The sequence below is a fragment of the Prionailurus bengalensis genome, chromosome D4 (genome assembly GCF_016509475.1).
Source record: "Prionailurus bengalensis isolate Pbe53 chromosome D4, Fcat_Pben_1.1_paternal_pri, whole genome shotgun sequence".
In the NCBI taxonomy this organism is placed as follows: Eukaryota; Metazoa; Chordata; class Mammalia; order Carnivora; family Felidae; genus Prionailurus; species Prionailurus bengalensis.
The window spans coordinates 53,736,853-53,808,941 of record NC_057359.1 but is presented as its reverse complement, the minus strand read 5'-3'; the positions used below and the strand labels follow the sequence as shown (position 1 = coordinate 53,808,941).

The following is a 72,089-nucleotide window of genomic DNA, read 5'->3' as shown; positions in this document are numbered from 1 at the left end:
AGGTTAGCTAGAGACCTTAGTATGGCAGGCCTTATCAGAGAAACTTACCAAACTCTTAATTTTATGTTGTCGAGAATGTTGTAGTTATAGTGTGCATTGATGTATATCTCTTCATCTTTGCTTTTCTGATTTGCAGTTAATGTATGATTTAAGCATTATAATTACATAATCAAATGTCTTTCATTAGGTTAATAGGAAAAAAGTAACTTTAAGAAATGAACATGCAGTTAGCTGTGTCTTCTTTGTAGTTTAGTTCAATTATTTGTACATATTTTTGTACAGTATAGTGATCTCTGAATTTCATGCTTACTGTCTCTGCTCTCACATTGCTTACTAGACTGCTTGTATTTTGCTATCGGTCTCTTTTCCATTTCCTCTGCTAAAAACGCATGAACAAATATTAGTTGCTTGCATGTGGTACATGTGTATCAATAAGTCAGGGGAGGAAAACTGCATGTATACTTTGGAGAAGTGAAATCATTTCAACAAACCCTGCATTACTTATGATTCTAGTCAGATGTACTCAGTCACAGCACCGCCTGATACTTTTTCTACTTGCACAGAGTAAGGTCTGTGACCAGTGATGTATAACTCATAAAGGAGGCAGAATTGATGTGAATGGAAATTCGGAATGGCCCAATTCTGATTCAGCCTCCTTAAATTAAACAGCCATGCTGATCAGTTTCTAATATTACTAGTGACGTTACAGAAATAGCCAGTGTTGTTAAATTCTTAAGACATACACTTCATGCAACCGCAGTCCCGTAATCACCTAGCTCCCACAGGACACAGAAAATAGGCAATCTTTCAGACCCAACCTTTCAGTTAAGGAGATGGGAGGACCTGTCGTATGGAGCAATGCAAAAGGGATAAAGAGAATATGTTTTAAAGTGAAATAAAGTGGCTAAAAGGCATGGCCACTTGTGTCAAATTCAATCTCTTAACTGCAAATTTGATTGGTGTCATATTGTGGGATAGAGTTCTAGGTGGGGGATGAGGACCTCAGAGGCAGTGCAGAACCAAGTGAACTGAGACAAGCTTCTTCATCTATGAGAGAGAAATTACGCATCTTTTTAGTTTGGTAAGGTTAAAAGGAGAAAATCTATATGAAAGATCTGAAACACAGTAGAGTGCTAAATAGAACACAGTTTCCTCTCTCTTCATCTTTTTAGCTCAAGATTCCTTCCTAGTAACTGGTAACAAATTATTCTTAAGTGTGGGGAATAAGTTTAGGAATTCCCTGAACCTACACAGAGGGGTTAACCAGGCATAAAGAATTAGAAAGCCTTAGGATGCTCACACCCAAGTTTGGGTAGGTAAACAAGATTAGGTAAATAGGTATAGAGAAGGTGGGGCACAGGCCCCAGGATAGCACAAAGATACATGAGGTAAACAAGATTGGTTATTCAGGGTGGAAGGTGGAAACACCCCCCAACTTAGTACTGTAGCAGAAAGCTGCTTTCACAGGAAGAAGGAAGGACTGAATTAGGTAAACAGGTAAATAGGGCTATAGACCCCTGCAGGGCGAAGTTGCCTAGAGGGAGCTAATTAGCCAAAGAAAGGTGCCTTGTTGACCCTGAGGTCATGTGCTCTGTCTTTCTTGCCCCTAGACCAGTTTAGGTAAATGGAGATGGTGCCTCACGTCTGCTGTAAACACCTTCTGCCAGGCACCAGAATTTTGTTTTGTATTAACCGAAACCCCTAACTCCACATATCTTCAAAACCCCTTTCCCTCACGTCCCTGAGTTAGTGTTCACAGTTTCATTGTCCCTTTGTGCACATCCATCACCATGTTTGTAAGCCTTCTGATCCTAATAAAAATGGAGCAAGGACCCTTAATCAGGGCTCTTGTCTTCTCCCAGACACTAGCCATCTCTCACATTTAATCCTGCATCCCGTCCGTCCCTCTCTCTTATTAGACAAGAGAGAACTTTAGATCCAGAGTCTATGACACTTAAGGACTCTGGAACGATTCACAACATTTTCTATTTAATTAAGTAGCTATGTAATTTACAGACACTAAATCCACCATAAGATGCAGGGAAGAACAATGTGATAGAATTTCCATTATCCAAAGTAATTTTGCATTGACAATAACCAAAATGGAGTCTATAATTTATACAGTGAAATGGAGACAATATTTTGTTTTGGAGTCTCTAAATAGGTTAAAAGATAAGATTGAAAATTGTCCAGATAGTGATTATTGTTGATGTAAAAATGTGCATTTTCATAAGTGGGGAAACTGAAATAGTCTGTAGGGAGGGAAAAAAAAACAACTTCTAATAGGGTTAGATGAAAGTAGAGAAATTCTTAAGAGCTGAGGTAATTTTCATAAAGGAATAGCACCTAATATAATTGGCAAAGTGAAACACTGTTCCGCAATAAACACTCAAGAAGGTTAGCAGGATAAAAAAGTTCCAGGATTTTCAACAGCAGAGAAGCAGAAAGTTTAGTTCATTATAATTCAAAAAACATGTATTATTTATCAAATGGCAAATACTGCCCCGACCATGAAATAGTCATAAGATGTTTTCAGCCCCTGTCCTACAGAAGCTAATATTTCAGTGAGGAAGAAGGGCAAGTCAGCAGGTATTTCTAATACTATCTCATTTTAAGAGTTTGCTAAGTAAAGCCCCAGAGTGTAAGCTCTGTGAAGGCAGAAATTTTTGACATTTTACTTTTATTTTGTTTGCTTTGTTTTATCTTAACTGACACACCTACGTTAACTTGTTTATATAATTGGTACTTAGTAGGTTTACATATTGACTGAAAGATTGGGTAATCAAATGGAAAAGGAAACAATGTTTTGCCAAAATGGAAAGAATTTTAAATTTGTCATGGAAATGTTTTCCAAACTTTACACCATCCACTTCATTAGTAAAAATGTGTTCATGAACATCCCCACCCCAGTCTTATGAACAGTCTCCATTAAGAATATGAGAGAAAGTAAACTAAATAGAGATGAAAATAAGATACAAATAAATGGAAATAGAAGATCTAATACTTTTTTCACATTCACTTGTAAATCTTTTTTGTGTGTTTTTTGGGATGCATGAAATGAGTTTGTTTTATTTGGTTTTGTCTTGAAGGAAGAAATATGGGAGTAAAAATGTTATCTGATGGTTCTATGACACCAGGTAAATTTAGGGTGTTCCATACGTTTTCAATATATATAATTCTGAAAGTGAGAACTAAAAGAATACATGCTCTTTAGTTGGTAAAACCGAGTAAATGATCCAGTACATTTCACTTGGGCAATGTCAGTGAAGAGAAGAATATGTGAAATGACAGTTATAATGGTATTGATTGCCTCCTTGAGTGAGTTGATTCCCAGTTTGTGAGTAAAGGAAAACTCTGCCTGAATAATAGAAAAAGGTTCCTGGTAAAATGTATCAGATTGTTTAACCTTTGAACATAGTTAAACAGTTTTCTCTTTTACTGCAGATTTCTCAGATTCCAATTAAGTAACTAATACTGAAGGCAATACAGGAAACAAAAAAAATGCATTAGAATAAGTAGAATTTAGCAGCATACATAAAACTATGCTTGATTAGATTTAAACTTGTATTGAAATTTTTTGTAAAAAATTGGTTACCTCTTTCATGATTTTTTTCCAGCGTGGTGTGATTCATAGAATATGGCCAACATAACCCAGGGAAATGGATATGACTTACTTGAGTGTAGATAAAAGATGTACTGAAAGATACAATTACTAATCACCAATTAGCAGGCTTGAAGATCCTGCCTGAAAAGTTGTTACTATTTTATGGGCATTGTTCAACCCTACTGGTCTCTGTTATCTGTTTTGGAGATTATGTTTCCCTTTTTAACTATGTGTGCTGGTTATCATAATACCTTTAGGAACTGTTATCAGCCAGGTCTGAATGTGGGCTAGCTGGAGTTATGGCAGCCTGGGGAAACTGACATTGGACTCTTCCTAACAGAGAGCACTCAGAATATCCAGGGCAAGTAATAGGAACAGCCCAGCACATTTCAAGTATCCCCTGCATGGAGGAGTCTGACATCAGTTTCCCAGGTGCACCATCACTCCAGCCAGCCTACTCTTAGCCTGGCTGAAATGTATTCCTAAGCTGTTAGGATATTGGTGCATATTAGTAAATTTAGTCTTAGGAATCTATGACAATAGAATAGGTGGGGTTTCCCAGATGGATCTAGAGACACAAAGGGTGTTCATCCATAGGATCCCGTCTCATTTCTGGCGGTGGTTTTCTTTTTATGGGCATTATCACCAGCTACCATGGTAGCCCCGCACAGTGGTGATTCTACCACCTTTGTCATGAATAGTCTCAGGAGATAGTCTCATTGCAATAATTTCATGAAAGCCCGTTATTGAAATATAGAAGATGAGATTAGGTCATATGTGCATCTTTGAGTAACCACAGTGGCCAATGAAATACACTGCTCTTATTAGCAAGGTACTATTTCCAACACTGAATGTGTAGCAGCAGTTTAATCTACCCAAACCACATGTGCTATAATGATTTAGGGAGAGCTATTTTCCGTTGAAAAATTAGTGCCTCTTATCTGAAGTCAAAATAGATGAGGGGTAATTAAAATGATCAGATTTCTTCTATAAAGTAAAATCCTAGGACATTTCTCTCTTCAGGGAACTATCATCTGAATGGCATTCACTTTTATTATAATGTCACTCTTCATGGGGAAGATATCTTGATGTAGCCTGGTCTGAGTTAGTTTCCACCCTTTCTAAGTAGAAGAGTTTTTTCCTAAATGTCCCCTTAAAATATTTGTCACATAGCTACCAGCTATCTTTTTTTTTAAAGTTTTTTTTTTCAACGTTTATTTATTTTTGGGACAGAGAGAGACAGAGCATGAACGGGGGAGGGGCAGAGAGAGAGGGACACACAGAATCGGAAACAGGCTCCAGGCTCTGAGCCATCAGCCCAGAGCCTGACACGGGGCTCGAACTCCTGGACTGCGAGATCGTGACCTCGCTGAAGTCGGACGCTTAACCGACTGTGCCACCCAGGCGCCCCACTACCAGCTATCTTAAAGCACACCTATTTTTCAAATGCAGTGGCAAATTTACTTTTATACAATTAGTGATTTCATTATTACATAAAGTCTAACAATTGATATAATTAAGAAATTGAGTTGAGACTATCCCAGTAGCAGAAAAACTTATGAACATGTAATAGAGGCTTTTGTTTTGTTTTGTTTTCCCTACCCAAGTCATTTTTCCTCAAAGGTCATCCTTTTGAACTGGGAATTAGCAAATCATTCATGCTTTATGGCAGTATATGCTTCGGAAATTCAGAGATCACAGAAGTTAAAGAAGAAAAGCCCTTTAAAATGACAACTAAGTCAAGCTTATGACTTTCTGTCACAGCAGGAAATAAAGAATTACTCATATTTATTGTAAAATATATATATATATATATATATGTATTCTGTTAAAGTTGTAATGTAGTGTTGTAATAAAATCACTTTCAATTGCTGATAAAGACAACATTTTTCAACATTTTTAATTGAAAAATGTTTACATTTTACCATGATGTTTTAGTATGCATTTTTTTTCTGCTTAGTTTATTTTAAAGATACAATTTGAATTATGAAGAACCCTTTACTTAATAGCAGAAATAAAAAAAAACTTGATGGGATTTCAAGCAGTTACAAATATGTTAAATATATGTATATACATATATAATATATGTATATATATAATTGTGTATATGTAGGTATAGATGAACTTGTATGCTTGTACATATTTAGAGCATATGTATAGGACTGCTAGAGGAAATATAACTAGATAGTTCTTTGGATTTAATTGATATTAAACTATTATTTTGAATTTTCTAGATTTTTGGGCTATTGATACTTTGTAGGATAGGTTTTTCTTTGATTTTCTTCTAGGAATAAAGTTAATAATTTCAATTTTATTTACCTTTATGTATATGTGTGTGTGTGTGTGTGTGTATATATATATATGTGTATATATATGTGTATATATATGTGTGTGTGTGTATATATATATATGTGTGTATATATATATATATACACATATATATATATATATATATATATATATATATATATATACCAACTGTATTAAATCAAACCATAGAAGCCCAGAAAATTAGGCTATCATTAGCAATATTTTTTGTTTCTGAAATGTTATATTTAATTTTTATATTTGAAACAGTTCTCTAAGTTATGAAAATATTGGTCAAGCAGCATGTTGCTCATTTGGATAAGTGAATGTTATTTCAGAAAGCATAATTGTATTATCAAGACAGTGTTTTTTTCTCTTTCATGTTCATCCTCCATCACACATTATCATAAAACTGACCTCAACATGAACCTAATAAAACTCACTTGTCTAAAATTTGTAATTTTTGAAACTCTAGTATTCTCAAAATTAGGTCAATAAATCTACAGAAACTGTATTATAAAATGAGTTTTTAGAAAGCCCTTTAAGTTACTTGAGACCCATTTACTAATGCTTTATAAAGATACTAACAAGTTTATCTATTTTCAGTGCATAACTTCACTGAAATGTGTGTGTGTGTGTGTGTGTGTGTGTGTGTGTGTGTGTATTATTAGTCTGCTAGGGCTGTCATACCATTGTGCCACAAAATGGGTAACTGGGTTGCTTAAAATATGAGAAAAGTATTGTCTCACAATTCTGGAGTCTAGAAGTCCCAAATCAAGGCATCAGAAGGCCATGCTGCCTCTGAGACTTTGGGTAGAATTCTTCCTTGCCTCTTCTTAAATCCTCGTAATTCTTGATGTTCCTTGGCTGTTTCAGTGTAATGTCTGTCTCTGTCATCACATGGTCATCTCCACATCATGTTCCCTTTGTCCATGTTTGTCTCAGTTCAAATTTCTCCTTTTTGTCAGGCCACCAATCAGTTCAGGGCCTATACTAATGATCTCATTTTATCTTGGTTACCTCTGTGAAGATCCTATTTCCAAATAAGATCATGCTGTGGGAATATTGGAACTTAGAACTCCAACATACCTTTTTTAGGGGAGATAATTCCATCCGCAACAGGGAATGACAGAGGGCCATGTAGTGATATCAAAAAGAAGAAAATAGAGATAACCTGGTAACAAATAAATCTAGAGTTTGAGAACAATACAACTTTAACCATTAGGGGCAAAAAAAATAAGGAAAGAAAAGATTAGAATACAAACGGAAAACAAAACAAAACTTTAAGCATAAATGAAGTGGAAAAATGCCCTATAAATTTCAATGGGGCATAATAGAATAACTGATATTAGAATTAATATTTGATGTCCATAGTGATTCTAAGCTATTAATAAAGAACTGACTTTCAATACAGTTTGTTTAGAGAGATAGTAAAGTTTATGATACATATTTGGGGGAAAAAGCCCTCTATTTTTTTTTTTAATGTATACAATCCCTTGTTTTTAGGTTACCAGGAAAGTATAGTGAAAATCATATTTCCCATTGGTCCTAAATATATGTAACAAAGCATTATTATGATTCCATTTTAGTTTTAATTTTTGTTTTGTCAATACAACATGAAATTCTATCATCTAACTTAATATTAAGTTTATTTACTTATTTTGAGAGAAACAGAGTCAGTGCAAGTGGGGGAGGGGCGGAGAGTGAGGGAGAGAGAGTCCCAAAAGGGCTCTGCACTGTCAGCACGGAGCTTTATGTGGGGCTCAAACACAGGAACCTCAACATCATGACCTGAGCTGAAACCGAGTTGGACACCTAACCAATTGAACCACCCAGGTGCCCCTCTATCAAACTTTAAAACAAAGGAAAGAAAAATTTAAAGCATACTGATAATAATAATGTAAAAATACAAGATACATAAAAAAGGAAATCATTAGAATATATTTAAATCATTTGAAAAGTTTCTCAAAGTAACATTGTAAAATGGAGACTTGAGCTCAATATAGTGTTCTTTCGTGTCCTAAAATATACATTCTTATGAAAAATAAGACCATTAAAAAAAACTGGTTTTTTTCTCATTAGTCACCAAGTATGAATAAGGGATTAAAAAAGTATTTTAATGATAAAATCTAGAAGCATTTTTAAAATCCTCAGTGCAGTCACAAATGCCATTACCCATTTAGTTCTGATTACCTTATCATATCTGAGATTTTTCTGGATAAACTGAATGTAAGAGAAAGCATTCTAATATTTTTTTCAAATATCGTTTTTGAAGATCTGAGGCTTTGAAAACATGCCACTTCTTCTAAAGGATCTCAAAATAAATTGCAACCCTGATTCATTTGATCTATTGTCATGATCTAGATTTGTTTTTAATCTACAAGTACAAGTGATTTTAATTTTTAAAGTCATGATTAACTATATAAACCATTTATTTTCCCAATAACTAGACAAAAAAAAATGAAAAGCATTTAAAAAATCTGAACCTCCAATCAGCTCTCTGGGATTCTTTCACTTTGCACTCTAAAAGATTGATGCAAAATAATGATTATATTTTATCATAGTATTTATTTGGAATGGTATGCATTACATATTTCAGCAAAAGTACATATCTCAACATAATGCAACCTTAAATGGTATTTTACACAGAGTTGGGTGGATTCAAAAGGTGATACTTAAGATGCTTAAAAAACCAAAACTTTGTAAGACCTATTATCATTTTTTCTCTTCAATATCAAATTTTGGAATATGACTCACACAAAAGCTGAAATAAATTCTAAAATAATAATCCCTATGTCTGTAGACTGAGTAGCTCAGTAGAAGTCACTTGCACAATATTTCATGTTATCCTTATGGTACCATCTCATATGCGTTTTGTATACATTGGCAATAACGTTTATGATAGTTATGTTCAAAAACTTAGGTAATATGGTTGTGATGTAGCAGTGCCATTATACCAAATATTCCTCATCGCCTACCTGTTAGGCCATTGTTTGCGAGAGGATTAGGTTATCCCTTTCTCTTTGATGGTTATCCCTTTCTCTTGCCTATACAAATGAATTTGGCCAGTAAGATCGTAAGTGTGAGTGATGGTTATGTCTTTTCTGAGCCGATAGTTTCAGAGTTACCGTAAAGCGTGTCACATTACTTTTTCTATTACACCAAGACAAGGAACATTCCAGATAGTGTCTGCTACAGCACTGTGTATTCTGGAGAGATCGCATGAACCAGAGATGCAGTTGACCACTTGAGATTTGTCCTTCATATAGCTGTGTAAACTTTAACTCATTACTTAACCTCTCTGACCTTCAGTTTTCTTACTTAGAGACATGAGTGTTGATATCTTTTCATGTCATTTTTATGTACAGTTAAATGAATATGAGTAAGCCTACTAAGTACCTGGAAATTAGTATAGAAACAATGAATGGTAGAAATCTCTGTTATTAAAAAAAAAAAAGAAAGAAATCTGTTATTAATCTTTGAAATTTACCTGGAAGAAAGTTACTCTAGGTTTTCCTTTAATATTATTATATGGATTTTTAACATTGAGAAAAAAATGGAAAATAGTATAAAGAAGCCTTAGGTACACATTCAACAAGTATCAGTGCTTATTACTGATTAAAACAATTAAAATTATAATTTTATTTCAATAATAAGTAATTATTAATTAGTAATATATTGCATTTTTCTATTCCACCCATATCGAAAAACAAATTGCAAAATCATATCATTTCATTCCTAAATAGTATGTATTTCTAAAATTAAGGATGTCCCCAAAACAGTGTAGTTGTTATACTCATCAAATTAATGATTTCTAGATTCAGTTAATATTTTATGGGTTTTTGAATTTTGCTAATTGTTTATAAAATAGTTGTAAATTTGGTTTGTTAGGAGTAGGATTTAAAGAGGTTTTTATATTACCTTATGTTTCTCTAGTGTGTGTGTGTGTGTGTGTGTGTGTGTGTGTGTGTGTGTGAAAGTTTTTGGGAAACTTTTCATGTATAAAGAAAAGTAGAAACAGGTAGTACAATAAACATCTGTGTACCTGGCATCTAGATTCAATTGCTAACATGTTGCTATATTTAATAAAACTACCTACCTAATCATCCAACTATATCGATAAACTATTTTAAAGTCGATTGCAAAAGTCCTAACGTACCCCCCAAACTCATAATACATCATTAAAAAAATAGTATCCAACATGTTTTATACCACAAACACTTGAAATCATTATCACTTATGTCTAATACCCAGTTCATTTTAATATTTCTAAGGTGTTTCACATTGCTGGGATGAAATGGCAGAGAGGTATATGATGAATACTGAGTGATGAAAGAAACAAACAAAAACAAACTCTCAAAGGAGTTGGCCTTCAGCCCTGGCTACCAACAGCACCCACGTGCACACTATCATGTCCTGATGTGAGGTGAACCCCCTAAAAGCAGCTTGGGAAGGAGGTGTATAATAAATGCACATCATGCAGGCCATGAGACCAGAATGACAAGGTAAAAGACACCCATGATTGGCAGGAAACTGGTAAAATACTGAAAATAGACATTAAACTCCGCAGGAGAGAGTGAATAGAAATAATTAGGCAGTTGTTGACTGAAGAGTGGGTTAGCATGAGATGGGAAAGTCTAGTGACATGTACGGAAGGGGAACCATTTGTATAAATGTATGCCTGTGGCCTTAGGAAGTTTTGACTTTATAGAATACCAGAAACTGTGTAAAATAGCCTGGTAAGAATGAGTCCAGTCACATCAAGTCATATTAGAGAAAATCCAACTTGGATGCTCATCCCTTGTCCCTCATGGGCCTTCTTGTTGCAGAATCGAGGGCTACCCCCATCTGCAGACTTAGAGAATAAAGGTGCGATACAAAGGCAGTTTCTTAGATGCTGTAGCTCATGGATTAATTTCTGGATAAGGTACGATAGGAGTTGAAGGAGAAGTTAATAAATATTGAGAAGACATGGGAAAGAGTGGGTTTCTAAAGATACTTTAATAATAAAATTAATCCATTATGCTCATGTTTAGGCAGGGTGTTCTTTTCTGCCTGGCAGATGGTAGCACAATAGAATTCCTTAAACAATGTTGGAAGTGGCATTGAATGCTGATGGCTGCTGATGTATTACACTAATACTTTTTTAGAGTGACAGCACTCTTCGTGATGAATTATAGTAATGCTGTAGTTTATCACATGAGCAGTACTCTGATGATGCATTACAGCAATATATCATCAAAGCAGTTGTGTTTATTTTCTCTCTCACTAATCTAAGTCAAGTCACAAATTCTGTTAAAAGGGTAAATCTTTGAGTCCAGTATGGCTTTCAATCTGTTGGGGGGAAAAATCTTTGAAAAAGAGTATGGCACTTGTAGTTACTATTAAAAAAAAAATGCATACGACTGCAAAAAACTCAATTGCATCCTATAAGCTTGCTTTGAAAAATCATAGTAGATATTTTTTTCTTTGTATTGGCAGAACAAATTTTATATCCACTGTATCTATAATAACTTGCATGTTCTGCTAGAAAACACTGAAGGCTAAGGACTGAAACAATATTTAATTGAGGGACTGTGATAAATGAAATGAGGTCAATTTTTTTGTATTAATTGTCTTAATTTAAGAAAACTAAGAACTACCATTGTGTAGGGAGGAATTAGCACCTGAAAATACATCATTTTCTCCAGTAACCAGCAGATTTTGATAAGGATGATCATGTGATTAAGAGATCCAGAAAGAGTGACTTAATTCAGGATATTGGGGAGATACTATGGTTTATTGGTTGGGTGGGCATTGGAGAGAGGGCAGGAGAGGAAAAAGAGAAGATCAGAGAAGATTTGAAACCTCAATTAGCAGGAAGTTTAGGCCCATCAATTATGGCACCAAAGACAGATTTGCTCTGAAGTTTAACATTCATTTTCAAGGAAACTCCAACCGTAAAATGTATATATATAAATGAAAATTACCAAAATGACTCTTGCCTGAGCACTAGTCAGTGCACAGAGGTGATGGGTGGAAACTTAATCTCGATGGACAGAGAGTGAAGATCAATCTTTAGAACACTCTTGACTGATAACCTCTCACCCACACTCAGGTTAGGGAAAAAAAAATGTTTTGTTGGTTACAATGCATATTGTATATGTCCCTGCTAAGAGGAAGATCATCAGGATACAGACCATGTAGGATAATTTGTAAATTAAATGATTTAAATGAGAAAAGAGGGCTGACACTTCAAGAGTACATAATTGTTTAATTCTTTTTTTTTTTTAATTTTTTTAAGGTTTATTCATTTTTCAGAGACAGAGAGACAGAGTGGGGGAGAGGCAGAGAAAGAGGGAGACAGAATCTGAAACAGGCTCCAGGCTCTGAGCTGTCAGCACAGAGCCCGACGTGGGGCTCAAACTCACAAACCATGAGATCATGACCTGGGCCAAAGTCGGCCACTTAACTGACTGAGCCACCCAGGCATCCCTCTTTGTGTGTTTTCTGAAACAAGTAGAGACCTCTATGAGCTCACTGGCTATGTGAATTTAGGGAATGCTTCTTAGATGAGAGGTATTTTCCATCTTTTCTAAGAATCATGGTAGGACAATTAATTGAATTAGTGATTCAAGTTTTCCTTTCTTTTTGTACATAAAACCTGACTTCCTTCATGAGAATGAAAACGAAACAGTTACAGTGATGTGTTCTCCCAGTTGGAATGGAACCCAAGTCTTGGAGTTGAAGATGGAGAGGTGGCAGGATTCGTGTGAAGGGAAGTAGAGTTTCTGTAAAAAGAGAAAGATGTATTCAGTTTCTAAAGGGATTCACACATAGTATGCTGGAAAGGGATTTCCCCCAGATGATTCTTGAAGGGAGGAAGTGGTAGGAATAAGCCCTAAGAATTATGGGTTTGGGGTGTCTTTTTAGAAGACGAAGAGACACAAGGCTTTGAAGTGTCCACTGTCCCATGTATTCATGTGACATTTGAGGATGAGCAATGACCCATGTGAACTGCAGAGCAGGGCACTTACCCTGTTTCCTCTGAACTATATATTTGTGTGTGTGCATGTGTGTGTATGCATGTGTGTCTATAAAATCACATATGTAACTGCGCAGAAGGAGGAGTATAGGAAGCCCAGATAACACTGAGATTAAATACCCCATCTAGTAGGATTTAAAGCAAACTACATTAGAATTGGTAAACAAGTTTGTTTTTTTATAGAGAGCCTGGGTACCTTGATTGTAGCACAAAATCAATTGCCAGTTTGGCTGATGTCAAATACCTGTATGTTGGGGCATAAGCATGGGCGAATTATTTAAATTTTACATGCTTCAGTATCCCTATCCATATGATAATATTAGCTATGAAGAATATAGATCTGTTGTGAGAATGTAGCAGAATTCTATCTAGCACAGTTGTGACCCTGAGGCTTTCCTTTCCAGGAAGCAACTTTATTCGTGTCGGCACTGCTCGGTTGGGTTCGTACCCAAAGAACTGAGCCCTGAATGCCGTGTGGCATAGTTTTTATGTCTTTTCTACTTCGTTGTCTCTCATATATGTAGTAACACACACAAACATGCAGTCTGATTAAGTGATCTCATGTCACAAGGTCATGAGGGATGTCATCATGTACGCGCTTAGTTTCTAGTCACTGTATACCTCTATAAAACTAAATTCTGCTTCTATTACTTAATAAAAACAACTACAAACCAGACTGAAATATTTGCATGATTTTAGTAGTAAAGATAAGCAATTGTCTATTCTTCTTAGAATACAGTTTCTGTGAAAACAAAAGGTAATGCATTTTAGAAAAGTAAAATCTTGTGTTTAGTTTGTGAACTTTCATTTACTGGGTGGAACTGGAGAATCACTGATAATAATTAATATTAAACAGGAACCTACCTAAGTATTTTGATAATATATATGCTCTCAGACTATGAAAGACTTTGGCCAGTTGTTATTTTGTGGCAGATTTCAAGATAAAATTTCTTTCTAAAGAATGAGTTTGTATGCATGTAGGCAATGTATTTATCTAAAAATTAGTTTTACCTGAGCAGCTCCCAACATGATAATTGTCAGATAATTAAAATAATGATAATGGAATTATAAACATAACAAAAACTTTGATTAGGTAAGTTAAACTGCTTGCTATTAGGTGTTTTCAAATGCCAGCCTTTCTATATTAAAGAAAAATGTTATATGAAAATTCTTTTGATGTATATGCTTCCAATTACACAGATTTTAAAATATTTTTTAGGAGTGAATATTGCAAAACATAATCCTTAAATTTAAGTACTTTGTAAAAATTGAATTATATTTATAAGGTTATAAGTTCCTTTTTTCCCCCTCTCTTGCTATTAAAATACAGTTGTTCATATTTTTTCTTTTCCTCTCTGGAGGAGATATTTATTTATTTATTTATTTATTTATTTATTTATTTATTTATTTATTTTTGTACTGCATCAGGAAGTGTGTAAGTTAGACATATGGAATGCTGTGTTTCATAGTTCTAGATTACAAAAGGTCATCAAATATATGCTTTTGAAGACAATTGCATCATTTAATCCAAGCTCTCTACTTTATAGATGAGGGAACAAAGTCCCCCAAAATGATTTGCAAAATGTCAAACCAGCCATTGGTAGAGCTAGAAATGGAAATCAGGCTTATTTTTTTCCCAGGTTGCAAAAAAAATTGTATTTCTTTATAATTATTTTAGTTTAGAGAGAGAAAGAGCAAGTGAGCTGGGGAGAGGAACGGAGGTAGAGAAAGAATCTTAAGCAGGCTCCACCCTCAGCACAGAGCCCCATGCAGGCTTTGATTCCACAACCCTGGGATCATGACCTGAGCCCAAATCAAGAGGTGGCCGCTTACTGGACTGAGCTACCCAGGTGCCTCCAAAATAAATGGTATTTATTTTTTAATATGTAGCATTTCTGAAATTATTTACACAGTTATAATCAAACACCTTTGAGATGGGAATGTTTGTGGAAGAAGGGTGCATCGTTCTTTAATGTGAGGGGGTTCACTTGTACTCCATGAAGGCTGCTGCATAAACCAATTGTGGCTTTCTTCACTGTCAGCCTGCCCTTTCAGCCACAGGCTAGACACAATGGAATGTCAGTGCAACGGTCGTTTGAAATCCATTAGTTTCTCATGAAATGAGTTGCTCATATAAACCTCATAGACAGTTAAAGACAGAAAGAAATGTGTTTGAAAGTGAACATTAAACAATAATGGTATTTTCCTCTTTTTTAACTTATGGGTTCTTTTCATTTCTAACAATTAAGTTAAATGTCGAGTAGAAGGAAATGATGAATGCAACCGTCAGTGAGATGCTATTAGTGAAATAGACTGTGTGTGGCAGTGAGCACGATGCTACTTACATTGTTAGGATTAAACATTGTATTTAAATGAAAGAAATAGACACAGCCTAGTGTTATATGTAACACCAACAACACTGCAGTTTGTAGTTATTTGAGAAATCAGATGTGACCTAAATTCCACGAGATGGTCTGCATCAGTGCACATTTTGAGACAGCACGTTGCACTTCTGAGTTTGAGTCAAGCCTTAATGAGATTAGACAGAAGAGAAAAGGCCTCATCAATTTTTTCCTTTGGGGCCTCATTTCGCATTTGTATTTTCCCAGCTTCTCATTCATTTGTCTTCTGTGTCTGATCTCCCAAATTGTGTTATCATCCAGATTCTAGGTTATTTTCATTTAGTTCATATATTTCCAATTCTGCAGCCTGCAGAGGTCATGATTTTCTTTAAGAGCCACATAACGTAATCTAAGCTTCCTTCCGAGGTACCTGAGGGAATTAACCCTGATTTATCAAGGCTTTTCTCCTAAGGACTCCGGCAAATCCTTGCCGAGCGCTTACATATTCCCCAAAGATTTCCTGTTTGCTTAAGACCACTATGCTTGTTTCTACTCTAGTTTAAAAGAATGTTAATAAGGAACACTGGTCCGGCTGAGCTCACCAATTTAGGCCGCAGAAGAACTTTAGTAAGCATTAACGCCTGAGCTTGTTGGGTGTCCTTCTGCAACTGCTTGAAGGTCTCTCCCCTCAGATTTGGCCATACCTCCTTTCTCATCACAGACAGGACTGAGAGAACAGCCCAGAGTTTGCCTATAACTCTGCTCTTGACTCCTACCCCATCATGACCCCCAGTCTCTGAACTTCTTATTAGAGAAAAAGTCTCCAGACACAACCACATTTTCACACGTGGCAGAGCTCAGTTCAAATCATACTTTATTGCCATTCATGTAACTGTAGCATGAGAGAAGGCCAATTACAGCTTATTGGATTCTTAAATGATACAGAAAATGAAGTGATCAAAGCATTGTTTGGGGTTATTGTTAAACCCACTGAGTAGAAATGCTGCTCCCTATTATTGAACTTCCCCATCAGAAAGTACTGCCGTACACAGACAAAGACAAGGTGAGGACATAGAGAATTAGAGTGCAGACAATTAAACACACCTGGTGATAATAAATTTGCTCTCAAGTAGCTCTAAGTAGCTCTTCTTCCTCTAATCCCATTAATAGTTGATTTTCTGGTCAGGTGCACTATTGATCAATTTGCACTGAAGCCATTTCTTCCTCATTAGCTTTCCAAACTTTTCTTTGCCTCAATTTTCCTCAGATACAAAAGCCTCACGTGATTATAGAAGGCTTGTTGCTTAGCAACAGTCTCATTCCTATAACTGTGATGGTTGAGCACACAGCGTCACCTTTTTGGGGGGAGAAGTCAAATGTTCTCCTATTTCCATTTGATGTTTACTCCATTTAATTACCAAAGTAAGACGTTTAGTTCTTGTTAATGATAACTTTCCTACATGAATGGTTTCAATTTTTGTAATTGTACATAGCTATGGTGAGACAAAATAATGCCTTCTATACTTCCTTTCTAAACACATCCAGAAACTTAGGCCTGTTTATAAAAAAAAAAAAAAACTAGCAAGAAAAATGCCTGTTCTATTTTATCCTCAAAAACTCTTTTCACACTTGAAAAGAGAATTTTGGCACTTCTTGTAGCAATAATAGCTTTTTGGTATTATGTCCTCATGGATTGGAGAGTATGAAAGTTTATAGGTAAACAAATTTCCTGTAGTAAATTCTTGTAATAACAGAAAGTTACTTTTCATAAGTTTTCTGTTGTCCATCCACATGTGTACACCTTTTGTACCATTTGTATGTGCTCGATGCAAAGTATCTTATCTGTTTTTTGTAAAATATTTAAATATAATTTGAGGGTATCCAGAAACCAACTAAGTTTTGTGGTGTGACAATATATTTTTGTACAAAGTCGAACACACGCACGAGTGGGTTGTTGAAGTAAGACAAAAAAAGTGGAATAATATATATAGGTGTGTTAAAGAAATAAAACATTCTAGGTTACAAAATACTGTACCGCTCAGTGGGGACAAACCAAACTAGCTAGTTCATTCTCTTCCCATATGATAAAATAAATGTCAAGGAATTTAAATTTGCAAAGTTGGATTAAGAACATTATACTAATTTCTTTAAAATTATGGACTTCCACATAATTGACTAGAATGTAAAACAATTTATAAAATTTTTGGTTTTTTAATGGGAGGACAGAGGTTTGAGAAATAATTTAGGAGATAATCAAACATGAAAACATACTAAGTATCCTTTGCGTATATTTGTTGGGTGATTCCTGTATGTGGAACTCTAGATTCCCCTAATGTGTTTTTTAAATTTTTCTCCTGTTATTAACCCATTTACAGTTATATATTTATTTATTTTTTGCATACTACAGTTACCAGGTGATAGACGTTGCACATGCTTGTACACTGAAATTGCTTTTGTCAGATGACTGTCCTTGTATCTTGAGGGAGGGCATTCACTTGAATTAATCCTCAGAGCTGACTGATGAGGCATAAGCGTTCTCATAATCCTTTTATTATTTATTCAAGTTAGTGGAATTTTGGAGAAGAAAGGGGATAAAGCAGATCTTCCATAGCAACATTTAACTGGAATCCCACATTCTTATTTTACAGATTAATTTTCTTAGCATCAAAAAGCCATTCATATAGAGACCTAAAGTTTTTTTTTTTACATTTACATTTTTTTTTAACACTCCTGTTAACTAGGTGACTAAGGGAGTATGATACTGTGCACGGAAAGGAAATTGCTCGTCAGATACCTTCCTTGTATGTTGTGTTGAGGAAATTTATTCAAATCATACCACAGAAGGGACTGACAATGAGCTGATACCCTCTGCCTCTAAATCTTGGCCGAATGCCAATTACCAAGATTTTGTACATTTGATGTGAAAAGCGTGTTTCTTAGATGGTGCATTAGTTTACTAGGGATGCTGTAAACAAAATGGCACAAACTGATTTAAAACTAGAAATTTTTCTTTGGCAGTTCTGGAGACTGGAAGTCCAAAATTAAGCTGTCAGCTGGTGGCAGTCTCTAGAGGAAGATCTTTTCTTGCCTCTTCCAGCTTCTAGCAGTAGCCCCAAGTATTTCTTGGTTTATAGTAGCATAACTCCGATCTCTGCTTCCATCTAGATGTCTCCCTGTGTCTCTCTCTTGCCATAACCATCTCATTATAATGGTGTTGGTCGTATTAAATCAGGAGTTTACCGTACTCCACTGTGACTTCATCTTAATTAAGTCTGCGAAGACCCTATTTCCAAATAACGTCACATTCTGAGGTCTTGAGGGTTATGATGCCAGCGTGTCTTTTTTGGAAGACCTAGGAGAGGCCAAGGGCTGGACAGCTTTGACCAAGCGTTCTTAGAAATGCCTCCAAGAAATGGAGGATGCGATATTCCATTAAACTGCTATATTTTCATTAAAAAAGAAGAAAGGTATTGCAACAAGTAGAAAGTTAATCATTTTTAACGTTAGGAGGTGAGTACGTGGGAACTCATTGTATTTCTCTCTCTGACTTTGTGCATAGTTGAAAATTTTAGTGGTAAAAATTAAAGAATAAACTTAAAGGAATAAAATACAGTATGTGCCTCTGAAGAGAGGAAGGCAGAATCCATTTTATTTTTTCTAAAACTGAAAGTAATTCCTTAATATCACCAAATGTCTAGCCAAGGATCAAATGTCGTCATTTTTTATACTGAGGTGTACGATGCATCCATTTTGACAAATACACGCGCTGTGATGTAACTACTGCCACTGTCAAGATACACAACAATCTCATCAGCCACCAGACTCCCTTATGCTGCCCCCTTGTGGTCAACTCCCGCACCACACCTCCAAGCTGCAGAGTAGCTGGCAGCGGAAATCTATCTGCACCCGGACAACTACACCAGTAGAAACTGTGTGATTTAACTCCTTTGGGACAGTAGGGTCTATTGAATGCTTTCAACTTGGAGCAGAAGGCTTGGACAGTAAATTGCAGTCAACTTTGTCAGTTTCAGCTCTATAGCACCTTAGCAGCAACCCAACCCATCCTGTGCCCTCAACCCTGTTGGCAGGCAGCTTGTGTCCCTGGAGCAGTTTTCACATAGACTGAGAAAGACAGGGTAAGCAAAGATCACTCACCTTGCCGGTGTCAGAGAGCTGTGCTCTGATTGCTGGTTCTAATCACAAAAGTGCAGATGAGGACGCCTCAAGACACTGTGCTTTTACTTGCCCCAATATTTTGCAAGCCCTTCCTCCTGTGGCTGAAATATTTCCTGGGGATTTCAGGGGCTGGTGTCTTTTCCCCATATTTTTCTTTCTTTCTCCCCCCCCCCCCCCCCCCCCCCCCCCCGCCCCTTTGGGAGCCAGATATTGAAGACTATGGTATTCAAAAGCAACCACAAGAGTGTGGGGAATTAGAAGTCATTATGCACGCCCAGGAGAAGTTGCAGGCTCAGAAAAGATTTGAAAATACTCTAAACTCTAAGGGAGAATCCATTTCCTTCCTGTTTTCAGCTTCTAGAGGCTGCTTATATTCCTTGACTGGTGGCGCCACACTTCATCTTCAAAGCCAGCCACTAAGTGTCTTCAGATCTTTGGCTGTCAAGGTGACTCCTACCTTCTTTTGTCATTTTTTAAGGACTTTGTAATTATACTGGGACTACCCAGATAATCCAAGGATGATCTCTCCACCTCAATAAGAGCTGATCAGCAATCTCTATTCTATCTGCAACTTTAATTTCTCCTCTTCACAGAACATTACTTGTTCACAGGTTTGGGAGATTAGGATATGAGCATTTTTTTTTCTTTTTGAAGGGAAGGTATATTTTTCTGCCTTCCACGATGTAGAAAGCAAGGAAACAGATTTTTCTCCAAAGCGTCCAGAAGGATATGTGACCCTGCTAAAAACCTTGCCCAATGAGATACACATCAGCTTTTAACCTGTATAAGTGTAAGATAATTTCATATTGTTTAAACTACCAAGTTTGTGATAATTTTTTATGTCAGAAATAGAAAGCTAATATAGACACTTATGGAGAGTAGAATTCAATGATGTACACCTGGAAGTGGGAATACTTTCTGATTTTATTTTATAAGACAGATTATTTTAAGAAAAAAATTGGAAGGGGAGCCTGGGTGGCTCCGTCAGTTAAGCCTCCAACTTCGGCTCAAGTCATGATCTCGTGGTTTATGGGTTCGAGCCCCACGTCAGTCTTTGTGCTGACAGCTCAGAGTCTGGAGCCTGCTTCGGATTCTGTGTCTCCCTCTCTCTCTGCCCCTCCCCCCATCATGCTCTGTCTCTCTCCTTCAAAAATAAAAATAAATATCAAAAAATTTTTAAAAAGTAGCTTTCTGTTAGAACTATAAGAAATTACCCAAAATTTTATCTTAGAACTAATTGACAGGCACATGATAGAAGATTCTTGAAAAGAAGAGAAATAACAGAAATCTGAGTTCCTTCAGTATGTTGGGAAATGTAAATTAGAAGTGAGGAAATTTGGGTAAGGAATGTAGTTTTTGCACTAACAAAAGAGACCTCAAATACTCAATGGGGTACTAGTGCTGGCCTGGGACAGAAGTTTCGTGGTCTCTTATTCAGGGAGTATTTAGAAAAGTTTAATTTATTAATTTTAAATAATTTGTTCCCTCTTGTCCGGTTACACATTTTCTTGATCAAATATTGGCAACACGTTGCCATTATAATTGTCAGTATCTTTATTATAATGTTACAGATGGTTGTCAACTTTAACCCAAAGTCTCACATGATCATTTAATCGCTTGCATTTTTTTTAAGTTTATGTATGTATTTTGAGAGGGAGAGAGAGAGTGAGTGCATACACACTTGCATGTCCTTGGGGGAGGGATAGAAAGAGGGAGAGAGAGAATCTCATGCAGGCTCCTGCTGTCAGTGTGGAGCCCTGTGCTGGACTGGATCCCACCAACCGTGAAATCAGGACCTGAGCTGAAATCAAGAGTTGAGCGCTCAACCAACTGAGCCACTCAGTTTCCCCAGTCTCTTGGATTTCAGTTTCTTGATCTGTAAACTGAAATAGGATCCTTGATTTTCCAGCTCTAGTGTTTTTTGTGTGCAGGAATGAGTTTTACCATTTTGCATTTGTTGGTCAGCACATAGACTAATTCAGATGTTTCCAGATGAATATACTCAATTTGTAAATTTCACTTGGAAGATTATTCTTTAAAATGCTCATTAATACTGACACTTGGGTGGCTCAGTCGGTTAAGTGTCCGACTTCTGCTCAGGTCATGATCTCACGGTTCATGGGTTTGAGCCCTGCATTGGGCTCTGTGCTAACAGCTCAGAGCCTGGAGCCTGCTTCAGATTCTGTATCTCCCTCTCTCTCTCTCTGCCCCTCCCCTGCTCATGCTCTGTCTCTCCCTGTCTCAAAAATAAATAAAAACATTAAAAAAATGTTTAAATGGTCATTAATATAGCCAACATAGCAGTAAATTATATCCCTTTATGTCATCCCTAAGCAGACCTATTAGGGTGAACAAAAATATTATCTTCATGTAGAAACCATCTACTTTCTTATTTTTTAATAAAAGTTGGGTCTTAGCCTTTATTCTGGCATTCTTGGGAATTTTCAATAAGTGTTCCAGATCATCAAATTAGTCTAATTTATAGAAACTAGATATTCAACTCAGATAACAAGACTGTAGACCTGGCTTCCCTCCTTTTCTCACCCTATTTTCTGACTAAAGGTGTTTCTTCTTAGTTTACTAGTATAAATGTTATTATAATTTTATTACAGTAGAGTATTTATTATACCCAGACACATTTTTTTGTTCAGAATGATTTTTATTGAATGTTATTTCATAGCTATAAATGCTCTTTTATTGAACTTTTATTAAAATATTCATATGTGAAGAACAAATGCATAAAGGTAACATTTAAAAATTAGTCACAAGAATTCAAAATTTAGGTTTTCTTTTTCTTCTTTAAACATTTTTTCTTCTAAGCTTATTTATTTTGATAGAGCGAGAGCGAGAGAGAGAGAGCGATCATGAACAGGGTAGGGGCAGAGAGAGGGAGAGAGAGAGAATCCCACGCAGGCTCTGCACTGTCAGTGCAGAATCTGACGTGGGTGTTCAAATTCATGAACCGCGCGGCCATCACCTGAGCCAAAATTGAGTCTGACGCTTGACTGACTGAGCCACCCAGGTGCCCCTATATTTTCTTTTTTCAAGAAGATACAAAAGATTGCCTTAACCATGCATCTAACTAGTTTATCCTAAGAGATTGAGGCTGGTTAATTTACGCACTTGTATTTCCGGGAATAGATGAATGGATACATAGATGAATTGATGGAGAGATAAATGAATGATTGGATGAATCACAAATTTATAGATTTACTAAGTCTTTGCCAGTCAAATATGCATTTATCTTCTACATTCCACATCAGAGGCTCACACTTTAAAAAAAACTTGTGCAATAGCATATACCAGTCTATTCCTAGTACAAGGATTTTATGATTTAAAAATTGATTTTCTTATATTTGCTATGTCTAGACAGTTTTGATATGTAACCATATTTCATCCAGGAAACACTTATTTTGAGGTCAATAGAACTATCATTTTTATTTCCTTTATCTTACTACTGGTTTACTTCCTGTGGGCATAAAAGGAATATAGAAATATTCATGAAAACCTACAAAATCTGGTTTTATTAATAATGCAATAATATACATAGACACTAGTTATACTGCCAGCATGCTTTGGAGCATTTAGAATTCTTTTGGGTAATTTGTTTTGCTAAAAATATATAGCTCAAAAATTCATACCACTAATGTATTGAACTTTCCATCTTCACTTTAAAAATAAATTCTCTACAGACATTGAAATTGTGAAAATCTCAAAATAGAGCCATTAAAATACTTTTAAAAGTCATTAAGGTATTTCCTCACTGCACATCTTCTATAATGATTTTGAATTATGGATCAGAGTAAGAATCATTGAATAAATATGGGATTCCCATTATGCACACAAGACTCTTTCATTCAGGGATGGAGAACTTGATGTTCACACTCAGGAACTTAATTCTCTACTGAAATATGCAGACCTAACCCACAAAAGTCTAATAACAAAGAATGTAATTATGTGACCTGTGTGTGTATTTTTAAATTTTTATTTTTTTAATGCTTATTTATTTATTTTGAGAGAGAGAGTAGGGGAGGGGTAGAAAGAGAGAGCGAGAGAGAGAATCCAAAGCAGTCTCTGCACTGTCAGTAGAGAGCCTGATGCAGGGGTCGAACTCACCAACTGAACCGTGAGATCATGACCTGAGCTGCAATCAGGAGTCTGATGCTTAACAAACTGAGCCACCCAGGAGAACCTGTATATGTTTTTAATGTATTAATTCAGAAGAATATGACAGATTTTAAGAAAGAAATGGACTTTGGCTCTTGAGAGTGAAAAAAGCATCAACATGATAAATATTAAAAGCAAGTAAAGTCTCAAAGGCAGAAATTAGGGAGAATATGATGACCTGTGTAGGCTTCAGGTAATTTAGAGATCTGCTTCATCAAAGGGAATCATGTATTTTGGAAGTTAATGCAACATAAATTTGGGTGGATTTATGGAAGGTTCTGAAAGTGAGAAAACAACACATTTTTGTAGTATTTAGAATGCATTGTTCTACTGAGTAATCTGACTTTAGAAAAGATGAATATAATATAAACATATTATAGATTACTATATCATTATTAATGATTATTTAAATAATATAATGTTAATACATAGTAATAATATAATAGAACTTTATTTTTCCACAAGTTTCAATTCTAATGTTCTCAAATTTTCATTCTTTACCTATGGTTGAAATAATTATAGGTACTTTAAATTTTCCATTTAGTTTCTGTGTTATCAGTCTTATTTTTGGATGGCCTCACATTTGGGAATCTGCTTTGGTTATTTGTGAAGGCATGTAAGTGTGTGCGTGTGCGTGCATGTGTGTGTGTGTGTGTGTGTGTGTGTGTGTGTGTTTGGATGGTATTTTGATGTTTGGATGGTTCCTTAGAAAACATGACGAATTCATCAGTGGAGACTTTAAGCTCCTCCAGTATGAAGTCCTCTGGTGAGGGATAGTTCATGATGCTCTTGGTTGCTTGATCACATTGTTGGTGAAAGTGCTTCGTCTCCTCCAACCCAGGGCTCTCTTTCTCTGTTTTGCTACCACAGATATTCTAGTGGCAGCTGTAAGTCTTAGATTTCTTTCTGGGTAGCAATTGCTAGCTCTTCTGAAGTCCAAAAGAGATTCCACACTCTCCTATTGATTCGCCTATGATATCATTCAATTTGCCTGCCAATAATTGGAGCAGACACTGTGCTCCATCAACAGTGCAGCTAAGAATTCTAATGAGTAAATTCTGTATCTTTAAAATCTTCAAGTCATTTCTTAAATATTCACCGGATAGAAGTAAGCTAATGCTACCATAATTCCCTTTAAATATATTCTGTGAAGACATTGTTCACATATGGGCATATACATACTACATGATTTTTTGTTTTATTTTTATAATTTGGGGACTCAGACAAAATTCTAATATTGCACATACTCTATTTTAACTAACAGTTAAACTAGCAGGAAATAATCACTGATTTAGGAGCAGACTAAAGATAGAAAATGTGGTGATATTATTTATTACTGATTGAAAGAATATCTTAATCTGGAACAATCCTCAGGTTTTTTTAGTTTAATGATCTTTACATTTTCAACAAATATAGAGTATATTTGTAGAATGTATCTACATTTGGAGTTGCCTGATATTTCCTCGTGATTAAATTTTGATGGTGAATTTTTGGCAGAGTATCAGAAGTAATTTTGTGTTCTGTATATCATATCAGGGACACATGACTTCTCATATTCCTGGTGATGTTAACTTTGTCACTTCGTCAAGGACTTGTCTGTTGGATTTCTCCACAGACAAGTTACTATTTTTACTGCATTTTTTAAGTACTATGTGGGGATACATGTTGAGAACAAATAAATACCTTTTATCCAACTTTCACCCACTCATTTAAAATTCATTGATTCTTAGTCTCTGAATTATCATGATGATGAATTTTCTAAGTTTATCATTTTAAATATATTTATCCTTTGACATTCTTCTGTGAGTATGGTTTCCATTCTTTCCCCGTATTTATTCATTTATGGAAAATTTGATTTTTATGAATTCTGAGTTTATTTGATGGGTTGTCAAATTGTCACAGATTTGTCTAGTGGAAGAACCTTGAAGCTGGCCCCTGTAATTTTTTGACATATCTTTATCATTCTTGGAACACATTTTTAATTTCTGGCAGAAAATATTACAGGCCCATTTTGTACTTCCACTTTCTCAGCCCTAGAATTGCTCATTTTCCTTGGAAGACTGTTTCTTTCAGTAATAGAAAGTATCGGTAACTAAGCTCTGGGAAGTGGGTGCTCAAGTTTACTGGCTGCCATTGCTTAGAGACCTTTTTAGTGAATTAGAAAATAAACGTATGTATGTATTGGCTTGTATTTATTTAGGTATTTCTCAATTTCTCTGCATTTATCCATCTATTCGCCTATCTAAATCTGTCTCTTCAGAGTAAATACAACTGTGTATGTAGAACAAATTCTTCTTAAAACTCAAAATAATGCATATTGAAAATAAAAAAAAAACCCAATGCACTCAGACAAAAAGAACATTAGTGCATTTAGACAAGGAGTTTCTGCAATGTGTTCTCATTGTTCATAGTGGTAATACTCTATGATGTCACTGCCAACATTGAATTCATGAACACTGAAGCATTTCTCCTCGAAGAAATATAGACTTAGGTTTGTACAAGCCTCTGGTCACAACGTTATCATCAGCTAATCAAGACATAACTTTGTTTTATATGAGTTTATGTTTAAAGAAACTTTTTTTAAAATATATTGTTGATTTGTTAACGTTGAAATCATGACCAATAATTGTAACATATGTATTTTCTCCATAAAGCATACCAGAGCCTTCCTATACTTGAGACTATCGGCCAGTACGTCAGTAATACACTTGGGACTAATATTAAACAGCATATTTACAAAAAGCACAGGAATACAAAAATACAAATAAAAAAAGGCACAAAATACATTGTGACAAGGACATTTATTTATAAGGTGAAGATTGAAATAAGGAAGCAGAACACTGCCTTATTAGACCTTAATTGGAAACATGCATGACTGGGCAACTTGAATTTTTTGCCATGTTTTGTGTGTCTGTGAATGAGAAAACACAATGAGCATTGATTTTTGGATTACAAATAAATTTTAACAAGTAGGAAAATTCTCAAATAGGGAATCTGAAAATAATGAAGGCCAACTGTATATTTACACATCACTTTTTATATAGTTTTTGTTTTGGGGATATGATGATATTGGTACAGATAAGAGGCATGAATAAAAAAGAATCATTACTCTGTAAGAGCACATGAAGTAATGGAATAAGCAGCTGTGTTGGTTAATTTTATGTGTCAACTTCACTAGGCTGTAGTGCCCAGATGTTTGGTCAAACACCAGTCTAGATGTTGCTGTGATGTTTTTTGTTTTTTGTTTTTTTTTTTTTTTTTTTTTTTTATGATCAGCATTTAAATCAGTTGACTCTGAGAAAATTAGATTATCTTCCAAAATGTGTGTGGGCCTCACTCAGATAGTTGAAGGCCTAAAGAGAAGCAGAGTGAAGTTTGGAGAAGAAAAACTTGTACCTGCAGATTGCCTTCTGACTTGAACTGGATCATCAACTCTCTCATGGGTCTCTAGCCTGCAGGACTCTGCCCTGCAGATTGCCAGACCCAGAATGTTGTGAACTGATTCTTTAAAAATCTCTCTCTCTCTCCATATAAACACACACACACATCCTATAGCTTCTGTTTCTGTGGAGGACCTTGACTAATATAGTAGCAAATGTCTCTCTCATGTTATAACAGCGCATTTTATATGCCATAGCAAGCGCTGACAAACAAGTGGACATTTTCCACAGTAAGAACGCATAAGGATTAGACACGATAAATAAAATTGCAGAGAGTTTACAAGTCAAAAAAAGTTAAGCTTAAGGATTTGATGTTTAATTTCAGATATGCTCGTACATTGTCCATTGTTAGGAAGACTACTTGACCAGAAATTACTTTGGATATTCTGTCTTCCTGATTTATCTCTGAGATGACCTAATATTAGGTAATCAAAAACTTTGTACCTCAAGGATTCATGACCTGCAAAATTGTACAATATAAATTACTCTCTATTGACCATATTTTCTTGGAGTAGGGTGTCTAGAAGTGTATTTTCATTAAGCCCTGTGAGGGCCATTATGCACAGAATGGTGAGATGATGACCTTTTACTCAGAAAAGGTCAAGAAACATGAAATCAATCGTTAATAGCACCCAATCCCGTGTTGTGACTTGTTCAACTCTGATGTAATTGTGGGATATATTCTTTGATTTAACAAAGGATATATATCAAAGATAATGATTTGTATTGATGCTTCTTTATTGTAGCAGTCTGGCCTATTTAACAATTTACAGTCCTTGAATTGGTATCTTTGTGTCTAAAATTGCCACCACTTAGAAGTGAGCTCTTAAATTCTATTGATCAACTTTAATGTAGAATATGCCTTCCTGCTCTGATTTATAGTAGAGCAATGGGTTATAGGAGCTCACTTGTAAGGTGATCATCTACACGGACAAACTATTCTCTAGCTATTAGCCACGAGCCGGTATGGCTTTGCAATCCTGGAATTTGAGCACACAGCAGTTATGATTTAATTATCTGTCTGGAAGCAGACAATAGCACCGACTGACATAATGCATAAAGAGTATGTAATAAACATCAGTTAAATGTTAAAAGAATTAATTCATGACCAAGTGGTAAGTTGTTATATAGAGTATAGGCTCTGAAAAATATATAAGAAATTCTTCCTAGAGACTTCAGGAAATAATTGCAAATTTTTGTGTTCACAAGTCAGTGGCTTGCATAGTATAAACTTATACCTGCAGGAAAGAAGCAATTTAGGTTGTCTAAGAATGTAGGAAACCATGAGTTTTCATGAGTTAATAGGAATGGTCAGAGAACTATGCCTGGACCAGACATGGGGAGTTCTCAATAAGAGAACTCAGTTCTCACTGAGTTTAAGCAAGGTAATTGACTTGGGAAGCAAAATATGAAGAAGGTTTTGACAGAATTATATAAGGGGGGATTATAGTGTACAGAACATAAAAGAATCATCACAAGAAAACATTTAAATATATTAAAGGAAAATGTGTTAGAGAAAGATTTTAATGAAAAAAGTCTTAGAGGCTGGGTTTCACCTTCTTCCTCCTTTCTCGAACAGAACTCGTGAAATAATAAAAGGGAAAATGTGAGTCTTAAACAATGTGGGCTGAGCTTTCACACGTAGAGAAACCCCCATAGAGTTCAGTTTGTGGCTTTGTTTATCACAAACACTTGAAATTCATCTTGATTCATTCTGGTTTATAAAACTCTAGTCCCCCATGAGAAAACTGATTTAAAATCTCTATTTTTTTTTTAATAAGCTAGATTGTCATATCTCATTGCGTCAAGTACATTAAACTTTGCCCTATTCCAATTCCGAGGGGGTTAGAAACACAGTTGTTGTTTTTTTCAATTTTTTAATTTTTTGCAAGTTTTCTGCATTTCAATATGTTCCTTCATAATTTTTATCAAAATGCTGTCTTGCCTACTTTCTCTGATAGTAAGGGACAGCAGATATCCCAACAAAGAAATAAACAAACTGCATCCCTCCCAATGATGTTGAAGTCTTAACCTCTGTACCTACGAATGTGATTTTATTGGTCACTTTATGGTCTTTGCAGGTGAGCAAGTTAAGATTATATCATTAGGGACTTTATAAAAATATGTAAAGGGAAAATTTGGACACAAAGAAATGCAGAGAGGAAACATGATATGAAGACAGAATTCTTTCTACAAGCCATAGAACACCTGAAGCAATCAGAAGCTAGGAGAGAAGCATGGGGCAGGCAAGATTCTCTCTCTCATCCCCCGTAAGGAACCAACCCTGCAGACATATTGATTTTGGATTCATAGCTTCCAGAACTATGAGACAATAAATGTCTGATGCTGAAGCAACACTGTTTGTGGTACTTCGTTATGACAGCTCCAGGAAACTAAGACAAGGTGTATTTAAAACATATTCATATGTATATACAAATCGCTGTGAAATAAAATATTTTAATGATAAATACAAAGATTGTAAAGTGATAGCTACTGGGTTATCCTCAACAAGAGTCTTATGTCCACTTTCTATACATATTAGCAGATACTTTTAACATAACTTATGGAAAGTATGTCAAGAATTTTAGAGAAAATATTTTCCTATTTAAGAGAAAAGCTGGAAGATTCAGTTCAATGTTCTGTGTAAGTTTCAAGTCTAATTTAAATTTATGAAATCTGCTTATATCATTCTATTTCTGAAAGACTTTCCAGATAAAGATTTTTTTTAAATAAGCATTGTGCTAACATATATTCATCTGTTGTTTTCACTGAATTCCTTTCTCAGCTCTTACATAATATAAATCTGCATATGAACCTCTCTTTTTCTCAGTAGTTATTTTTGGGACTATGGTCAATTTTGCTTTGTATATAATGAGGCAAACTTTTGTTCATTATCTGCTCTATGATTCATATACTGTCCTTCCCATCAGGATCCTAGAAATATCTCTTAAGTTTCTGTTTATTCTTTAAAATTTTATTTAAATTTTCTAGCAATTAAAATAATTCTCCATTTTTCATGGATTGCTTACCTTATATAAAAATGCCAAACATCATATTTCTTCAGCATAATTTTTAATATATTCCTGGTAGTATGTGATACTTCCATTTTTTTTAATTTTCACTTCTAATTTTTACTTTCTTTTTTCTTAATTTTCACTTCTAATTTTTACTAAAGTTTACACTTAATTTCCTCTGGATGTTTTGCATGAAGGCACTGACAAGTGCTGGGTAATTTGTTATTTGATGCTTTGGCAGCAACCATAACAGTAGTAAAAAGTTAGCAAGTGTGATGGACCAAATAATGGTCTGCAAAGATAGCTAGCTATTAATCCCTAGAACCTGTGAATGCTACCTTATATGTCAAAACTGACTTTCAGGTGTCATTAAGTTAAAGATTTTGAGATGGGGAGATTATCCTAGATTATTGAGGTGGATCCTGAATGCAATCACATGGCCTTATAAGGACAAAGAGGCAGATCTGACTACACACAGAAGATGAGAAGATAACACAATGCTGCTCCTGGCTTTGAACACAGAGAAAGGAGCCATTGGCCAAGGAGTGCAGCTCTAGGAGGGGGAACAGGCAAAGAAACAGGTTGTATTCTAGAGTTTTCAGATGAAGCATGGCCTTGCTAACACTTTGGTTTTGGCTTATTGAAACCATTTTCTGACTTCTGGCTTCCAGAGCTGTAAGAGAATAAATTCATGTTTATTTGAAACACTAAATGTGTATTGTTTTAAACCACATCTGTAACAATTTCTTACACAACCACAGAAAACTAACACAACAAGTGTCCTTGGAAGGTCACCATAACTACTTATGAAGAATATGGAACCTCCCTGAACATCAGACGTTTCATGCACATCTACTCTGTGGGTTTATTTCTATCCAGAAAACGAATGTAACAGGAGATGAGACCTGTGAATTGAAGGTAGGGGTGAGATAGAACTGAGGAGCAAAAATGGAAAGGTGTAAGGGATTGCCATTGCAACTTCCCTTCTCTGAATCCTCTGTGAAAAGAGTTGGTATATGTTCCCATAAGAGTTCTTTTTAAGTAACAGATTTGGGTGGCCCAGAAATGTCATTTGGATGTTCAAGTGATAAAATGTAACACAGAATAGAAGAGAAACTCATTCTATCACGTTGGTCAAAGAAATGAGCACAGTTTAAGTCCAATAAAAAATCACAGTGAGAAAAGACTCCCTCTAGAATCGTAAGAAATCTGCCGTTTTAGCACTTAGGAAGATGGACCATTGCTGCTAAACCCTTATTATGATGGTAGGTTCCATCCATGGCAACAGTAAGCATTGCCTCTAAGTGGATTTCCATGCAGCAAGCGTAACTGATGGGACCTGGATCCAAAGAATATGGGAGGTCTGTTCATGAACTCAAGTGTGTTGGACATAAGAACTCTGAGTAATAAATGGATGAGAATTTAAAGGAAATATGGAAGTCCTGGTCATCTAAACGGGGTGAAAACATGTTACTGGGACACAGTCTGAACTAGTTGATCTGTCTTTCAAGACCTAAAACTAAATATTTGAGCCAAATAGACTTTTAGTTGTTGTCTGGAGTCACAAGGGCTCTTTTCTTTAAAGTTGCATGGTGGGGCACTTGGTGTTTGTCAATTACATGCATAGTCAAATAATTATCAAAGCTAGCAATAACAGGGGCACCTGGGTGGCGCAGTCAGTTAAGCGTCCGACTTCAGCCAGGTCACGATCTTGCTGTCCGGGAGTTCGAGCCCCGCGTCAGGCTCTGGGCTGATGGCTCAGAGCCTGGAGCCTGTTTCCGATTCTGTGTCTCCCTCTCTCTCTGCCCCTCCCCCGTTCATGCTCTGTCTCTCTCCCAAAAATAAAAATAAAAACGTTGGAAAAAAAATTTTTTTAAAAAGCTAGCAATAACATTTCAATAACATTTTCAATATTTGAAGCTAAAACAATAAAATTTCTTGGCTTCCCAAAATTATGAAGTATGACTATTGTAAGTTTAAGGAGCCTATCACCAGTTAATGAGAAATTATTCACATACAGAAGAATATTTCAGCAAAATATTTTTAGCATTTCCTCCAAAGAAATCTCTGCTTCCTCTCCTGCCTAATCAAAACTTTCCTAAGTGCACTTGTCCAACTTTCAGGTGGCATCCCTAAAGCAGCTCACACTGACAAGTAACTCTGGCATGAATGGGAAGAGCACACACAATCTGTAGTCAGTTCATTAGGATTTGTGTTCCAGCTTCTAAAGAAAAAATTTTAAAGATAAAATTCTAACTTTTATACAATGACCACCAAACCTTTTATTTAACACATTCATTAACGAGAGAATGAGTAAGGTATTACAGTCAGTGCAAAGGAATATCTGGAGTGCAATAACACAGATAGAGGTACACAAGGAAAACCAGTAATGACAAATTGAACTTGCCGAGATATGAAATGTTTAAAATCTAAGGGGCTATAAAATACAATATTTGAAATCACCTTTTCAGTGAATAGAAGACAGTTGTAGCTCTGCCTGAAATTTGCATTTCTATGGACAAAAAAAGGCCCAACTTGCATTATCTTCAGTTTTCTGTGACTTACAGAGAAATAGTCAAAGAAAATGAAAGGTGCAGATCCCATAGAATTAAATAAGTCCAGAAAGTATACGAAAGCCCCAGATACCATTTAAAGGACCCCTACCAATCTTTTGCCCATCTTAAAGACCTTCACATTTTCTTCTGAGCTACCTATTACACACCAATTATGTGAACATAGTCAAGCTATTATAACTCTTTGAAACTCAAGCCCTTGTACTATAAGAATAAAATAATTTCCAGATCCCAGGATTATAAGGCAGAATAATTACTGTGTATAAAATCACATTTTGTTTAGAATCACTGTATGAGGTAAATTTAGTGTTTATAAATACTATGTATTTCTTAAGTAACACTTTGCTTTCACATCAGAAAAAATAAAGAAAACTTGATCCACCTTTCCATGTAAATTTCTGAAGTCCAATTTCCACAGCTTCCTTTTCAGTACTAAAGAGTCTATTAGTATAGTTTCTAAAAGTTATCATATTAACCTAACAAAGTTTGCAAATAACTTTTTAAAAATATAATGGCTTTTATGTTGACAAATGTGTTACAATTTATAACTTAGATGAATTTGTACCACATACTAACCACCAGATTAATATTGAAATATTCTCTAAAGATTTATTTTTGGAAACTAATTCACTGAAAAAATACATTAAAGATTAATCATGTACCAGATACTATTCTAGACAGTAAATAAAAACAGATTTGTCATAAGTGTTACCATTTAGAAAGGGGGAGGGCATAGAAAACAAAGTAATCAATTAAGTGAACTATTTGTAAAAGTGCTGTTAAATAAATAGTATTTTTAAGAAAAGTTTATGAAGAAACTATTTCACAGAAATATCTCTGAATATTTAACATATCATATGAGAAGACAAATAAGAAATATAACCTCTGAAAAAGTAGGCTGAAACAATTTTTGTAGAGTGGAAATAGAAAATGTAGAATATTTTGAAATAAGAAAGAGCTTGGTATATTCAAGGATATGAAAATGAGTAAAGAAAAAAGTTAAATGACCCAAATTTGATGAAGAAAGAAGAGTGAAAACAGATGAAGTCCCAGAGGTGGATATGGACAAGAACACACAAAACTTTCAAGATGTTTGTAAGGAATTGGTATTTTATCCTACATGCAGCGAAAAGCCACTGAAGATTTTTAAACACTGGTGTAACTTAACTTTTGTTTAAGATTTGGATTTAAACAAACAAACAAACAAAAACTAAGTTGGGGCTAGTGTGAGTGTGATTCAAATTGTTATCAGGGATCAAGGTTGTTGTAGTAATAATCTAGGTATTTGATAATAGTGTCTGAGACCAGAATATTGAAGTAGAAATATGCAGTTGAATTTGAGCCATAAGTTAGTAGAAAACAAACAATTTCTTCATGGAGTAGATGGGTGATAAGAGAAAAATGAACCAATGGTGAAATTTTAGCTTTCTTGACTGACACAGGTAAAATAATACAGTACCATTTACTGACACAGGGATGAATGAAGGTGACAGCAGAGTTCTCTGTGTATGCATGTCAATGTGTCAACAGATCAACTTAGGAATTTTATAACTTAGAATGTGGAAGACATCTAAACAAGGTGAAAATAAGGAAATAAGGGATCTGAATACTTAATCTCAGGCATAAAGAAGATTTATACATTTGGGAATTATTGACTCAAGAGAGGCTCACCAATGTAGACAAAGAAGAGAAAGAGCACCTGCAAACAAGTACCGGGGTGCTCATTTTTAAAAAGATTGCTAAGAATATATTTGAATGTTAAGGGATCTATTTACGAAGAGAAGGCTGCTTGAGGATATAAGGAAGAGGAGATTTCCAAGGGAAGGTACAGTTTTAAATGTTTTATTACAGAAAATTTTACATATAACCAAAAGTACAAAGAAGAGTATGATAAACTTCTATGTCTCTCCATCCTGGTTTTAAGTTTTCAACATATGGCTAATCTCGTTCATCCCTATTTCCTGTGCTTCCTTCCCCACTTCCCCAATGCCAGCTGTTGTTTTTAAAGAAAATACTGCAAATGGTGGTGGCTGGGTGGGTCAGTCATTTAAGCATCCGATTCTTGGTTTGGGTTCAGGTCATGATCTAATGGTTCCTGAGATCTAGCCCTGCATCAGGCTCTGTGCTGACAGCACAGAATGTGCTTGGGATTCTCTCTCTCCCTCTCTCACTGACCCTCCCCTGCTTATACTCCCTCTATCTCAAGTAAATAAATAAATTTTAAAAATACCCAAAATTGTATTATTTCTTCCTTAGACACTCAATGGAATGAAATATTGAGAAAGTAAGCCAAAATGAAATCCTGAGCACAAATAAGTTGTGTCCAGGTACAAATACCTGGTCAGAATTTGAAATAGAAGAATTTTTGATGGAAGCTTAAAGATAATAGCATAATTCAGAAGAAGCTACTATAGGGAATGAGAACAATTGTGAGATAAAAGCTTTTCACTATTCTTTGAAATGATCTATTTATATAAAATCTATTTATATAAAAATATAACCTTTGCATGATGAAAAATAAAAAATAACCTAAATAACAAACAAAAGAGAGCTGGCATTCACACATTCAAAAATGAGGTGTATGAATAGAGTACTGTTTGTAGTATAACTGTAGATAAGAAAGGAGTTGATGATTATGCTTCCTCAATTTTTCTCTGGCATCCCTGAGAGTTTAATTATGTCAATACATTTCCATAAATTTCAATTAACCTCTGTCATAATTACTTTCTACACACCTTATAAATTACATTGACATTTACCTGTCTTTCAGAAAGATAATTATCCTTTAAAAAATGATTAGGAAATTTCTTTGGAAACTATTCTTTTAAAGTGAGGAATGCCACCTCTCCAAGTAGTAAGATAGATACATAGATTGATAGATAGATAGATGATAGGTAGATAGATAGATAGATAGTAGATAGATGGTAGATAGAGATGGGGATATATAGATAGATACATGAAATTTCAAATCAAGTATGATTCGTGAAGGAGATATACATAATTGGACATTGGTATATTTAGGATGTTTTATTGAGGGGACAAGGGACATTAAGCAGGAATACCGATTCTTAAATTCACCATTATCCTTGTTTTAGTTCTTGTACAGCCAGTATTAGAGCTGCAGGAGAGTTATACATTTGCGTAATCAAACACTGACCTCCCTCAGTACATCACAGTCATCTTCTCTTCTGAAGAACCAAAGGTTTTGCTAAGTACTACTTACTGTGGGACTAGCCATAGACACATGAAGAATGAATTAGAATCAAAGAGTTTCTAAATGAGCCACATAGTAAGAATTTCATCAGGTCTGTGATCTGGAATAACATTGAAGGAAAAGATACATATAGACATTTAAATTAAATATCTGTTGTAAGTTAGATGGATATCTGTGTTGAAGTAAAAATGTCATAAAAAGAAAAAGTGAACTGCTAAAAATTGGGGAGGAACTTGGTGTGTCTTGATTTTATATCATTTTGTATATTGCTTAAAGAGATGTGTGTTTGTGTGTGTTTGTAAATTTTAAAGATAAGCAGGAATAAAAACGTCATTTTTTTTTTAAAGTTCTTTATTTATTGGGGTGCCTGGGTGGCTCAGTTGGCTGAGCATCCAATTTCAGCTCAGGTCATGATCTCTTGGTTTGAGCCCTGCATCAGGCTGTGCACCGACAGCTCAGAGCCTGGAGCCTGCTTCCGATTCTGTGTCTCCCTCTCTCTCTCTCCCCCCTCCTCCCCCATTTGTGCTCTGTCTTGCCCTCTTTCAAAAATAAATAAACATTAAAAAAATTTTTTTGAGGTTATATATATATTTGTAAATTGCATAATAAAGTCATTTCAAGGTTGCTTCTGAGTTAAGAATTCTGGGAGTTCTTGTAATAATAAATTGTACTTCTCTAATATGTACATAGCATGAAAATCTTAAAAGATTTAAAATATATGTAATAAGGAAAATATTTAAATAGTATAAAGGGGCAGTAAAATTGAGAACTGGATATAAGTAGTTCAAATTAATTTGGGACAACACTATATAATCTGCAATAACCTAAATTTGTCTTCCAATTTCCAAATTCTTCTTATCTCTCCTGGTACATGTAAACATATAAATGTTCCTTCTTTGTCTCAAGGCATATTGAGAATCATGATGACTGTTATATAGTGTGTGTGTGTGAGTAAGTGGCAAGGAGGAAGTATATTCTAGTTAATAGTAACAATCCAACTTTGATATGCCAGGATTCCACTGATATCCAGGTTAAAATGAGCATTTTGTTCTAGTCATCCCTTAATCAAGACTGATAATTGACCTTCGTAGCCATCTTCCAGGGGCTGCTGCTGGTGTTGTTGAACAGACAATAACCTGAGTATCAAGAGAATCATATTGAATGTGTCTAGGGACTTTTGTCTTCCGATGATAGAGGAAGATAAAACCTAGCCCTGTGACAGTAATAAACTTTGGACAAAATATGAAAATAAGGAGTACAACCAATTTAAGGGATTGAGGAGTAATGAAAGTATGCACACTAGTGTACATGTGAAAGAAAGAAATAGCAATTGGTGATTTTCCTTTTTTTTTTTTTTTTGTCAATTTTCCCCTGAAGAATGGTCCCTGTTAATATCTGTGTATTTTGTGTCTAAAACAGTAGAGATTTATGTAAATGTTTTCCCCAGTGTGCCTAAGGTGAATGGTTACCTCCAAAACTGTATGTTCACATCTTATCCCTCAAGCCTGTGAATATTACCCTCCGGGGGGGAGGGGGGGGGAGGTGGGGAATGGGTCTTTGAAGATGTAATTAAATTAAGGATTTTGACCTAAGGGGGACCCTGTGAGACAAAGTCCCAGAGACATCACTACAAGCATAAAACATACAGACATCACAATGACTCTAAACCCGTATCTTTCTATAATAACACTGAATGTAAATGGATTAAATGCGCCAACCAAAAGACATAGGGTATCAGAATGGATAAAAAAACAAGACCCATCTATTTGCTGTCTACAAGAGACTCATTTTAGACCTGAGGACACCTTTAGATTGAGAGTGAGGGGATGGAGAACTATTTATCATGCGACTGGAAGCCAAAAGAAAGCTGGAGTAGCCATACTTATATCAGACAAACTAGACTTTAAATTAAAGGCTGTAACAAGAGATGAAGAAGGACATTATATAATAGTTACAGGGTCTATCCATCAGGAAGAGCTAACAATTATAAATGTCTATGCGCCGAATACCGGAGCCCCCAAATATATAAAACAATTACTCATAAACATAAGCAACCTTATTGATAAGAATGTGGTCATTGCAGGGGACTTTAACACCCCACTTACAGAAAAGGATAGATCATCTAGACACACGGTCAATAAAGAAACAAGGGCCCTGAATGAGACATTGGATCAGATGGACTTGACAGATATATTTAGAACTCTGCATCCCAAAGCAACAAAATATACTTTCTTCTCTGGTGCACATGGAACATTCTCCAAGATAGATCATATACTGGGTCACAAAACAGCCCTTCATAAGTTTACAAGAATTGAAATTATACCATGCTTACTTTCAGACCACAATGCTATGAAGCTTGAAATCAACCACAGAAAAAAGTCTGGAAAACCTCCAAAAGCATGGAGGTTAAAGAACACCCTACTAACGAATGAGTGGGTCAACCAGGCAATTAGAGAAGAAATTTAAAAAATATATGGAAACAAACGAAAATGAAAATACAACAATCCAAACGCTTTGGGACGCAGCAAAGGCAGTCCTGAGAGGGAAATACATTGCAATCCAGGCCTATCTCAAGAAACAAGAAAAATCCCAAATACAAAATCTAACAGCACACCTAAAGGCACTAGAAGCAGAACAACAAAGGCAGCCTAAACCCAGCAGAAGAAGAGAAATAATAAAGATCAGAGCAGAAATAAACAATATAGAATCTAAAAAAACTGTAGAGCAGATCAACGAAACCAAGAGTTGGTTTTTTGAAAAAATAAACAAAATTGACAAACCTCTAGCCAGGCTTCTCAAAAAGAAAAGGGAGATGACCCAAATAGATAAAATCATGAATGAAAATGGAATTATTACAACCAATCCCTCAGAGATACAAACAATTATCAGGGAATACTATCAAAACTTATATGCCAACAAATTGGACAACCTGGAAGAAATGGACAAATTCCTGAACACCCACACTCTTCCAAAACTCAATCAGGAGGAAATAGAAAGCTTGAACAGACCCATAACCAGTGAAGAAATTGAATCGGTTATCAAAAATCTCCCAACAAATAAGAGTCCAGGACCAGATGGCTTCCCAGGGGAGTTCTACCAGACGTTTAAAGCAGAGATAATACCTATCCTTCTCAAGCTATTCCAAGAAATAGAAAGGGAAGGAAAACTGCCAGACTCATTCTATGAAACCAGTATTACTTTGATTCCTAAACCAGACAGAGACCCAGTAAAAAAAGAGAACTACAGGCCAATATCCCTGATGAATATGGATGCAAAAATTCTCAATAAGATACTAGCAAATCGAATTCAACGGCATATAAAAAGAATTATTCACCATGATCAAGTGGGATTCATTCCTGGGATGCAGGGCTGGTTCAACATTCGCAAATCAATCAACGTGATACATCACACTAACAACAAAAAAGAGAAGAACCATATGATCCTGTCAATCGATGCAGAAAAGGCCTTCGACAAAATCCAGCACCCTTTCTTAATAAAAACCCTTCAGAAAGTCGGGATAGAAGGAACATACTTAAAGATCATAAAAGCCATTTATGAAAAGCCCACAGCTAACATCATCCTCAACGGGGAAAAACTGAAAGCTTTTTCCCTGAGATCAGGAACACGACAAGGATGCCCACTCTCACCGCTGCTGTTTAACATAGTGCTGGAAGTTCTAGCATCAGCAATCAGACAACAAAAGGAAATCAAAGGCATCAAAATTGGCAAAGATGAAATCAAGCTTTCGCTTTTTGCAGATGACATGATATTATACATGGAAAATCCGATAGACTCCACCAAAAGTCTGCTAGAACTGATACAGGAATTCAGCAAAGTTGCAGGATACAAAATCAATGTACAGAAATCAGTTGCATTCTTATACACTAACAATGAAGCAACAGAAAGACAAATAAAGAAACTGATCCCATTCACAATTGCACCAAGAAGCATAAAATACCTAGGAATAAATCTAACCAAAGATGTAAAGGATCTGTATGCTGAAAACTATAGAAAGCTTATGAAGGAAATTGAAGAAGATTTAAAGAAATGGAAAGACATTCCCTGCTCATGGATTGGAAAAATAAATATTGTCAAAATGTCAATACTACCCAAAGCTATCTACACATTCAATGCAATCCCAATCAAAATTGCACCAGCATTCTTCTCGAAACTAGAACAAGCCATCCTAAAATTCATATGGAACCACAAAAGGCCCCGAATAGCCAAAGGAATTTTGAAGAAGAAGACCAAAGCAGGGGGCATCACAATCCCAGACTTTAGCCTCTACTACAAAGCTGTCATCATCAAGACAGCATGGTATTGGCACCAAAACAGACACATAGACCAATGGAATAGAATAGAAACCCCAGAACTAGACCCACAAACATATGGCCAACTCATCTTTGACAAAGCAGGAAAGAACATCCAATGGAAAAAAGACAGCCTCTTTAACAAATGGTGCTGGGAGAACTGGACAGCAACATGCAGAAGGTTGAAACTAGACCGCTTTCTCACACCATTCACAAAAATAAACTCAAAATGGATAAAGGACCTGAATGTGGGACAGGAAACCATCAAAACCTTAGAGGAGAAAGCAGGAAAAGACCTCTCTGACCTCAGCCGTAGCAATCTCTTACTCGACACATCCCCAAAGGCAAGGGAATTAAAAGCAAAAGTAAATTACTGGGACCTTATGAAGATAAAAAGCTTCTGCACAGCAAAGGAAACAACCAACAAAACTAAAAGGCAACCAACGGAATGGGAAAAGATATTCGCAAATGACATATCGGACAAAGGGCTAGTATCCAAAATCTATACAGAGCTCACCAAACTCCACACCCGAAAAACAAATAATCCAGTGAAGAAATGGGCAGAAAACATGAATAGACACTTCTCTAAAGAAGACATCCGGATGGCCAACAGGCACATGAAAAGATGTTCAGCGTCGCTCCTTATCAGGGAAATACAAATCAAAACCACACTCAGGTATCACCTCACGCCAGTCAGAGTGGCCAAAATGAACAAATCAGGAGACTATAGATGCTGGAGAGGATGTGGAGAAACGGGAACCCTCTTGCACTGTTGGTGGGAATGCAAATTGGTGCAGCCGCTGTGGAAAGCAGTGTGGAGGTTCCTCAGAAAATTAAAAATAGACCTACCCTATGACCCAGCAATAGCACTGCTAGGAATTTATCCAAGGGATACAGGAGTACTGATGCATAGGGGCACTTGTACCCCAATGTTCATAGCAGCACTCTCAACAATAGCCAAATTATGGAAAGAGCCTAAATGTCCATCAACTGATGAATGGATAAAGAAATTGTGGTTTATATACACAATGGAATATTACATGGCAATGAGAAAAAATGAAATATGGCCTTTTGTAGCAACGTGGATGGAACTGGAGAGTGTGATGCTAAGTGAAATAAGCCATACAGAGAAAGACAGATACCATATGGTTTCACTCTTATGTGGATCCTGAGAAACTTAACAGGAACCCATAGGGGAGGGGAAGGAAAAAAAAAAAAAGAGGTTAGAATGGGAGAGAGCCAAAGCATAAGAGACTGTTAAAAACTGAGAACAAACTGAAGGTTGATGGGGGGTGGGAGGGAGGAGAGGGTGGGTGATGGGTATTGAGGAGGGCACCTTTTGGGATGAGCACTGGGTGTTGTATGGAAACCAATTTGTCAATAAATTTCATAAAAAAAAAAAACTCTAGGCATTATCTTCACGCTTAAAAATACAAGAAATAATAAAAAAAATAAATAAATTAAGGATTTTGAAAATTGATCATCCTGGTTGTCTGGTTGGGCCGTAAATCCAATACAAATATCCTAGCAAAAAAACATACTGAGCAGAGACACAAAAATACACAAAGGATAAGCATTGTGAAGATGAAGACAGAGATTGGAGTGATGTTACCATACGTGGAGGCACTCCAAAGCATACCTGGAGTCATTAAAAGCTAGTAGAGCCAAGGAATGGATTATTCCTGGCTCCTGAGGGAACGCAGCCCTGATGATAATTCTCCTCCTTTTCTCCTGTGGATTTCTGGAGTCGTCTCCACCTCTTTGCTGATTGCTCAATTAGCCATACCTATAAGAAGCACAACAGTTCTCTAGGTTGAGTTTCAAAACAATTGGGAAGCAATTTTCTGGCTAAGTTTTCCAGCAAAACCACTGCTGCTGCTTTCCTTTGTGTGTCTGTTAGGTGTCTGGTTGGTGGTGGCACCGCATAAATGATATTGGGTTGGATAGTGTGTGTGGAGGGGCCGGTGGAGGTTGACTGGTCTAGATAGTACTACTGTTAGCCAAGGTATTACCCAAGGACCTTTATACAAGAAAAAATGCTGGGCTTTAGGGGAATTGAGCACATTTTTTTTTGTCCTCTTGATCCTAATATATTTAGTGGTCTAATATAGCAGGATGATTTATAATCAGAATTCTTGATTTTGAGTCCCTGCCTTGCCATTCACTAACTGTATATACATGGTAAATTTTCTAATGTCCTTGAGATTCAACTCCCCTATTAAAAAAAAAAAAGTATTGAGTCTAGCTTTTTGTTAGAATTCTATGATAAAAATATGTAGCTTTTTTAGTGTAGTATATGCCAATTTACTAAATTAAATTATAGCAGAGTATATGCCAGTTATTCTAAGGTATTCCAAAAGAGGTAAGTAATTCTTTACTTATCATTATTATAACATGTTTGTATTTATTTATTTAAAGTGCATATACATTTGCTTGCCTACTATTTGCGACTTACCATACAGAATAGCCTACTCGGTCACACTCAGTCAAGTCCATGAACATTTTGTCTGTCTGTGGGGTCTCCGATGGAAATATCAAGTGGCATATTATGAAGGATTATGACTTTACCTTCTGCTGTTGGCTTCAGGGACTTGACAGATGCCACATATTGTGGTGAGCCATCATGGTCTCAAATGAAGGAGTTTTTCCAAAATCTTATAAATCTTTCCTTGACTTTGTCCTGTACCAGTTTTTGGAATATTAATATCAATTAACTTTTAAACAAAGTCCAAGTGTTATTTCAGCAAGTCCTGGTTTAAATGGAAAGCTAGCTCTGCCACTTACTAGCTAGCACCTGGTAAGTTCAGTCTCCGTATCTGTGAAATCAGGACACTCATTTCTACCTCATGGGGTTATGGTGAGATTTAGATAATTGATTGGATGTGAAACCTGGCATATGTTTGTTACCCAAAAAGTGATAGCTATTTTTAATATGTACTTATTTGTTTTCTTTTTTCTTTTCCTTTAAAATAATTTCAAGTAACAGGTTTATTTCTGCCTTCGGTTGTTTCAGGATTTTGCTTAAAGTTTTCTGGTTTAATGGAATTTGGGGGGGAGGATTATTTGTTTTAATGGATTTTTTAAATTCCTTTTTAGAGAGAGGGAGCACAAGCTGGGGAGAGGGGAAGAGGAAGAGAGAGAGAGAATTTTAAGCAGGTTCATGCTCAGCGTAGAGGCTAACACAAGGCTTGATCCCATAACCCTGGGATCATGACCTGAACTGAAATCAAGAGTTGGACGCTCAGTCCAGTGAGCCACCCAGGTGCTCCTATTTTAATGGATTAAAAAAAATGTTTTATTCATTTCTGAGAGCGAGAGAGACAGAGCACAAGTGGTGGTGGGGGGTGGGGGACAGCAGAGAGAGACGGAGACACAGAACCCAAAGCAGGCTCCAGGCTCTGAGTTGTCAGCACAGAACCTGACATGGCTCAAACTCACAAACCACCAAAGTGGGACACTTAAGCGACTGAGCCACCCAGGTGTCCCTTAATGGATTTTAATCATATTTTCTTTTAATCTTTTAGGCTAAAGAAATGACACTTTAAAGAATATTTTGTCTATCATATAACTCATTAACAAGTTAAACATTATCATGGTGTAAAAACAGCAGAGAATGATAATTGTAGATAAATCAAGGGCAGAGATGGATGGACATATGATATGTAAATAGCAGGTAGATTGGAAGAGAGGAGAGAGGCTTGGATGGATGATAGATATGTAAAAATAATGTAAATACATGTAGATAATTGGTAGCAGATAGCTCTATAGAAGATAGGTAGAAAGGGTAGGTGATAGATAAAAAAAAAATAGAGGCAATAGAAAAAATAGCTGGAAGATAGATGAGAGGGAGTGATGGTTGAATAAGGAGAAAGGTAACTGGATCATAATATATATGTTATTTAAAAAATATGAATTAAACCTGTTTTCTTAAAATTAAAAAAGGAAACAGAAAAAATTTAAGTTTTAAATGATTTTTTTAGCTACATGAAGAGTCATTATTTCCTGAATATTTTTTTTACTGATTACAATATAATAAAACATTAAGAGTACAAAATAATTTGTAATTTTACTTTTCTGTAATTTTAATTATTTTTAATGTGATATTAGCTCTTGATTAGCTGTGTTGAAAGTGAATTAAATTAATAATTCTCAAATCCACTCCACCCTCCTCCCATCAATATATTTGAATAACTTATTCATTTTAACATGACCTGAGATATAACATTTATATTCTATTCTACAGTCCTAATTTGCAAATATTTTTAGATTAATTATATATTTAAATGTTTTCATTGATCTCTATGAGTTATTTTTATGTATGCTAATTTTTTGAGCTCATTTTTTGAGTCATTCATAATATACTGTATTTGCTGTTTTGCATTTTCTTTATTATGTATCCAGGATTATACATGGCCTTACTTCTTACATGTTAAAAAAATGTCTACTTGGTACTTGACAATAATATTTTCAGTTTACAATTGTTTTTCCTGTGAGAACTTTGGAGTTTCCATTGTTCTTTGGCATTAAATGTTCTTTCGGAGAAATGTGAGACCAGCCTGATTTCTAACTTTTGGGAATGATGTAATATTTACTCTCAGAGAAGTAAATAGCTTTTCCTCTTCCATGGTATGCTTTGGTGTTTTATATATGTAATGTGTATTTGTTGGACATGTGTAAATTTTTAGTGTCAGTTCTTTATTCATTTTTCAGTACTTTGTTTCCAGTCTCAAGTTCTCTCTCTCTCTTTTTTCTTTTTTTTGTAATTATCATCTGATGAATTAGCTTTGTCTCTAATTTACCTTCTTTAAAATTGCTTTAATTTGTCTTGTGAAACCATGGTTTGCAAATGTTTCTCCTAAGTCCCTCCATTCATTTTTAGCAACAGCTATTAGTTTGTACTTTATTTTTTATTTTTATTTTTACAAAACCACTCTTAATTTTAACCAATTCAAACAAACAAGGCAATTAGTACATAAAATTCAACAGAGCTAAAGTAAACTTCTATATCCTCAATTTATAGATTCATTTTTGAAACAGTTTGTAAATAATTTATAGGGACTACCAGTAGGTGGTGCTCAAACCAGACGGCTGCCTTCACAAGCCTACATTGCATGGGGTTCTATGGAGTTAAGTACCCCAACTAGCCCAACTGAAGCTTTTCTGGATACTACTTCCACTTTCCTTCCTCCATTTAGTGGTAGGCATTTTCTGCAGCTAAGTGATTTCTTTGCGGGGGAGGGGTGAACAATAAATCCCTTCCAGTATATAAGATTTTTTATGCTGGCTACCATTTATTGACATGCTGTTTAAGAATCTTACCAATCTCCACTCCTCTAATCTTAAACCAATAGTAATAAACATATTTGTACAAATAAGAGGAAAAAAATTAATGGTATTTTGGAGCTGTGGAGACAAAGTCTTATTAAGTTTTAATTTACACTGTCTCTGGTAATACTGTCGAGAGACCGTAACTGTTAGCAGTATAAAATACAAGGTGTCCTGTGATTTTGCCTATTTCAAAGCAACTTAAAATTTAGGGGCCAAATAGGGTCTTCCGGAATTCACGTCCAAATAGTCAAGATGCGTGGAATGTTCTATCAAATGCACCAGTGTTCTTAAGAGATTTGCCAGCTATCCAAAACTAAGAACTTAAGACTACAATGTTGTCAATCAAAGAAAAGTACTGTTAATTTACCAGTCTACATACACTTTATACAAGTTACAAAATAAACACAGTAGAGTTTAATGAGCTCTTCACTTTCCAATCCGTCCATCAAGTTCACTTGGAATGGTCATTCTTTTATTGCTTCTCATTAGGTAATGATTTTGGAAGGACATCTTTAGCAAAATCTTGAAAACATTTTCAACTTAAAACAAAGCTTACCCTACAGTCCAAGACAGGTCCTCATTTAGGTTGAGTATTGCCACTTTGGGTTTTAAATCTCCAGTGCAGCAATGTTCCCTCTTCACTCAAGCTTGGCTTAGATGAAAATTTCTATTGGAGGTGGGTTTCTAGTTCTCAAGTGACAGTAAACGTCCAGTATATACTTTGTTCTCCTACAGTTTGGATACAATGAACTCTACCATTAAATATAATAATGTTATTTAATGGCTGACCTTTCAGGGTACGTTAAACTACAAGATTTATAAATGCGACAAAGCATTCCAGTAACTAGGAAACTCAATTATGACAATGTATCAAGTTTACTCAATAGTGATAGTATACAAATTTTATATGCAACACATTGAGTTTGGTATTACAGAATTTAACCATTTATAACCTACCTTAATGATGTTACTGTTCTAAACTATGTTGCAGATCCCCTTTTCCCATAGCTCTATGTGCTTGTTTCTTTCCCTTACCTGGTAAAAACGTTTCCCAGCCCAGGGGAAAACAACCCATTAACCCAATTCTCAGTTTCAGCAGATATTAACACCAGGAACAGGTTATGGGCCACTCTTAATCTTTTACCTGAATAGTACAAGGTTACAGTGTTGACCAAAAGAAGACACAGGTTTCTCATTAAACTTTTGTTTTATTGGGTCTCAAAATTCTATGACAGATTTTTGGTCAAGTTGTTTCCATTAAAAAGTACTGATTTTAAAAACTGATAACTTAAAAATGCCACACACAAAAAAACCCAAATGGTCCACAAAACATTCTCCTTTCCTTCTGAAGGCTTGACGATGCATTGTTATCATTAACCAGTCTTTTACTATTAAGCCTAAGTGGCCAATTGACACAAACAGTTCTGAGACTATTCTTCCACCACTGATTAAGACTGGGGTAGTAGGTATTGGGGATAATATTCATTTAGCCTTCCGAGCTTTCTGGGAAGACTTGGTGACCTTGCCAGGTCCAGCTGCCTTCTTGTCCACTGCTTTGATGACACCCACAGCAACCGTCTATCTCATGTCATGAACAGCAAAATGGCCCAGAGGAGGATAGTCAGAGAAGCTGTCAACACACATGGACTTGCCAGGAACCATATCAATGATGGCAGCATCACCAGATTTCAAGAACTTGGGACCATCTTCCAGCTTTTTTCCAGAATGACAGTCAGTCTTCTCCTTCAGCTCAGCAAACTTGAGGGCACAGTGCAGCACAGGTGCATATCCAGCACTGATTTGGCCTGGATGGTTCAGGATAATCACCTGAGCCGTGAAGCCAGCTGCTTCCATTGGTAGCTCACTTTTGCTATCACCAGCCACGTTGGCACGATGAACATCTTTGACAGATACCTTGTTGACACTGAAGCCCACATTGTCTCCAGGAAGAGCTTCACTCAAAGCTTCATGGTGCATTTCAACAGACTTTAACTTCAGTTGTAACGTTGACTGGAGCAAAAGTGACCACCATGCCTGGCTTAAGAACACAGTTCTCCACTCGACCCATAGGGACAGTACTAATACCACCAATTTTGTAGACATCCTGTAGGGGCAGACACAAGGGCTTGTCAGTTGGACGAGTAGCTGGCAGAATGCAATCCAGAGCTTCAAGCAGTGTGGTTCCACTGGCATTGCCATCTTTACGGGTGACTTTCCATCCCTTGAACCAAGGCATGTTAGCACTTGGCTCCAGCATGTTGTCACCATTCCGACCAGAAATTGGCACAAATGCTGCTGTGTCAGGGTTGTAGCCAATTTTCTTAATGTAGGTGCTGACTTCCTTACCGATTTCCTTGTATCTCTTCTGGCTGTAGGTTGGCTCAGTGGAATTCATTTTGTTAACACCAACAGTAAGTTGTTTTACACCCAGTGTGTAAGCCAGAAGGCCATGCTCACAGGTCTGCCCATTCTTGGAGATACATGCTTCAAATTTGCCAACACCAGCAGCAACGATCGGGACAGCAGAGTTGGTCTGAGATATGCCTGTAATCATATTTTTGGTAAAATCTCTGTCCTGGGGCATCAATGATGGTCACATAAAACTTCCTGGTCTCAAATTTCCACAGGTGATAAGCATCTTCACGTTCGGCTTTCAGTTTATCCAAGACCCAGGCAGACTTAAAGGAGCCCTTTCCCATCTCAGCAGCCTCCTTCTCAAATTTTTTGATAGTTCTTTTGTCAATCTCACCGCATTTATAGATCAGATGACCATTAGTGGTAGACTTGCCCAAATCTACGTGTCCAGTGATGACGATGTTGATATGAGTCTTTTCCTTTCCCATTTTGGTTTAGGTTTAGAGGTGGTTTTAATGACACTTGTGTTCTGGCAGAAAACCCGTTGCAAAACAGTTTGTACTTTATTAATTTTTTCTTTAATCCTGTTGTTTTGGCCCTTGCTTATTTTCCTGTTTGTCATTGGTTTTATTTAAATCTGTTTTTTTATGATCTAATTGACTTTTATTTAATTCATTTGCTTTTAAGATATTTTGCAGCATGGAATAATCATTAAAGTATTTTATGCCTTGAGTTTTATATATATATATATATATATATATATATATATATTATGAATTATATTTCCTTCAAGTCTCTTTGTTGGTTGTTGTATACTATTCCTATTCAACTTTGATTTGTGAGTCCTTGACTTCCTTCCCACAATTTATGGGCTGTTGTATTTCTTCCTTTATCACTTCTGTTTTGGTTTTGGATACCTTGTGATATTTTTGAAATAAGGAAGATGGCTGAATATTCAGTCTTATTTTATGTACCCTTATGATGATATTGAGTGTAAATTAGTGAGAGATGGAGGTAATAACTTATATACTCATGAAGAGCATACCAGTATCACTATGAAACTCATTGTTGGTCAGCACTATCAGCAAGTGATTATTTTAAGAATCAAGGTCCCTGAGAGCAATAGGGAGGATGGGATTTCAAAATAGTAGAGGCCAGGTATTGGTGCTTAACAATCAAAGCATGGTGGTGATATTTTATAATGAACAGCAAGGTCAGAGTGACATCAGGGGCCTAAGAATTATGCAGATACTTAATAGAAAAAGGTAAAATGGATGAGTGACTAATATATGTTCAATATATGCTCAATATATGTTATCAAAAACAATCCAGGATAGATGATCAGGAGTCTGAGAGACATTGCAATAGAAAAAAAAATCACAAACTTTTCCATGCCTGAATCAGTTTTTACACCTGAAACCATTGACTGAAGGAGAGGCCAGATCCTCAAAGAAAGTAAAAGTGATCATGATTTCCCTTTGTTCTCTCACAAATGGACTGCAATTACTCTGAAAACTGAAAAATAGGAAAAGGAGAATACAACTCTAGTGTTGTGGATTAAAAGTTTGGGTTGACAGTAAAGTTTGGGTGGTCCCTGCTCCACCACTACTACTCTGCCCTTAGAGGTAGGGCATATGAGCTTTAGGTAATAAAATGGGGTACTGTCCCAAGTCTGTTAAGAGTAGATCCATGGAATATTGGCATGCTATTGGGCCTTGGTAGAGACAAAACATCTTGCCATAGAATATCAAGTGACCATGTGGCCAGAGCTGCTGTAAGTGAACAGATGTATTGTCTTAAGTTTAAATGGGGCATCAGTCCACTGAAAAATGGAACTTCTATTTCATAGATTGGTCACAAGCAAAGTTAGAAAGAAAACACAAACTGCAGGAGTAAGTAGAACAGATGACTATTTTTTGTAATTAATTTATTTATTTTTGAGACAGAGACACAGCATGAGCAGGGGAGGGGCAGAGAGAGAGGGAGACAGACTCTGAAGCAGACTCCAGGCTCTGAGCTGTCAGCACAGAGTCCGATGTGGGGCTCAAACTCACTGTGAGATCATAACCTGAGCTGAAGTCGGATGCTCAACCGACTGAGCCACCCAGGAGCCCTGAGCAGACGACTATTGATGCTCCTTTCAACTCAACCCTGTGGCTATATTGGGTCAGAGTACTTCCATTATGAAGAAATGATGAAGGAAAGAAGTCAGACTTGATTCATCAATGAATGGGATGGGTCTATTGTTACAAGCCAGAATGTACTGTAGCCCAGTTCAACAAAAACCTTGAAAGAGAAGGATGAAAATAAATTTTCATTACAGCTAGAACTTCTAGTAGATAAAATGGTCCTTCACTTTGTGTCCAAAGATATGTGTGTATATATGTGTGTGGGTATGAATCACAGGCAGTGGCAAATGGCTGGTTGGTCACGTCTGGAAGGGAAAAGGATTGAAAATTTGGGGTCAAGAGTTTCTGGGAAAGTGGCATATGGCTTATTCTTTAAAATGATTGGAATCGTAGATTCACTTTGTTCAGTGAAAACAGTAATGATCATTATTTACAGCACATATATTTCCGATGTCCTTCTGTTATTATAAGTAGTATACTTCATATGTAGTACATTTATCCTTGTTTTGAAAGCCTGACGCATTCAGGCTTAAGTATTTGTTTCCTTATTAGATTATCATGGTCAAATCCTTACTCTAAATTTTTCTAGTAATTTGTTAAAAAACAAAACAAAACAAAATCTTCTCATTTAGTTACATGTTCTGCGTATATAGTTTCTTAAAACTATGTGCAGTAAGATAATTTATTTTGGAATTTGAAAGTGTAGTATATGCTGAAAGAGATGAATGAATGTAATTATAGCTCATTACCTAAAATGACATGAAATTATGAGAACTGGTTTGGTAGTTTGTCTACACTTTTTAAACCTGAAGACAAAATTTTGTAGAAAGATAATTTTGAAAAAATTATTTTATCAAAATTATTGCCACTAAGTAGTATCTAAGGAATGATTGTATTTGATCAATGTGGTATGTGTAGAGTATAATATACACATATATATTCTGCTTCTTTAAAAAAATCTATGACAACAAAAGCATATTTCAAGGGACTCACCAAAATGGTGAATATTAATTGGGAATTAAGCTTACTACATCATGGAGTTTTGAAACTTTGTAGAACTAGATTTGGGGAGAACAATATTGAGTGAATTTGACAGAAGAATAAATAGAATTATGTTATCATATTAAAATTACCATGTAGCAGAAATGATTTCGCCTTGTGATTTTAAACTGATATTTATAACCCTTGTTACTAGAATCCTGTCTTTCTCTTTAGGATTATACTATCTTGTATTGTTTGTCTCATCTTAGTTGGTTTATTATCCTCTTTTCCTTCATATGGCAAAGAAACACCCCACTTTGATTTATCTGCTTTAACAAGCGTTTCGGTCTCCAGTGTGTCTAATCTTGAAATTGTTGCTTGAAATTCCAAATTAAAATAGCCTCATCTAAAGTAGCTAATACATGCTCCTTTTAATGGTAATAAAAAGTTAAATTTGTAAAGCGAGGTTGTATAGTGATAGAAGAATCTGGGGGCAAGAAGATTCATCATGTATTATGTGGAAAAGGCTAAGATGTGTCAGTGTGGTTATATTTGACAATCTATAAAGAAACCTTCAAAGGAGGATAATTTCTTCCAGTGTACAAGGCATATTCTTTTTTCATTTTTCCTTTATGAGTAGTTTTCAAGTACTTTAACACAACTGATGAGAAATCACTTGGGAGGGGCAATTAATAATAAGAAATAACTGCCTGCCTTATATCAGGACCTCTCAGAGTCCATTTTTACTGGGATACAATAATCTGCTTGCCTATTTTGGGTAGTTGCATTAAAAAAAATCAAATGAAAAGAAAGAGAAAGAAAAGTAAATTGATAAATTGGGATGATAAAACAATAAGAAATATAGAAACATGCTCAGGAAGGCCATGTAAGCATATATTTAAAAATATAATTTGTTTCTGGCATTTTATGGTAATAAATCTTTAGGTATTATATGAAATACTTCATTTCCATTTAGAAGTGGTTACAATAAAATGTATAATATAAATACTCAGTTAACATATATTTTATGACATTGTAAGGTTTGATATTTAATATATTATCAAATGACAATTATGAAAGTGTGTTGTCTAAATGTACTGACAATCTCCTGGAATTGATATTAATTATTGCCAAATCTCAGTTGATTAAATCCAAGATAATACAATATACAGCAGTCTAAAATTTTAGTAAAAAGTCATTATAACACATATAAAAAGTATATATTATGTATGTATATTATAATATATTACACATTATACTTGAAACATATAAAGTATATATAACATAATATATAATACATGATTATATGTGTATCTTTATGCCCATCTATATGCAATTATATTAAATGTATATAACTATACTATTTCTAAACTATTACTTTTGATTGACTTATCTCTCCTTATGTCAGACTGCTCTCGTAATAGGTACAAATTTATATTAATTCTTTTATTTTTATTATATTTAATTTCTAGAGAGAGCGAGAGAGTGCAAGTAGAGGAGAGGGGCAGAGGGAGAGGAGAGAGAGAGAGAGAGGGAGGGAAAGAGGGAGGGAGGGAGGGAAAGAGGGAGGGAGGGAGGGAGGGAGAGGGAATCTAAAGCAGGCTCCCCGCTCAGCATGGAGCCAGATGCAGGTCTTGATCCTACGACCCTGAGATCGTGACCTGAGCAGAAATCAAGAGTCAGACACTCAACCGAATGAGCCACCCAGGTGCCCCATACGGTAATTCTTAGTAACCAGGAGAGATAATCCTCCTAACTTGGCCTTCTTTTAAAATTTATTAGATTATGTATAATAAACTATATACATTTATGATTTATGTACAATAAGCCACATATATTTAAAATGTACAGTAAAATGTGTTCTGACAGTAGTTTCATCTCTGAATAAACAAAAATCTCAGTCAAATTTCAGAACTTTGATCACCCAAAAGAGATACCTCAGACATTTTTTTTGTTTCTGTTTTTTTATTTCAAGTTTTATTTAAATTCTAGTTAGTTAACATACAGTAATAATAATTTCAGGTGTACAATTTAGTGATTCAACACTTATATACAACACCCAGTGCTCATCACAAGTGCCCTCCTTAATCCCCATCACCTATTTAACCCATCCCCCACCCACATCCCCTCCAGTAACCCTCAATTTGTTCTCTATCGTTAAGACATTTTTATAGTCCATTCTTCCTGCTCTCAGGCCCAGCAAGACTGACATTGTAGTCACTACAGATTAGTTTCCATTTTCTAGTGTTTTGAAAACAGATAATATTTGAAACCATATAGGATTTTTTTTCCTATATGGTTTCTTTCATTGAGCCTAATGATTTTGAAATTCATCTATATCATTGCATGTTGGATTGTTTCAAGTTTGGTCTACTATTTAAAACCAAAGAAAAAAATAATGAGAGGAGAAAATATGTATATTTGCATAGAAACAAAACTGTGAGAATTACTGATATCCTCACTTTAAACCCTATATTAAATGGAGTGAAAGCTCTGTATAGAACCATAGTAATATAGTAAAAATGAGCAGCAATGAAAATTTAACATGAAAGTAAATGTAAGTAAATATTTCCTTACAAAACAAAACTTGAAATACACTTTGGAAGTTAAAATCCATGTAGCATCCAAACATGGAAAATAATATAAAATAATGTCCAAACTTGGAGGGACATAGATGGCTATATAGTGTTCTAAGTTCCACTGCTATTAAGGTAGGATAAAATTAGCCTTTGGTTTATACTAGAGTTAGTACAGAATATATGTTTAAATCATAGACCAATTAAAATAACAACAAATAAAGTTGTTTTATTTTAAAAGAATGCAAAAATAATATTAAACTAAAATAATAAAGTGTTTGATCCATCCAGAAGGAGGGAAACAAGGGGACAAAAAGAATAGAAGATAAGTTAAATATCGCACAAATGGTGAGAAGGTAGATGTGAAACCAAATGGATCACTAAGCACATCAAATTAATGAGGCCAGAAAATCAACTAAAAGATGAATATTTCAAATTGGAATTTTAATATGTTGCTTCCAAAAGACAGGCTTTAAATGTAAGGAAACGAAATTCTTGGAAAGTGAATTGATGGAAAAAGATAAACCTTGTATATACCCACCCAAAAAAAGCTTCTGTAACTTAATATAAGATAAAGTAAACTCTAAGGAATAAAGCATTACTTTTGGCAAAGAGTAACATTTCATGTTGATGAAGATTCGATCCGCCAGAAAGATACAACAATTCTAAATAGGTATGCACCCAATTAACGTGGATTCAAAACAGATGACATTCAAAACGTGAGCTGGACACTGGGGTGTGCTGCTGTGATCTTCCTGCAAAGGCGTATTTGTGGTCCAGTCACTGAAATTCAGAACTTATTTGCCAGCCCTTACAGGAATTGCCTCTACAGCAGAAAGCCCCCTCACGCAGTGACTTAAGGCTAGGTTCCTTGGGAGTAAAATTATGGGACATTATTTAACCTGGTCCCTAGCCCTGCTTCATCAATTTGGCAGACACTGATTTGAGAAAGAACCATCTCTCTGCCTGATTTAAACAGCATTTGGAATCAAATCTTGTGGTATTATGAAAAAAAAAAAAAACAAAACAACTTCGCATCTAGCCCTGTTCTGCCTCTTCTTCAGAATCCATGGTTGGGGGAATAGCAGTTCATCATCTGTCATGATCAGGGGACTGAAGTCTGAATCTTGTGGCTGCTTCTTTATAATGTGGTAGACTAGTGATAATCAGTCTTTATCTGCCATCACTGAATTAGACCAGAATTCATTGACTTCGGGACTTGATTGGAGCTGTGCGTTAGGAAATAACATGTCATTTCTGAAATGGTTCTGCACTGCGGCCAAAATACAGTGAATCGTATTTGAATATGTTAAATCTTACCTCCCAGATATGATTTAAAATTCGAAGTAAGGATATCCCTAAATGTGGTATTGTAATATTTGAAAGTTGAAACAAGCACCCAACAGTTTTCTCAATATATATCATACTCTGAGGCATTGGGATATACAGCAAGTCTCACTTATTCTGTAGGTTACAGGATAGTGAAAGTAGAGCTGTAGCTTTTCAGAGAAATGATCTAGGATGGTGGGCATAAACTAGATAGGAATTTGTGGGTAGACAGGCCAAAATTTTATTGGCTAAAACTAAGTCATGTTAGTATCTGGGGCTTTAAGATGGTAAGCAAATAGAATTATTGGAAAAGAAACCCTCCTTAGAATTGAATTAAAATGTGGAGTGATTTAATGGTGAGGCCTATAAGGATCAGTCTTGGGCTACTCAAGTACCTATAAATTCCAAAATCTACTTAAAGTACTGAGGGAAAAGTTGAGTTAAAAAGAGAAACCAAGTATTCTCACTGGAAGGGCAAAGATGAGACTACCAAGATCCAGGCTTGATTTTATTATAAGCCTGTGTGCCTTCAGGCTGTTTTTACCTGGGTCATTTCACCTTTATCAAGACCAAAATAATTTAGCTTAGTAGAATATGAAAAATATCAATGACTAATGAATTGATTATATAATTTGATCAGTAGTTGGATACTGGTGGCTATTACACACAAACACACGGAGCCTCAGTGAAATAACCACTGTAAATATTTTCCTAGGTTATATTAGGCATGCATTGAAATGTTTCTTTCTTTTATTTTTAAACAGCTTTCTTCAAGTATACTTGATACACAAAGAACTGCACTTATGTAATGTGCACAATTTGATGAGTTTCAATATATACAAACATCTATGATACCATTACTCCAACCAAGATTATAGGTATATTCACCCCCTCCCAGAGTTTCCTTGTGTCTCTTTGTGGTGTGTGTGTGTGCACGCATGCACATGTAGTAAGAATACTTAATTTGAGAGCTATCATCTGGGGTGCCTGGGTGGCTCCGTCAGTTGAGTGTCTGACTTTGGCCCGGGTCATCATTTCGTGGTCTGTGAGTTCGAGCCCCGTGATGGGCTTTTTCAGATTCTGTGTCTCCGTCTCGTGCTCTGCCCCTCCCCTGCTTGTGTTCGTTCTCTCTCTCTCTCTCTCTCTCTCTCTCTCTCTCTCTCCCTCAAAAATAAACATTAAAAGATAGGAGATATATCATCTTAGCAAATTTTGATGTGTTTAAGACGGTATTGTTAACTACAGGCACCATGTTGTATAGTAGCTTTCTAGGACTTATTGATCTCTTGCATAACTGCAACTTCATTATGTAATAGTTACCCATTTCCCCCACCACATAGCCCCCGGCAACCACTTATTAAATTCTATCCATCCATAAGTTGGACTATTTTATATATCTCATATAAGGGGAATCATGCAGTATTTGTCTACTTTGTTTCAATTAGCATAATGTCCTGTGGTTTCATTTATGTTGTCACAAATGGCAGGAATTCCTCCTTTTTAAAGGATGAATAATACCATGTATTCATTTTATCATATCCATGTAGTAATTGAAGTCCTTTTTCTGAGATACTCTTTTATTTTATTTTTATTTAATGATTAAATTAGATTAAAATTGTGGACACTTAAATCTGAATTCTTCATTGTCATTGCATTTAGATGGAAGGGACAGATGCATTCCCCATCATAAATTTAGTGGTATTTCATATTTTAGATAGGTGATGCTTTGTGTAATTAAGTGATGATTAAATTTTAAGTTTAGGAAGTAGAAATATCCTCATTAAGTTACTGTTAATGGTCTGTTATTTTTTACTGTGGAGCTTTATTTGGTATCCACTGCAGATGTTTTTACTATAATCAGAGGACACTTTGCGAACAAGTGGCTAAATAAGGATGAGTACAACACTGACGTTAAGAGTATTGATATGGTGCTCCGTTTTGTGAGAGTATAAAATATTGACTTAAAAGAGAGAACTGTAACTATTGATTCCTCTCCAAGGAGAAGTATTTAAGTTTATGTTCCTTGTTTCATCTACAAATACTTAAAGTCTGAATTCTGCAATTTATAGCTGAAAAGAAAACACAAAAATCAACACACAGTAATAACAAGTGCTACTTTTTGTATAATGGTAAAGTTGCCTCTTTCTTCCTGCTGGTGAGACCCTTCAATATCATTAGTCTGTCTGAGCTGCTGATCCTGCGCCTCTTTGCCGATCATTATTTTATTTTATTTGGTAAATCTCTATGACAGTTTTATTGCAGGCTGAGAGCAGAATTGATCTTAGCCCTAGTTTACTTAGAATGTCTTTTCAAAGGATACAGATATTGCCCATTAATGGGAACTTTGAAGAGAAAGGAAATTAAGGACAATCTCAGCCTAATCCAAAGCTCTTTTCTGTGCCCATTTCTTCTCTCGTTACGCAATATCAGCTCTTTCAGTGATGTATCCATTAAAAAGAAAGAGAACTTATTTAGAGTAAAAATTATATTAAGCATCTAATTCTTTACTTACATAACCTCAAAATGATTTTAACTTTTCTCATTCTATTTTGAATTTCACGTTTAAAAACTAGTCCATATGGTATGGAATACTGCATCTTGGGGCACCATAGCACCTGCAGGAGCAATCTGCTAACTTCAGTGAAGTTAGCAGAACTTACAGCAATTAAATGTATCTGCACACTTCCTAAAATAAGTTATTTAAGAGTGGAGTTTGTGTCTTTTTTCTTCTTTCATGTAATAGTTAATAGAATGCTTGCTTATACTGTTACAGGCGTTCTATCAGTAATTAAAGATACATATGTCAATATCCTTGGTTTCAAAGATAAATGAACAGATATTTACCCGCCACTATGATAAATGCTTCAGTAGATGTTTGAAGAGTGTGCTATAGAACCACACTGAAGCATGTAACCGAGGATGGGAGGACACAGGGAAGCTTTCTGTAGAGAATGGTGACCTCACTGAAGCTAAGCACATATGTGAGAATCAGAGTCAGTCAGGTAAAGATCAATATTTAGAAATAAGGGCCCAAGTAATAGCCTGAGTGAAACCCTGAGGCATGAAACACCATAATAGATTTTAGTAACAAAGGAACTGGCATAATTCAGTTCAAGTATTAATTTGTGCTTGAACTAAATTAATAGTAATGGAAGTGTAATGAAGGGGCAATACTGAAGGAGCAATTATAGACAGACTTGATAGAATTTCATGAGTGGAGGCAGGGAATTAGACTTAGCCAATGACAGCTCAGTTTCTTAGCTTGAGCAGCTGGGTAGATGGAGTATAATTCAACAAATTCAGAAATAAATAAATGTGGGAGACGGAAGATTGCGTGATCAGTTTAGGAACACATAGGAGTTATCACTTAATATGCACCTTGGACCAGAAGTTGAGTGTGACATCCAAGCTGAAGAAAGATGTAAGTAATTTATTTGAATGTAGATGGCAATTTAAAGAATGGGACAGTGAATGGAGAGAGAGTGTTAGGAAGAAATATAAGGGGGAGCATCTAGAAAACACTAAAATGCAAAGGCCAGGGTATGGAAAAGGATGAGTTCCATGAACCATGATTATAGAAAGGAAAGCAGGAGCGACTACTACTGGAGCAGATGAGAGGAAATGTAGTTTCAAAAAGAAATGGATTGCCAATCAGGGGTCCTGAAGGCAACAGGTGGCAGACACAAATTTGGTAATTTGAAAATAATGAAGTAATAATTTTAAAAGATGTAGGCTATGTGCAGGGTAACAGAAGAGGTAGTACTATATCCCAGGGTTACAAATGGGGTAAGTGGGACCATGATTAACCCTCATATCCTCATTACTTAAAAGCCTAAGTGGAGGGAGGGGTTCTCTTAACTGGGGAGAGGCCACCTGATAGTCTGTGACTCTCTTATTCTGACCCTTCCTCCAAGTCTTCATGGGTGACCTTGATGAGAGTAATGGGAATGTTTTAGGAGAGAATCTAGTTACAGTGAATTGAAAAATGAGTACGGGTAACTCTTCATCTTAATTAGCAATTTCTTGAAAAGTCCATTCAATTGTTAGAAGCAGCAGTGAATAATTACAAAAACACCAAGAAACATGACAAGTGGAGGCGAGGGCACACTAAGGATAATACCTTCCGTCTCCATTATAAATAAAACGTGGATGTAACTAAGTAATATTTTAGCATAGGATGGGTAAAGGTAGTAGTGTTTTCTTGTTTTTCTTTATGTTTCCTTGAGGTCACGGCATGGTAACAAGAGGGGAATTGAGATCAAAACAATAACCTGGGCAAAACATATTCTTAGATTTTGAATACTGTAAACTCAGCAAAGTCAACTAAGTTCACTTTGACCACCCGTCATTCTGTCATTGTCATTTATTCACATTGGGCTTGCATTATGGGCAGTAGGGATAAAATCATTAACACTATTGTGTGTGTATATAAATTTGGAAATCTATATCTATATCTGTATCTACTTATCTACCTGTCTAATCCCTGTGCATTAGAATAGCTACCATCATGATAGAATTTACCATGACTTTGTCAAACGTAACAACCTTTCAACAATTTGGATAAAAATGGCTTACCAATTCAGTTGAATAACCAGGCAATTTAATCAAAATGCATGAAGTAATACTGTTTATATGCTGGAAAAATAACCAGTACACCTGGTTCTTCATATTTAGAAGAACTTAATAAAATGTCTTTGTTTTTCTCACCTACAGATCTAGGTCGCACTTTGTTTTTCCAGTTGTAAGCAATTTTTATGATGACTTCTTTATTTTATTGTGATTTAAATGAGAAAGAGAATACAATTTTTATCCTTTTCCTAAGAATTATTTTTCAGTTTTCCCAAAGAAGAAATATTGTGATATGTAAAAAAAAAAGTTGAGAAAGGATATACACTTATTTTTAAATAACAAGTGTATTATTATTGATTAATATTTATGGTTAATAAATATAATAATACATTTATTTTAAAATAATAAGTGTATTAATAAGTATTAAGTGTATTATTAGTTATTGATTATTATAGTTAATACGTAATAATGCACTTATTTTAAAATAATAAGCAGTAATAATACTGCTTTAAAAGCAGTAAAGTGATAACTAGAAAAGTTACAGTCTCACTCTTGATGTCTTGGAACTCTTGTTCTTGGTCTTAAATACTACGTGGATGTTCACACACATGCACACCCAAAGTTCGTCACATGGACTGTTATTACTACAGAAAAGCATAACACAAGAATTCCATTGACTGATACCATGTTACTGTGTTTCTGAAGTTGAACACTCCTCTAATTGAAAATATACTTATTTGCATTAGCATTTTCTTACGTTGCCTGTACTATTTCTTATTAAGCCTTGGTAAAAACATTGAATTCCCTTTTCTTGAGATGCATTTTAAAGACATATATTCCTTCTTAGACATATTTTCTTCAGAAATTTAGAAGAACAACTTTGATCTTAGTCTTGTAAGCTTACAGTGCACACAATTAGAGATCTTAAAACAAAAATAGTTCTTATAAGAAATACGGAAACAAAGACTGTTAAAAGTCTTAAATTTGAATTTTGAGCCTTAAACTTGAATTAAAGTATGAAAAATATGTACAGAGAGTCTTTGTAATTATTTATACATAATTGTGCAGGGGGATATATGTATGAATATTTATCCCTTTATTTTCTTTTAGTTATAGATAAATTTAATTATGCTGTCTTGAGAATGAATAAGCAGGGGCACCTGGGTGGCTCAGTCGGTTGAGCAACTGACTTCGGCTCAGGTCATGATCTCATGGTTTGTGAATTCGAGCCCTGCGTTGGGCTCTGTGCTGACAGAGCCTGGAGCCTGCTTCGGATTCTGTGCCTCCCTCTCTCTCTGCCCCTTCCCCACTCATGCTCTCTGTCTCTCTGTCTCAGAAATAACTAAACATTAAAAAAAAATTAAAGAATGAATAGGCAAAGGGGCGCCTGGTTGGCTCAGTTGGTTAAGCGTCCGACTTGGGCTCAGGTCATGATATAACAGTTTGTGAGTTCGAGCCCCGCCTTGGGCTCTGTGCTGATAGCATGGAGCCCAGAGTCTGGAGCCTGCTTTGAATTCTGTGTCTCCCTCTCTCTCTGCCCCTCCCCTGCTCACGCTGTGTCTCTCTCTGTCAAAAATAAATAAACCTTAAAAAAAAAAGAATGAATAAGGATGAATGAATTTATTAGATCTGCAATAAGAAAAATATAAATATCTCCCAAAGAGAAGCTAGTGAGCATTACTATGTATAAACCAGTTCATACAGTTTATTTTAAATTGCAAAGGGTAATTACTATTATTTCTGTTTTTATTATTTTTCTCTATTTTCTTTGTAATATAACATTATAAATATCATTTATAATATTGTGCTTCTATGACATACATACATTGACATAATTTATCAACAAAATGAAGCTGATAGAAGCTACATGTGAAGTATTTATCACATACTATATTTTACTTTCTGAAATACATATGGTTTTTAGTCCTTATTGCCTCGGCAGAAGTTTGAATAAGAGCATATAGAACTTTTTCACTCAGATTAGTTTTATGGAGGATGTCATCTCCAAAGCATCCCTTTGCTAAGTATGTCTACTTATAATGGAAAGAGAGGGAAAAACCTTATGTGATAGAAAGAGATAATAGCCAGATATGTGAATTTCTAGAGAAAGCCTGTTGTTTCCTAAGATAATGACTTTTTAGAACATAAAGGGAGAAAAAGGAGGTATGCAGACTTCAATTAAGTGATCTGCATAAGTGTCCATCCACCATCCATCCATCCATCCATCCATCCATGTATTATACAATTTTTGGAAGATAAACTGGTATAGAACAGAAAAAAAGATAGTGTCTTATTTCTCTCATATACAGTTTGTCTACAGAGTAGTCATACAGGCAAAAAAATATATAATATTCCATAATCTCATATGGGAGCATGAAATTCAAGAAAATGGAATAAACAAACAATAGTGGAAGTAAAAGGATGCTTTTCAGAGAAGATGGCATCGAAGATGAGAATTAAAGAAATACCAGAAGCAAAGTTGATGGTTATATGTGGGGAGAATGTTCGAGCCAAAAAACCCAACATTTACTGGTATCAAGAAAAAAAAAAAACAAGATCCTGGTACAATAAGAAATCATATTTTTTTTCTTTGTTTTTAACCACTTTGGCTTTTTGTGTGTATGTGTGTGTGTGTGTCCAAAAGAGTGATTTCAAACAGTTTTATGATACATGTGTAGTTTTTTCCTTCTTTATACTCTTTCAGTTTTACAGTTGAAAATGACTTAGTATACTTGAAGATTTGGCTCTAATCTCTTTTACCCAGAAAATCAATTGGTGAGTCTTGTAAAGCCTGGCATCATATGTTGTGCCAGTGTTTGAAAGGTGGACTCATCGAAGCAGATATGATTACCCGATAAAAATTATGAGCACACAGAGCTTCATGGATTAGACGGGTCAATAGTCACACAAATGACTGAAATATATATGATACATACTTTAAAAAATTAAGATGACACTATCACAAAGGTCATTATAACGATTCAAAAGGGACCTTGTAATGTGTCAAATTAGAATGTAAATAACTTGGCAGAGTTGGAGGAGATAATTTCCAAACTTCAATGAAAATGAATTTGTTAGAAGTAGGGTATAAAAATGAATGATTGTTGTCATACCTATCACAAAATTTTGCATTTCCTGAGAAAACAGAGTAAGTTAAAAACAAAGCAGATGCTATTTAGCATTGCGATGCTAGCCTATGTGCTGATTTATAATAGGATTGAAAGGAAGAAATGTGTTGTTTAGTAGAAATTTCTGTTTCTCATTACCATTATATTCTTAAAATGCAAACACAGTAAGGTAAAATGGAACCATTAACTTACGAACTTCTTAGTTTAACAAAAACATTCAGAGAATTAGAAAAATATAATTAAGTTCCACTGAGATGTATGAGATGAATCTATTTTGAAGATGGGGATAAAAGTAGGGAATGTGGGTTAGTCTCTTGGTACCATGTATGGTTGTACCTTGCTTTTAACCTTTGGAAAGATGCGGTCATGCATAAATCATAACATTTTAAAGGTTAAGGTAAAAATCTTCAAACCTTAAAAGGATTGGATGTTACCAAATTACTTTCCAGTCTTAAAAGCTTTAGACTTATAATAAGATAAAGCTTACTGAAGATTAAATCACTTAAACTAAATAGAATTGAGGTATTTTATGAACATAGATGGCATTAAAATGATGTATATTTTAATGAGAACCACTCTCATAAGAGAAATATATTGATCTCAATATTGGAAATTATCAAAAGTTTACACCGATTTGGTATTCATTAGCATGGTCGTTATTCGGGTTTTTTTTCAAATTCAGTATATTTATATAAGCCACATGCTGCTTTCTCATTTTATCACATTGTGAAGGTATGACTAAAGATGGTCTATTTATAGTCTTATGAGATTTAGACAGACAATAAGTAAGGCTTAACATTTGGAAAAAGATTCAATTGGGATAATTTTTAAAAGTGATTCATAATCCAAAAGGAAAAGTTAAGAAATTATTCTTAAGACATCAACTAAACATCAATACTATGAATATTTCTGAAAAACTGCACATATATCAAAACTAAAGAAGTAGGAATCTAAGTGAATGTGATGATGAATCATTTATATAGATAACAATGCTGTTTTTGTTTTTTCATTGCAAGAAGTAAAACTCCTTTAAGATCTGTACTCAAATTTCTTCTGTCTTCTACTTAGTAGGTTTTCTTATTGTTTTGATTTAAAATGTATTCAGGGGCACCTGCGTGGCTCAGTCGGTTAAGCATCTGACTCTTGATTTCTGCTTGGATCATTATCTCACCCTGAGTAGGTTTGAGCCCAGCGTCGGGCTTGCACTTACAACGCAGAGCCTGCTTGGGATTTTCTCTCTCCCATTCCCTTTCTGCTTCTCCCCTGCTCGCTGTCTCGCTCTCTCACTCTCTCAACATAAGTAATAAACATGAAAAAAATTAAAATGTATTCAAAGATGCTTTATTAACTTTTTTCTTAAACTTGCAAACTCTTGTGATACACTATTCGACATGTTATTGCCTCTTGATCAAGAGGAAAAACAAAACAAAAAACAAAACCATGTATATATATTGATAAATAGCACTTAAATGTGTAAAATACTATGTAAATATGCATACTTATATCTATACGAAACAGTGAAAATATTAAGACATGGTCAGTAGAATCAGACTGTCGACATTGGGACACTGGCTCCCCTATTCACTAGATTAAGTAAGCTAGGGAAAGTTAACCTCCTTGCTTCAATTTCCTTATATATTAAATAGCGAAATTTTAGCACCTCCTTATTGCTGTCAGATATAATAGTATTAATAAATATGAAATAATAAATAAGGGAGAAGTCACTAAGTGATAACTATTATAATATACAAATAGATAACTAGAACTTTCCTCGTGACTTTCAATTTATCTAATTAATTATTAATCTAATAAAATAGCTACGTAGAACATTTTGTTTTTATACTATAGTATTTTAAAATTGGGAAAAGAAAGTGAATAGATGTTTCAATAAATTATCCTGTTGTCACTTAGACCTTTGCTATATATTCTTTTTTTAAATTTTTTTTAATGTTTATTTCTGACAGAGAGACAGAGCATGAGTGGGGGAGGGGCAGAGAGAGAGGGAGACACAGAATCCGAAGCAGGCTCCAGGCTCGGAGCTGTCAGCACAGAGCCCGATGCTACGATCGAACTCACAGACCGCTAGATCATGACCTGAGCCGATGGCGGACGCTCAACTGACTGAGTCATCCAGGCACCCCTTTGCTATATATTCTTAAACGTTAATCCTTCTAGGAATTCACATTAGAAATTGTAAGGAATTAGCTAAGCATTCAGGTTTAGACTTTAGTTGTCATATAGCATCATTTCTGAAAACTAGCGTTCTGCCTATTACTATCAACTGTTATTTTTGACATTTTCAATAGTCAGCGATATTTGGATAGGGTTTCATGGTGACAGATGGCAGCTACCCTTGTGGTGAACATAGCATAACTATGGAGAAGTTGAATCACTGTGTTGTATAACTGAAACTAATGTAACGTTGTGTGTCAAGTATACTCAAAAAAAATTTTTTAATAAAGTGTTTATTGCAATTGGGAGCTCCAGATCTCTCAATTTCATCATTCCTGAATGAAGGAAAACGGCCACTACCAGTGTGATCCTTAAAGCCAAGTATAGTGTCTGCATAGAGACCATTTTACAGATTGCCTGACACACAAAAGGTGATCCATTAATGTTTGCTAAATGAATTAATGAATAATTAAGTCACTGAATACAGATGGAATTACTAGGATTTTTAAATATGTTGCAAATGAAAGGATTCTGGGCAAGCTTCCAAAATTTAGTTGAATCTCTGCTCTGTACCTTTATTTTAAGATGAGTACATTCTGCTTAACCATCTGAATGAATTGATCCAAATGTTTCTTTGTGCTTCTTCTCAAGAATCAGATGGCATAACTGAAGTAGAAATTTTACCCCATTTGACGTTGATTCTCCATAGTTAACTATTTCCAGTAAGGGCAGTGTCACACAGGACAGTTTCTGATTAACACTAACCATAGGATATAATTAATATAGTAAAATATACAGTTTCTAGTCTGAGGGATTATACACGTGTATGTGTTTATAATAGTATGGTTCAGTGCAGAGGAGTCAAATCCATCGATTATATAAATTTATAAAATAATGGATTAAAAGACATTGCATTGTTATCCCTAAGTGGATTTTTTAAATGTAATAATTTCGAGTATGTCCCAGATTTGGTTGAGAGTATGTCCCAGATTTGGTTGAGAGTATGGCATGTTACTAAATTAATATTATCCAAGAATGCTTTTATTATGAGTCTGTTTATGTATTTTCCTACTTATCAATGCATTTCTGTTGCTGACATTTGTTTCCTAGGAATCAATACGTTTATTAAGTCTTTCAGACCTAAGGGAGACAAATAAAACCAGAATTTTCTTGTGAATTTTGATTTAGGGGCATACATTGGATTGGATTGTGCATGTAATATTATCTGGTCCTATTGAAGATGAGATACAGATTTACTCTAAAAGCAGCTAACAATGAAAGTATATTCAATATATTTGTTTTAGAGTTTGTTTTGATTTAATAAGACCCTAATATTTGAATGTAAGTGTAGATACAAATATTTTGTCCCTTTTCCTGGGATATGTAGCTATAGGAACTTTAGCAGGATGGAAAAAGAAAATTATATAACAGGAATCAATAACCACAGATTCTCCTCTAGATCACGTTCTTATATAGTACAGTTTTTTCTCTTTCATCAGTCAAAGTTAGTCTACTCTTCTGCCCAATGTCACAAGGGTACCATCAATCAAAAAGGGATGTTTTTTTGAGCAAGTGAATATCATAAATGACTACTCACCTGAGAAAACCTTTTATTTAAACTATTAGAGACACAAAAGAGCCCATTGAATTTTTCTCTAACGCAGGTGTTAAAGGACCAGGACTTCTGATACCTCTAAAAGGAGTGAAAGTGTTTTGTCACAAGATTTTGAGCCTCATTGATAGTTAGGCTTATGACTGTAAGGTCATGCTTTGAAGTACATTGAGATCAACCAAAGATGAGAAGTAGAACCATGTTTTGTTGTTTTTTTTTGTTTGTTTGTTTGTTTTTTGGTAATTTAGATTAATTTCTTTCTATCGCTGGCATTCCTAAATCCTGATAAATTGTGCAACTTGTATTATACATATTTATATTCTCTTTGAAAGAACTTTTGGGGAACTAGTATTATTTCTGAATATATATAAACCTTGAGTTACACAGTGAAAAATGAAGGAATAACCAGGGATTTTGTTTACACTGGTTTCTTCTTTGTACAAATGTTAAAGTTATGACATGACATATATTTACCACCTAATGTATGGGCTTCACCATTTTAGGTGCCACTGAGTCTTTGATATTTTAGATGTTCCGTGAGGAAAATATCTAAATCAAACTTTATCAAAGCAAATTTTTGCCCCATATTCCTATGTTACTGAAGTCCCAGATCATTTTTGTTTCATCCAGTGAAGCTTCACATTAATGGATGATACTTTGTTTTATTTTGGGCGTGGGGTCAGAATTCTAATTTTGTGATATTCTTTTTCTGTGGTTGGTATGTATGTATGTATTTATTTTGCAATTTATCTATTTTTGAGAGAGAGAGAGAGAGAGAGCATGTGCATGAACAGGGGAGGGGGCAGAGAATGTGGAGAGAGGGAGAGAGAGAATCTGAAGCAGGCTCTCTGAAGCTTGACAGTGGGGCTCAATCCCACAACTGTGGGATCATGACCTGAGTGGAAATCAAGGGTAAGAGGGGTAACCTTTTGAGCCATCTATGTGCCCCTCTGGGGGACTTTTAATTTCTACCTCTTGCATCCTTCTTTTTTTTATATATATATATAATTTTTATTTTATTACTGGTCCTCTGAGAGATATCTCCTCTTCAAAGGTATTTTACCCTCCTCATGAAACATTGCCTTCCAAGATTACCTCCTCTTGTCCCATTCACTTTGAAGTCCTTTTCTTTGGTTGTTTAATTGACACATATCTACTCTGTCAGATCTCAGACTAGTATTTGACATATAGGTTGAGACTCTCTTTTGAGGGTAATTGTATCTGTGCTTTGCTTCTGCTAGGATTCCGCTGCCCCCTTCTCTGCACAATCTCTCAGACTACTTATTTGTCTTGAGCTCTGAATCTAGTTCTGCTGATTTTACGTGTTTCCTTCACATACGTATACAATGGCATTCTCCGCTTAGGTATATATTGAAGCTTACTGTTTTCTTTCTGATTATGATACAGACCTGAACATTTGCATTTCATAAGGTTTTTTGAAGATTAGGCAGTTTTATGTCATGGAAAACTGGAAATTGAAAGGAACATACTAAGTCATTGCCTTTAGACCCAGGAACATTGTAGAGATACAATGATTTTAATGAGTTAAATCAATTATTTAAGTTCTATAGAAGCACATCAATTAGAACACAAAGTTTAAAAGACTACATTAAAAGACAGGATTCTTCCTCTCTCCCTCCCTCTTTTCTTCCTTTTCTTTATTTTCTTGTTTAAGTTGTTTAGAAAAGGTTTTTAGTTAGGAGAATGTGGATGAAATTATAAAAATGGGATATAATAAAATCAAGACCTCTATCTCTGTATGTATCAGCTTCTTTATTAGTGTGAGGCAAATGTGAGGTGTTTGTGTTTTAATCAATTATAGAGTATGCCTCTTGCAAGAGTTTTTGACTGAAAGCTCAGAAATAGTCTGTGAACCATAGATTTTTACTGATACAAACTCCCTCTTTTTTTTGTATTCTAAAGGCAGAGAAGACAAATCCTGTCATCATAGCAGCATTGCCAGAGTAACATTGATAAAATCCTCATATTATGTGACTTCTCAGAAAGCAGTTTGCCTTTTTCATACTCTGCCAAAGTGGTTCTTGGAGATTTTTAAGTAGCTTAAGCACATGTTTTCTGTTGTTGTTTGTTTGTTTTTGTTTTTGTTTTTGTTTGTTGTTGTTGGGGGGGTGGTTAAAATAGGCTTCATTACTACAATGAATTGAATGTGAATTGTTTGGAATTTCAAAATAAAATAATCCCCAATGCCAGGTAAAGCTACCTTCAAAGGTACCAGGACAGCTTGTTGTAATAGCAGCAGGCATAGTCAACTCCACTGAACATTTTTTTTTCTTCCTGCTACTCTTAGTCTACCTACGAACAAGTGTAATGAGAAGACTGCTAAAGTATGTTTCTGGGGCAGTGGCAGTGAAATTCTACTGTATAGGCATGGTTTACTTTTTTTTTTTTTTACACTTATTTATTTTTGAGAGATGGAGACAGCGTGAGCAGGGGAGGGGCAGAGAGAAAGGGAGACACAAAATCCGAAGCAGGCTCCAGGCTCCAAGCTGTCAGCACAGAGCCCAACGTGGGGCCTGAACCCATGAACCATGATATCATGACCTGAGCTGAAGTCCGACTCTTAACTGACTGAGCCACCAGGCGCCTGGCATGGTTTACTTTTATCTGGTAATGGGAACTGTTTCTTAATAAGACTTTGAACATTTTTTGAAAAGACTATTTTTCCTCTCATTAAATTATCCTGGAACACTTGCAGGAAATCAATTAATCATATGTATAAGTGTTTATCTCTTGGTCTTAATTCTATTTTATTGATAGACACAAAGGACTGGTATTTTGATAAGAATTATGCAGAAATGGAAGCTAAATTGGGAAATTATTGCCATTTTTAAAATGCTGTCTTTCAATTCATGAAGACGGGGATCTCTCATTTATGTAGATCTTATTTAATTTCTTTTAACAGTGCCTTACACTTTTTAATGTAAAAGTCTTACACTTCTTTTTGTTAAATTTATTCCTAGGCATTTTATCCCATTTTATCCCTTATTCCTTTTCCATTTTATTCTGTACAAATGAGATTGCTCTGTTTGTTTTTAGTTGATTATTACTAGTGCGTAGATATACAACTGTTTTATGTATTTATCTTGTATCTTACCTTGCTGTCCAACTCATTTCTCAACTCTGTTTTATTTAGTAGATTCCTTTTGATTTGATCATGTCCCTTCAAATAGACATAGTTATAATTTTGCCTTTTCAATATGAATGTCCTTTGTTTCTTTTTATTGCCTAAGTGTGTTGTCTAAAATCTTTAGCAGAATGTTAAATAGGTACGGCAAGAATGGGCATTCTTGTTTTGCTCCTCAATTTAACGGGGGAAGCATTTGGTCTTTTCCATTAAGTATAATGTTAACCATAGGTTTCTCATAGATTCCTGATATTCAGTTGAGAGAGTTCCCTTATAGTCTTGGTTTGTTGAATGTTTTTATCATGAAAGGTGCTGGGCCTTTCTAAAATTATATTTTGTGTGTGTGAATTCAAGTTATTCAGTGGCCTGACATTTCAATCTGAAGTACTTCTTTAGTTTTTCTTTCAGGGAAGTTTACTCTGTTTTTATACAAGAGTGTCAAATTCTTTTTCTGCTTTTATATTTTTCTGTTTGTCTTTGGTTTTTGTCAATGGGACTATGATAGGCCTAGGTGTGGATAGCTTTTTCTGTGGGACTTTCACTATGTGTATGTTGGTATGTATGCTTTATCATGCCACACACGTCTATGAGGCTCTGTTTATTTTTCTTCGTTAATTTTCTTCTACTTCTCAGATTGAAAAATGCTGAGCTAGAGGGTGCCTGGGTGGGTCAGTCGGTTAAGCGGCCGACTTCGGCTCAGGTCATGATCACGCGGTCCGTGAGTTCAAGCCCCACGTCAGGCTCTGTGCTGACAGCTCAGAGCCTGGAGCCTATTTCAGATTCTGTGTCTCCCTCTCTCTGACCCTCCCCTGTTCATGCTCTGTCTCTCTCTGTCTCAAAAATAAATAAACATTAAAAACAATTAAAGAAAAAAATACTGAGCTATCTTCATGCTTGCTATTTTTTTTTCTTCTGCCCAATTGAATCTACTGTTGAGCCACTCTACTGGATATACATCTGGTTATTGTATTTTCCACTGCAGAATCTTACATGGGTAATTTTTTTAAATAATTTTTCTCTCTTTAGTGGCATTGTTTTGTGAGAAGTTTTTGGCATTCCTTCTTAGACATGGTGTTCTTTAGTTCTTTGGACAAGTTTAAAAAGCTCATTTAAAGTTTTTTTTTCCACTAAGTTCAAAATCTGAGCCTCCTCAGGGATATTTTACCTTTCTCACTGCCCCCTCTCCCCCATATACATACCATACTTTCTTGTTTCTTCTTCACATCTCATTTTGAACACTGGATATTCTAGGTAGCATAACAACTCTGGTGTCAGATTTTTCAACTCTTGAAGGTTTGTTGTTACTGTATTTTTTGGTCATTTTAAATATTGTGTGTGTGTGTGTGTATGTGTGTGTGTGTGTGTGTGTGTATTGTTCTTGCTTGTTTATCAACTCTGTTACACTAATTTTATAGATTCTGTATTCCCGGCAGTTTGTGGTCAATGAGTTGTTTATTAGCTAGTTGTTGTTCTTAAGTTCTTGTTTTCCCTTTTAAACCTGGCTTTTTGTGGGGCACACCCAAGTCAGTATACTTTAGTGTTCAGCCAATGATTAGTCAGAATATTTCCTTAATTACCATGTCTATAGGTTTTCTTCCCTTTGTAAAGGGATCTGTGTGAGAAGAGCATCTTCACATTTCAAGCACTTTTTTTTAAATTTTTTTTAACCTTTATTTATTTTTGAGACAGAGACAGAGCATGAATGGGGGAAGGGCAGAGAGAGAGGGAGACACAGAATCAGAAGCAGGCTCCAGGCTCTGAGCCATCAGCCCATAGCCCGACGCGGGGCTCGAACTCACGGACCGTGAGATCGTGACCTGAGCTGAAGTCGGACGCTTAACCGACTGAGCCACCCAGGCACCCCCATTTCAAGCACTTTATGACAGTCTTAACTTTCACTACTTGTGTAGTGTCTCAAGGTCAGCCTTTCCTTTTTCATGGTTTTTGGTTTTTTGTTTTGTTTTCTGGTAATACACACAGCCTTGCACATATAAGAAACCTTTTAGATCATCAGGTATGTGTTGGATCTTTCTAAAGTTCCCTGTTGTCATCTAGCTCTCCAGAATTTCCTTTACATTCTGGCCAAACTACTCCAATTGAAAGCACAGCTGCAGGCAGCTGAGATGTTGGCAGCAATTTTATTTTTTTCAGTAATGTTCTAGAAGTTGGCTCACCTTACCTTGCTGATCTGAATTCTGTGTCAAATGAAATAGGCACTACACCCTGAGGAAAAGATTTTCCAGGAATTCGAGTGTAGACAAAGTATTTCCTGGGGATGGTGCTTTTAAAGGAACTCCAAAAGAGGTCAGTCATCTTCTTTGGCTAGAAGCCGTTGGCTTTTCTCTGCTCCCGCACCACTGCTATGGGAGAGTGGGTGGGTGGGAATAGCTCCAAGTTAAAATGTCACAGACCCCACTGTCTTACCAAGATTAGTGTTTTCTCTGGGGTAACTGAGGTTTAGTTCATTTTGTAGCATTGGTTAGTTTCCAGAGTTCTAAAAAGGTACATTTTAGATCTTTTGTCTACATTTGTGTTAATTTTGAGGGAGAACAAGTTTATAAGTATACTTATTTGGCAATTCTGGAAGTCACTTG

General features: G+C 35.5%; 1 pseudogene; it reads right to left on the bottom strand.

Annotated features, from left to right (window-relative positions):
* Positions 1–46,855: 46,855 nt before the first annotated feature.
* LOC122474680 lies at positions 46,856–48,366 on the bottom strand (annotated as a pseudogene).
* Between the last annotated feature and the right edge of the window lie 23,723 nt (positions 48,367–72,089).